The sequence below is a fragment of the Danio aesculapii genome, chromosome 22 (assembly GCF_903798145.1).
Source record: "Danio aesculapii chromosome 22, fDanAes4.1, whole genome shotgun sequence".
In the NCBI taxonomy this organism is placed as follows: domain Eukaryota; kingdom Metazoa; phylum Chordata; class Actinopteri; order Cypriniformes; family Danionidae; genus Danio; species Danio aesculapii.
In genome coordinates, this window is record NC_079456.1 from 26,494,199 (window position 1) to 26,566,287 (window position 72,089).

Consider the following 72,089-nt stretch of genomic DNA (forward strand, 5'->3'; position numbering starts at 1 on the left):
CTGAGGAGCATGGAACCAGGGAGATGATCGAGAAAAGACTCATGGTGTGAGTTTCAGGACCAACACTGACAGAGTAGAGTTGCTTTATACAGGATGTGTGTGTGTCTGTGGCACAACAAAACAGGGTGGCTCTGGCGACTGCCTGACACTTAACCCACCCTTAAACTTACCCATACCACTAAACCTTTTCTTGACCTAACCCATATCCCACCTCAAGAAGGGTTCTGCAGTACATTATGAACACATTAAGCACATCGTATGTTAATGTTGATGTAAGTACAAAGTAGTAAGCCACGCCCCTTTTAGTTAAAACACTTTATTTTGATGGTCCGTTTGTTGAATTTAAGTTACATTGCATCTACATGCCAACTACATCTCACTAGATTATATGTAGACTGTTAGGTTGGGGTTTGGGTTAGTGTACTGTAAGTTGACATGTACTTGCAAAGTTTCTTATAGTCAGTTAAATGTCTGTTGAAGGAGCAGTATCAACAGATATTAAGCAGACAGTCTACTAATATTTAAATGGACTATCAAAATAAAGTGTTACCAAACAAAGCCCCACCCCCCCTCAATGGTAATCAGCATATGCAAATAAAAGTCTCAGCAATGTCCTGGTTTACATGGACTTCAAAGCAGCTGGTAAAACTAATGACAGGTGAATTTATTTGTCCTGTCGGGTTTTGTACATTTTATTAGTTTTATCAATTCACTGCTCTTTTACTCATTGCCTTGACTTTGTTGAATGACCAACAGCCACTGTTGATTCTCAAATTGCCAATGAAAATTAATGACTTCCTATGTGCAGTTGGTAAAAGCGTATACGTAGCACTCCTACTCATGCATACTGGCGTGCCAGCTGTAATCTCTTGCCAGATGTGTGCCTGTGAGCCAGAGCTGCCCTGTCAACATCCCTGCTCTTCGTCCTCTCATCTTCTTCTCACTGCAGCTGTCTTCATCCTCTCCCTCCATCTGCACCCTCTTCATCTGCCACCTTGCCCGCCTTCATTCATGTTTCGTCTATCTCAGCTTTGATGTAATGCATCTGTTCTTGTACAAGGCATGAGTATTGATTGATCATAAGACTTTTTGGGGCTGTTTAGGCATTTCCACAGAGAAATATTAGTTCTTTTAAAACAGAAAATGTGTTTGCCAGCTTAGTTGTAGTTGTAGCTCTGTATGTATTTATTTCATCTGAGATTATCCATCATTAATTTGCCAGGAAGTACGGTTTAAATCCAATATAGATAGAACATGCAGATGTATATACTGTGGGTTTGATTTGACAGACGTGTTACGGTGCTGATGGAGTATGCAGACCTGCTCTGTAAACCTGAAGAAATACAGAAAGACAACATGCTGTTTCTGCTGCAAAGAACCCAAGAGTGTAAAAAAAAATCATCCATATAAATTCAATCAGAACTCTATGTAGCTAGACAGGTGGTGCTAGGGAGGAGGGAGGCTGTAGACTTTGGACATAGACTGAGATCCTAGTGTCACCAAACTAATAATGACCAGCCAATTCGAACGTTATCACCCGATTGAATGGGCATTGTCAGTGGTTATTATAGATATGGGCCAGTAGGGCTTTCTGTGCCTACTGGTAGGCTCAGGGGGCTGTTATTATCCATCCACATGGTTAATCAGATATAGATAACCCAACCATCATAGTAATGTAAAAACAGATCTAGATCTGGAGTCTTCTCTATTAGTTTAGCTGATTAACCATGTGGATGGATGATAATAGCCTTCTGAGCCTACCAGTAGGCGCAGAAGGCCCCTACTGACCCTCATCTATCAGCTGATAACCACTGATAATGCCCATTCAATCTAGTGATAACATATATGCAAAGAAGCAATCAATAGGCTGTTGATCATGTTTCTTAAGTGAAATCTGTATAATTATAAAAGCTATAATTTTAATTTTTATTAGCGGGACTGGGTATTGCAACATATTTTGAGAAGCTCAAATTGTGCTTTGAGCTTGTCAGACATAGTGTTAACTGCGCCACACTATATGGAACATCTTTTATGTTTGACATCAAATAAGCTCTTGCAAGTACAAATTGCAAACTACAGATTTTTTATCTCATCTTTCAGTGTTGTTTCTTTAAATGGAGAATTGGTTAAAGGCACAGTATGTAATTTTCACCACTAGAGGGCACATATTCACAACAAACAAAAGGGAACATAGGCTCATTCTGAAGACGTAGCCCTATCTACATTTCTGGAGATCGCGAATTATGTAGCCAGAATTATGCAGTTTTAAAAAACAAATGCAACGGGGCGGTATGATGCCGTTCCTTTTCGCGATTACCAGCTAACCGCTTATCTCTGTATGGACAGCATTACCGCTGTTACCAGTTTGGTACATTGGAGGACTTGAAACGCAGAGAGGAGTTGACCACGATGACGGGGTTCAAGTCTGGTGAAGAACGGTTCCAGAAAGCAGGTAAGACTAAATCAGAATCCAAAAGTAAATAACAGGGTGTGAATGTGGTAAACGAGAGGCTTTTATTTTTCTGGATTGCTTTTAAAACTGTAGGTTTGGTTTAGGGAAGTGGTTGGTCGCTGTTCAAAGGGTGCTTTTTAAAAAAATAACTATTGGTTGGGTTTAGGGAAGGAGCAGATAGGGCAGTCGATTGGTCAGTCAGTCAGTCAGTCAAACAGTCAGTCGACAGTGACCTCTGGTGGATTTACATGAGAACAGCAGGTGTGAATGGCACTCGCGAGAGAAATTTGAGATCTCAAATAGCGTACACAGCGGCCTCTTGTGGATTTGCTAAAACAAAAACTGGGACATATTTGGTGCTCTCCAGAAATGTACATAGAGGTACGTTTTCAGAATGAGCCAGGGTTGAACAAAGGCGTAGTTTGATGCTGCTGTGAGTTTGAAATGATGAGTTGTTGTCTTGAGTACATCCTACAGGATGCCTGCAGAAATTATTCATTCATTCATTTTCTTTTCAGCTTAGTCCCTTTAATAATCTGGGATCGCCACAGCGGAATGAACCGCCAACTTATCCAGCATATGTTCTACACAGCAGATGCCCTTCCAGCTGCAACCCATCACTGGGAAACATCCATACACACTCATTCACACATACACTACGGACAATTTAGTTTAACTAATTCACCTATAGTGCATGTTTTTGGACTAGTGGGGGAAACCAGAGCACCCGGAGGAAACCCACACGAACACTGGGAGAACATGCAAACTCCACACAGAAATGCAAACTGGCTTAGCCGAGGCTCGAATCAGCGACCTTCTTACTGTGAGGCGACAGTGATAACAACTGCGCCACCGTGCTGCATCATGTTCATTACAAATATATTAAATGACAGCAAAGGTAATTTGCCCTTCAGCATCAACCATCACCAAAAAATCTCTTAAAACTGTGCTATGTAGGGTACTGTAGAAAATTTAAATACATGCCAAAAAGAAGATTTCTTTGTGTGTGTGCATGCAAGCACTGTAACAGGAAGTAGTTGCACTCAATACCCTCTGCAACATCTGCTGTGATTTAATTGGTTCAGCCTTCAGAACTCTTTAAGATATGAGGAGACTAATTTTTAATTCATTGCCTTTGGGCACCGAGGAGCTTCGCCAGGACGAACAAGCATAAAATCTGCCTCAGGTGTCTAAATCCTAAAATCCTAAATCCTAAACTTTTTTTTTTGGCAGGGCATGTAGCCAAAATGTCTCAAGGCTTTGAGGATTGAGCAAGAGTGGAATGTTTTGAGATGGTGACAGTGGGATTGGACTTGGCCTTTGAGCTCGGGGACTGATTCCCCTCCCGAGGCTATAAGTAAAGTCAGAGACCTGGTGGTCCTAGATAAAGCATACCACGCTAAAACACATCTGTGTCTGCAAAGAGAGACATGCTGACCTATAGCTGGAGGCTTACAGAGTAAGGAAGTCACTGACCTCAACATCAGAGTTACTAAAAACTCTGAAAAGGTGCTGGGGTCTCAAATCTCACAGGCCCTTGATTTAACCTGGGACTGTGGAGAGGAATATGGTTAGATAAATGTGAAGATGCCTTCAGGACAAGGAGGATTAACCTGTGGTCAAAATAAGGCGGGCCCGTCATGCTGGTGTTAAAAATGGCTTTTCCCAAACTAATGTATCATTAGATAACAGCTCTAAGCTGAACTGGCCTGCTTTCAGTTGCTCAGATCAACATATGAGTCCAGAGAACGTTACCACACATTAATGCATTAATGTTTCCCACCGCATTGTGTTCATAAGAAGGTTATGATCCACTTATAACCCTAATCCCAGGATCCAGTGGATATTTACCAACTATTTTATAATTTAATTAAGTAATAATTTACATTTCTTTTAAATTCTTGTGCATTTATCAAAATATTTTAAATGTAATTATACATCGTCCATCAAAAAGGCCCAATTTGCATTTAACTACCAAATGGTAATAGCCTACCATTGGGAATTACTGCATGTATTATATGTTTCAGCTGGTAACAAGTTATTTAAACCAAACTGATGTAGAGAGTAGCATCTCTTTTCTTAAACATCCATGTCAGAGACACATCCTGTGCTTGTGCAAAAGATGTCAATCTGTTTCAGAAGAAACAAATTATTGTTCACGCATCAGGCAAACAAAATACCTGAAGAGATTGCTGAAACAACTACAATTGGCTTAAAACTGTTCAAAGTAGTGGAGAGCCATCATCTTTGAGGAAGACTGTATTATCATGCCCTGCCGAGCCTTGATTTGTTCAAGAAGCATGGAGCATAATTGTTACACATGGATTGGCCACCAAAGAGTCCAGACCTTAACTCTATTGAGAATCTTAAAAAGTTGTGCTGGAAAGGAACGCTCCAGGAATAAATGTTGTGACATTGCAGAAGCATATTGAAATGATTCCACGGCTAATGCAAGCTAAAGGTGGTCCAATAAAATATTAGAGAGTGTGACTTTTTTGGGTCAGCCAGGGTATTTAATAGTTGGTTACTTATTATTATTATTATTATTATTATTATTATTATTATTATTATTATTATTATTATTATTTCCTTTATTTAGCCAGGAGATCACATTGAAACAGGACTGTCTCTTCTTCCAGTGAGACCTGGTCAAGACGGCAGACAGCACATAAAGTTTCACATATAAATCATATATTTAAAAAAAAAACAATACCACAAAATTACAAAATCACCATTCATAAAAAGATCAGATCATAAAAAACAATTACAAGTATCCTTTAAGACATTGTACAGAAGATGTTTAAAAGTACTCAGAGTCGGAAGTGTGTCAAGATTAAGCTGATTTTGCAGGTCATTCCAAGCCCTAGGAGCTAGCATAAAAGCAAAAAGCATGTTTGCCAAGTTCTGACAATACCCTTGGGACTGTTAAACGAATACAGGAACCAGATCTAGTGTGTTGGTTATTCATGTGAAATGTTAACAAATTAGAAAGATAGGATGGTAGTTTACCTCAGAGAACCTTTGAAGTAAATAAGTACAAATGTAATTTTATCCTTTGATATTAAGATTACCAGTCTAAGGAATCATACAAAATACAGTGATGCGTCCGTGAGTCTGCGCCTGTGACAAAGCGTATTGCTGCATGATAAACAGAATCTAGTTTTCTAAGAAGAGTAGCAGCTGCATGCATATATAGATGATCACCATAATCAATTATTGACGAAAATGTTCTCTTTATTAATTTCATATGGGCCTCATAAGGAAAACAATTTTTTGACCGGTATAAGAAACCTAATTTTGGCCTAAGCTTTTTCAATAACTTGTCCATGTGTATATCAAAGGCTAATCTCTCGTCAATCGAAATACCTAGATATTTGTAGGAGCTAACTCTTTCTATTTGTACATCATTCAAAGATGTAATTGTCTGGTCTGTCACGTTAGTGCGGCCGCAGCTAAAAATCATATATTTAGTCTTTTTTGAATTTAAAACCAATTTTATATCCTGCAACGTACACTGTAATACTTGAAAAGCGTTCTGTAAATTCTGTACAGCTTGGTTTAAGAAATGTGCCGCTGTGTATATTATTGTATCATCTGCATTCAGGTGTATTTTAGCTGAATCTATTCCATGACCTAAATCGTTAATGTAAATAGAAAATACAAAGCTAAAACAGATCCTTGGGGAACCTCAATGTTGACATTTAAGAAAGGATGAATTGTAATTTTAACAGACAATGAGTGCGTTCTGAAAAATAATTTTCAAACCATTTCAGAGTAGGTTGACTAAAACCTAAAAGCCTAAGTCTCTGCAACATTAGTTTATGATCTATAGAGTCAAAAGCTTTGTATAAATCAATAAATAGAGCAGCACAGGACTGTTTACTGTCTAAAGATGATGTGATATCATTTAAGACTAGTGTAGCTGCAGTAACAGTACTCTGTTCCGATTTGAACCCTGAATGGTAATCCTGAAGAATATTATTAACTGACTAATAATGTTTTAGTTGGTCAATTATCAATGATTCAAAGCCTTTTACTAAAGCCGACACTATTTTATTCATTCATTCATTTTTTTTCATCTTAGTTCCTAATTTGGTTGCCACAGTAGAATGATCCGTCACCTACTCTGCCATAGGTTTTATGCAGCGGATGCCCTTACAACCATAAACCAGCACAGTGCTGGGAAACACCCATAATATAGATATGTAGTATAATTTTACTATGACGATTCACTAGGATCTAGATAGAAAAGTAATGTTTTCTTGAAAGAGTCTTATTTTAGTTCCCAAGACATACATATATACATACATACATACATACATACATACATACATACATATATATATATATATATATATATATATATATATATATATATATATATATATATATATATATATATATATATATATATATATATATATATATATATATATATATATATATATATATATACAGGGTGGGCCATTTATATAGATACACCTTAATAAAATGGGAATGGTTGGTGATATTAGTGTCCTGTTTGTGGCACATTAGTATATGTGAGGGGGCAAACTTTTCAAAATGGGTGTCATCTTGGATCCAACTTTTGTTTTTTTCAATAGGAAGAGGGTTATGTGACACATCAAACGTATTGGGAATTTCACAAGAAAAAACAATAGTGTACTTGGTTTTAACATAACTTTATTCTTTCATGAGCCCCCTCACATATACTAATGTGCCACAAACAGGACGTTAATATCACCAACCATTCCCATTTTATTAAGGTGTATCCATATAAATGACCCACCCTGTATGTGTATATTCATTCATTTTCTTTTCGGCTTAGTTCCTTTATTAATCTGGGGTCGCCACAGCGGAATGAACCGCCAACTTATCCAGCATTTGTTTTATGCAGCGGATGCCCTTCCGGCTGCAACCCATCACTGGGAAACACATACACACTTATTCACACACACATACATACGTACAATTTAGCCTACCCAATTCATGCAACCCAGGCTCATTCCGAGAACGTAGTCCCGGGGACGTTTCTGGAGACCGCGAAATACGTCCCGGGAGGTACGTATTTGTGCAGTTTTTGTTCTCGCGAGTCCGCGAGAGGCCGCTGTGCGCGCTTTTTCCCGCGCCGTTCTCGCGTAAACCCGCTGGAGGCCGCTGTCAAACGACCTTCCGCCCGTCTGCCTGTCTTCATGACGGAATGATTGACCGTGCGACCGGCCAATCGGCTGACCCGCCCTCCTCCGTCCCCAAACCCAACCAACGATGGTTCACAAAAGCCGTCCAGAAAAAGAAAAGCCCTCGTCCGGTTTTTACCACGTTTTCGGACTTTGACCACATTCTCACCCTGTGACAAACTTGTTCGCTTCATTTTTTGGATTTTGTTTTTGTTTTCTTACCTGATTCCTGGAACCGCTCTTCCCCGGACTCGAACCCGGTCGTTGTCGTCGTCGCGGTCAGCCCCTCTCTGCGCCTCGAGTACACGAAGAGCTAACCGGACAAACTGGTTGCAGCGGGAAAGCCCTCCACACGGAGGCGAGCGGCCGGCTGGCCGGCCGGCGAGCGCCGAAGGGAACGGCGTCACACCGCCCCGCAGCGTTCGCTTAAAAAAATGAAATGCAGCCGCACGTACCCCCGGCTATGTATTTCGCAGTCTCCAGAAACGTCCCCGGGACTACGTTCTCGGAATGAGCTTGGGTTGCATTCACCTGTACCGCATGTCTTTGGACTGTGGGGGAAAACGAAGCACCCGGAGGAAACCCACACGAACGCAGGGAAAACATATAAACTCCACACAGAAATGCCAACTGACCCAGCCGAGGCTCGAACCAGCAACCTTCTTGCTGTGAGGCGACAGCACTACCTACTGCACCACCTACTGCACCACTGCGTCGCATATATATTATTATTATTATTATTTATTTTTTATTTTAAGTATTTGAGCAACTATTTGATATTCAGAACCAGTAAAACATACACAAGTCTTTTTCACAAACAAGCCAGGGAGAAGCCATTTAGAATCTTCAAATCACATGTCTTTGAGATGTTGGAGAAACCCAGAGTAAACCCACGCAGACACATGCAAAATCCACATAGAAAGGCATCCTTTCCTTGTTGGGACTTGGGATGCATACCATTAAAGGGATTTTATTAGTTTAAACATAACTTTTGAAGTTATCTTGATCTTATACTTTTGTTCTTGCATGGTCTCTATATGTTTGGTTTTTATCCTGCTTTCAGCCAACCTGTGGAAAGCTGTTGTTTTAGCTAATCTCACTCAGTTATTTATTTATTTTTTGTGCACAGAATCAATGTATGAACTCCTAGCACAAACTCATTGAAATGGTTGCATTCTCTACCACTCTCTTTCTCTCTCTCGCTCTCAGAGACACACACATGCGCTCTCATTCACATAAAATCCCATGCTGCTTTCATAAACACACCCAGCCGCGCTCCTTGATCTCCAGCTTCTGATATGTTTCAGTCATCAGTGCATGATTGTCCCCAGGAGATCACAGCCATCTATTTTCTGTCTCCTCCAGATGAAGAATGAAGTCATGGCTTCAGGTATTCTTGGAGAACAGAAGGGCGGCTGTGGAAACGCAGCCAGCTCAGGTTTTCCGTGCGAGGTCTTTGTCAAGTGCGAGTCCCTCTGTTTTCTCTCTCTCTCTTTCTGTATGTGTGTGAATGTGGGTGGTCTGGTCTGGGTCTCCTCAGGATATCGTCTGGTTTCAGAGCCTCTTGTTCCTCTGACGTTAAGTGGCGAGGAGGGAACGTGATTAAGTCCAGTTTTGGGTTTTTTATCGTGTAACTCGCTGGAAAAACGCTTGGCGAAACCGCAAAAAGCTGTGTTTAAAAGAAACATACACATCCTATTTTCCCAGTTTAGAGGTTTTGAACAATCAGCAGCAGGAGAGAGGACTGGATCTCAGCAGGGAATTGCAAGTATTTTCATGACTCAGAAAGAGAAAGGAAGCACAAAAACAAGAGGAACTGAACAAAAGGCTGTGCAGAATGAGAGATGACGAAAAGGTCGAGGTGAAGCGTTTCGCATGACCAAGATCGCAGGCTGTCATCTGTCATATTTCAAAGAGAACTGTCTTTCACCATCCAGCTGTTCAGTTACAGTGGGAGATTAGTGTTAGTTCACCACAAAATAAAAATGTGTCATTTACTCATCCTTATGTAGTACCAAACCTAATTTTAATCTTCTGAACAGTCTCTGAAATGGAGAGATTTTGGCTCCTCAATTAAAAGTTTTTGTTTATTAGTAGTAAATAAGGCAACCATAAACAAACATGAGGCGCGATAAAGCATAAGGCATGTGTGGCGCGATTTGTTGCTATTTTCAGACCAGAGCAACTCTAGTTTTCACGTTTTGCACCACGTTGTTTAAATAGTAAATCTATTTGCACCACTTTGTAGACTCATGGGCGTGCTGGTCTAAGTGAAGTTTCATAAACTAATTTCGAGAGGAGCACGTGATATGATTGAGCACGTCTGGCCACTCATCAGTAATCAGTAATAATCCAATCAGAGTGATCCTAGTTTACTATAAATGGATCATTTTCTCCCTAATGTTTTATCTTCGTTTGGAAGAATCCCCCCTTTCACCCCTTCTCCTACTTTTCCTCCCTTTTCTAAAAGGGGGAGCTCTCGAGACCTACCTGATCTCGGATCTCCTGATATGCTTATCGACCGGGCGGGAGCCCTGGGCTCAAATATCTCCGAGCTCAGGGTTCTCTCCCGGGACAGCATGCCAAACCTGCTTTATACGCCAAGCATATCTAAGTGGGAACTCTTGAAATAGGAGGTGTGTTACGGCGCATTGTTGGTGTGTTTCTATTTTGATGAACTGAAATAGACCATGCCATTGGCCAACTAAAAGCTGGTCTTAAGGCCAGCGCAGAGCGAGTTAGTTATGTGCCTATGCAGGTCCAAATGCTTACACATTGCTTAATACACACAGGATGTACAGCAATACACAAATTTCTTTATATTAAAAAAAAATAATTAAAAGTTACAAAATTAATATTTTCTTTCTTTCTTTCTTTTTTTAGAATATGCAAGTGGTACGTAAATTAGGATCACATACAGAGACAACAAAACAACAAAAACAGATTAAAAAACAACCACAACAACATCAACAACACAGTCAGGTTCTGGCAGGTGCACGTTTGCATGTATGTTTGTGTGCATGTAAAGGTAACTAGGTGAACATGTCAGAGTACATGTTTACACAGAGAAGGGCAAAAAAAGATACATATATACATAAACAGCATGTATAACAGTCAATAAATGAAGCATAGAACATATATAGAACATAGATAGAGACAAATCAGTGGTGAGGAGTTACAACCATGAAAGTAATGTAATGATAGTAATAATGACAGTAAAAAAAAAAAAAAGCAACACTAATAGTAACACTGACAACAACAATAATAATAATTACAAGTACAACACCAACTACTACTACAGGAATTACTAATGCTACTACACTGAAAAAAGTGTTGCATGAAAAACTGTTGCAAAAAATTTATTTTGTGTTGAATTTAAACAAACAAATTAAATTGAGCAATGTTCAGCTTAATTTGTTTGTTTAAATTCAGCCCAAATAAATTGTTTACAACCCCTTAACGTAAAAAAATGTGTAAATCCAAGGAATCAACTTTGAATATTTTTTTCAGTGTATTACTACAATGTCTACTACAACTGATTCGACTACAATACCGACTACAACTACAACAATTTCTACTACAACTGATACTACTACCACAACGTCTACTACTAGTAGCTACTACTAATACTACAACAACGACTGCTACTACAACATCTATTACTACTAATACTACTACACCAATGTCAACTACTACTACTACAACGTCTGCTACTACTGATACTACTACACCAATAACAACTACTACAACGTCTTCTACTACTACTGATACTACTACAACTATAACAACTACTACTTCTACAACCACAAGTACTACTACAATCACGACTACTACAATGACTGCTACTATTACTGCAACAACAACAACAACCTGAATAATGACAATGGTAGAAATACTTATAATACTGCTAAAAATTATTACAAATAAAAATGATTATTTTCTACATAAATAGAAAAGCCACTGCTTTCATATCAGGGGGCTTTTTCAGTTTATTCATTACAATTTGCATTTGTATAATGTTTTTATCATTGACAGTGCTATTTATTATATGCATATTTATATGTGGCGACCCCTGATTAAAAAAGGGACTCCGCCGAAGAGAAGATGAATGAATAAATGCATATTTATATTTGCTTTAATTAAAGAAAGTTTAGATTTAGCCATCTGTCGGGTTTTGAGAGGTTTGGAGATGTATGTGTCACTATATGGGGCATAAGAATTGGACGTGTGTTTGGATTACCTCAGTTTTTTGACCACACTTCATTATTATTGTTCATTTATTCGTTTGCTGGAAATTAGAACTGAATTTAGAAATAGTTTTGAAACAAATTTTTGCACTTAACAAACAAAATTAATTATGTATAGGCTAATAGATGTCTTCAGTGAAGTGCGTTTAACACAGTTTCCTTATCCACGAAAGTAAAGGAGTAAAGTAGAGAGGCCGAATGGAGGAGGCTCATTCGTTATCCTCACGCTGCAGATTGTCTGTTTAACTGTTTTCTTGCTAGTAAAATGTTCAGATTTTCCACTTAAATACAAAATGCACCATGTTGTGACACAATAGACTCTAGACTAGGAGATGATACTCTGATTGGTTTAATGCATGTTATGCTCAAAACACACCCATAACTCATTAAGAGAGTTAGCACAATCCTGTTTAATCAAGCGCCGGGGCGCAGAGTGTATTTTTCATCCTTAAAATAGCAAAGGTGGATTCAGAAACGCCTTTAATACTTTTGCGCCAGCGCTTTAGACTTTGCGGCTAGATTGTTAGAATAGAACCCAAAAAGACTGAGCAGTGAACAATAATTGCATCATTCAAATTTGGTCATGGAAGCTCCAGTGTGCTTGCTTGATGCGTGACAGCCAACGAGGTTCATTCTTGCATGTCACATGACATGGCATAATCATCTGGATTTCAGTCAGGCGTGGGAGAAAAGTATGGATCTTGCTTAATGCATGGCAACCAATGAGATTCATTCTTGTGTTGTCTATGTGAAATCAATTTACGATGTTATTCTTTAGGTGAACATTTAATCTGTGCAAGTCAATCCACTGAAAAAAAAATTTGTTTTGGTGATCTTCAATCAAAGTTTGCTGTTGTAATTGGAGTGCCGGTTCTTCTCCGTTGAGCTCAATTTGATGCTTCTGCCACAATATTCTTAACCACGCCACTGTTACTGTCATTTTAATATGAGTGAATGATGTGCAAAAAGAAAGCCCTGCCCCCTACTGAATATTGCTTCAATTGGAAGTACATCAACACACTGAAATAAAAGTCTTCTGTTTCACTTGGACTTTAAACAGCAGTGGAGAGGACAGGATCTCTGAGGGGAAATACAGACTTGACTGAGAAAGCAAGCATAAAAAAAGACAAAAAAACAAGAGCAAGGAACTGAACAAAAGCTCACCCATAATGAGAGATGGCAAAGAGGTTGAGGTGATGCATTTCACATGACTAAAATCACAGGCTGTCATATTTCAAAGAGAACATCTTCTATCATTTTTACCATCCATCCCGTCCAGCTGTTCAGTTAAAGTTGGAGATTAAAGAGTTGGTTGACAACCCAAATTACAATTTTGTCATTATTTAGACTCACCCTTGCGTTGTACCAAACCCCATATAAATTTTGTTTATCTTCGCGATACAGATGAAGACATTTTTAATCCAATCCGAGAGATGAAAATGTGTTCACCGTCTGATTAAATGTACACTACTGCTTTAGATTGATTCATCAAAAATCTGCCCAATTCGGTGATGTTCCATACTACACAGATTTAAACATTAGAAATGGTTGATTCATATGGATTTATTTTCTCCTCTCTTTAGGAGCATTTCAAAGCATCAGATTTTTGGTTGAGTAGACTTTCAGTGGAGGGACAAACATATTTCAGATTTGCTGAACAAAAGTTGTATAGGTTTGGAGCAATATGAAGGTAATACATTTTCATTTTCGTTGAACTAACAGTTTTAAACTGTCCACATCCATTACTCTAAATGTACAGTACTTAAGCTGTACAGGTGCATGCAGACACATGCTCTGACGTCCAGAGGCTACAACAGGTTCAAGCGGCGCTGGGTGTGTTGTCTTTCGCAGAAGGTCTGCATTATATCATTCATCTGCTAGGACGGCCCCGGGGCAGGGCTGGTACCGGTGTCTCCTCCACCTCCCGCTCTGTGTTTAGGCTGAAGTTTATGACGGCCCACTGACCCAGCGGCTCCATGCAAAGACCCTTACATACTTACCTGGCCTCCACCCGGTAATCCAGCACACCTGTGCTATGTAGACCATAAGACTCTCTGGAGACATGCAGGTCACTAAAACACTCATATGGTCCTTAATCCAATTCTACAGTAGCTTGATTAAATCAGGGTGTGCTTTATTTAACATAGGCTCAATCTGAAAACATAACCCTATATGCATTGCTGGAGATCGTGAATTATGGAGCCAGAAGTACGCATGGCTGCATTTCATCTTTAAAACGAATGCTACGAGGCAGTATGACACCTCTGTATGAACTGCTTTTCCGCTGTTTTGAGTTTGTCCAGTAGCTTGACATGTACGTCGGCAGACTTGAGAGCACGGGCGTCGCTAGACCCAATTTACTGGGGCCCTTGCCCAGTAAAAATTGCCAGTGCCCCAGTAAATGCTTTGAGCTATGAGTTACTATATGTACAAAGTGTGTTTATTAAGACTGGGTTTATAAAGACGTTATTCTCTATGTGCAACCAAACCAACGCTGGTGAAAGCAATGTGTTTAATCAAAAAGCAAACTGACGCATCTCTGCATGTGAGCAGTGAACCATACCCGCGCGCCTCACACACTGCTCCTGCTGGACCCTGACGCGATGCTCTTCTCCCGGTGCAAGTCTTGGTTGTTAACCTGTACATGGAAAAAACAACCCGGGCTCATTCTGAAAACGTACCTCTATGGACGTTTTTGGAGACTGCGAAATACGTCCCGGCGGCAGTTTTTGTTTTCGCGAATCTGCCAGAGGTCGCTGTGTACGCTTTATGAGATCTCAAATTTCCCTTGCGAGTGCCATTCGCGCCTGATGTTCTCGCGTAAACCCACCAGAGGCTGCTGTCGATTGACTTTTTGACAGACTTTCTGACTGACTGAGCGAACGATCGGCTGACCACGTCACACCGCCCCATAGCATTCGTTATTTAAATTAAATGCAGCCATACGTGCCTCCGGGTACGTAATTCGCTGTCTCCAGAAACGTCCGCAGGGCTACGTTTTCACAATGAGCCTATGTTGGGAAAAAAAGTACTTGCTGCTCACGCGCCGCTCATGCGTTGTGAAACCAGTGTAACAGCCTTTTATGCAGAGGCGACGCCACGCAGTGAGTTTTATTGGGTGATCTTACAAAGCATGCCTTCTGATAGATTTTTGGATGAAGTAAAAAGGAGGATGACGAGTCAGGGAGGTAAAGACTTAATAAACCGAATTCTTTGCCATGTGTCCGAGTCTAAGACAACAGATAATTCTACAAAACATCTTTTTTCAATTCTATACAACTGTCTATAGAATTTCATTCAAGTGAAATTATTATTCATGCAAAAGATTTCTTAGCATCACTCCAGTTGTGTCTTTACGTTGTTTTCCAGTTACGTTTAGGACTATTTTCTGTTATTTATTTATAATAATAATTGTATAATAACAATAATACATTTATTCATTTTTAATCAATATTTATAAATAAATATATTGTCTCACCCAGAAATCGGGTGAGACAAAAACAAAAGCTTAAAATTAAATAAACAAGTAAAAATCAGAATGAGAATGTGGTAAAATCTGAAAACGTGGTAAAAATCAAGCTAAGACTTTTCTTTTTCTGTAATGCTTTTTTAAACACTGCGGTTGGGTTTAGGTAAGGGGTTGGGTGGGTCAATCTGCTTTTTAAAACACTATTGGTTGGGTTTTGCGAAGAGGGAAGTTAGGTTGGATGGAAAAAGCATACACATCGGTCTCTGGTGGATTCATGAAAACAAAAACTGCAAAAAAAATAAAATAATAAATCCACCTTCTGGGATGTATTTTGCTCTCTCCAAAAATGTATATAGTGGTATGTAATCAGAATGAGCCTGGGTTAAATTTATTTATGGCTTGTGTCACTATTTAATAAAAGTTACGCAACAAATTAATTAAAATTGGTGACCAACTCTTGATTTGTGGCTGTATATCTGGCTTTTAGTTTTTTTCCCTGTTGTTTTATGATTTTAGGGTTTTTCAAACTATTCAAACTAAAGTGTGCTCAATCTAATTATCAAAGGTGCCACTACATGAGATGTTCAAATCTTAAAGGTGTCAAGATTTGTATGGCTTATTATAACATAATGTCTCTTAAAAAATTTGAAGTACACTCTCAGAAATTAGGGTACAAGGGCTGTCACTGTGGCAGGACCTTCTCCAAAAGTAAATGCTTGTATCTAAAGGGTCATTGTTTTACTAAATGGTTCTTAAAATAACTTTAAAAAATGAAGATTAAATTTGAACATTTAATTTAATCATTTGCCTTCGGCTTAGTCCCTTTTTTATCAGGGGTCGCCACAGCGGAATGGACCACATATTCCAGCATACAGTATGTTTTACGCAGTGGATGCCCTTCCAGTTGCAACCCATTACTGGAAACACACATATCATCTCACATTCACACACATACACTACAGCCAATTTAGCTCACTCAATTCACCTATAGTGCATGTCTTTGGACTGTGGGGGAAACCGGAGCACCTGGAGAAAACTCATGCGAACACAGGGAGAACATGTTAATTCCACACAAAAATGCCAATTGGCCCAGCCAGGACTTGAGGCAGCAACCTTCTTGCTGTGAGGCAACAGTGCTAACCACTGAGCCGCTGTGCCACCCAAATTTGAACATTTAAAAAATTTAAATAATCTGTTTTTCCACTGTAAAGACAAATTTTTAGAATTAAAAAATTCTTAATTGAACCATGCATGACAAATAATCTTTATTAATTGACACTGAACACCTTTAATGAGCTTTTACAAGCTTTACATTTACTTCTCTTGAAATAGGACAGTTTGGGGATGGAACAAACTAAATTTTCTCTTTTGTCTGGAAAATATTTTATTACCACACACCCCAGTAGTCAGTCGGTGGGAATGATGGCAATCTAGTAATTTGTTGCCTTGATCAGAGCTTTGGAGTTCCTGTGGAAACGCTTAAGCAGGAGAGAGAGATATATTAGTGTAGTGCTCTGAGAGCAGTGCTACACAGGGCAGAACCACTCGATTGCCCTCCACCCACTTCATGTTACACACACACACACACACACACACACACACACACACACACACACACACACACCCCCACACACACACACACACACACACACACACGCACACACACGCACACACACGCACACACACGCACACACATAGTAGTGAGTAATCAGAGCTCACTACTGTACTTTATGTTCCTCCGCCAGACACACAAAGGAGCCCTTCTCCCCTTTGCTGCCCTTCTAGAAAAGAGTCGCCAACCATAGTCTGAACGTCCTCTTCTATACCAGATTCACTCTTAAAGGAAGCACTATCAAATACCCAACCGGAAACTGCATGGTTTGACCATTACTGGTGTAACACTTTACACAAATACTGCATAAAGCATTTGAAGGAGAGCGTGAGAACTGAGAATCTGTTTAAATAACATGTTTTGTAAGTAGGTTTGTCATCTGTTGTGTTGATGCGAACATGTGACCTACACAAGCATGTTTTTGTGTGGCTGTTGACGTTTTTCATGTGGCAATTATCAGGTTTTATCAGGATATTTCTTTCATATTTTCTGTTGGATTCAAGTCAGGGGATTGGCTGGGCCATTCTACAGCTTCATTTTTTTTCTCTGAAAGCATTTGAGAGTTTCCTTGGCTGTGCTTTTGATCATTGTCTTGCTGAAATATCCACCCTGGTTTCATCTTCATCATCCTGCTAATGTAGATGTTGGTCTGAAGCAGCTAATATTAATTTACAATAAGGAAGGTCAGAAGGTTGCTGAATAACTACTGAGAGATTTCTGCTGTCTGGGCTTTCACTGCCTTTCTACACCTCCCTTTCTTCATGTGTTCAACACTTTTACCCTGCATCATTTCATTTTATTACACATGACTTAATTTGTAAACTTCAATTCAATTCATGTATATTTATATAGCGCTTTTCACAATGTAGATTGTGTCAAAGTGGCTTAACATAGATGTAGTAAAGTCCAGATTTCAGAGTTGAAGTTCAGTTAAGTTTAGTTCAGTGTGGTTTAAGTTTCACTGCGTTCAAGTTCAAACACTGAAGAGCAAATCCACCGAAGTACAGCTCCACAAGTCCCGATCCAAGCAAGCCGGTGGTGACAGTGGAGAGGAAAAAAACTTCTGAGAAAGTGAAGGGGAAAGATAACTTGAGAGAAACTAGGCTCTGTTGGGCATGACTATTTTTCTTCTGGCCAAACTTCCTGTGTGAAGCTGCAGTCTAGGCGCCGGAGGCTGGAGAAGCTGGACATCCATCGTGGAGAAGCTGCAGGTGTGAGTAGGTCACCAGTGGGGTGTCAGGTTGGCCCAAACGATCAATGCGGGGACTCGTCTGTCACGGTGGTCTTTCAGGACCCATGACGACCACACCATCAGGATTATGAATATCTTGGGTTTATCTCGTCACATCAATGGTGCTGCATAGTCTCTAGGGATCTCGGAATGAGTATCCCCTGGTGGAAATAATATTTAGATTTATTTTCTTTTCATAAATAGATTTCTTTGGTTGTTATCAACATCTGGTGAAAAATTTAGGTCGACGGCAACTTTGGAAATATGTTTTCGGAGAAAAATTTTAACATGTTCAATACTTATTTTCCCCATTCTTTGTGTATATTATGTATATACACACTCATTATGTATATATATATATATATATATATATATATATATATATATATATATATATATATATATATATATATGTGTATGTATGTGTGTGTGTGTGTGTGTGTGTGTGTGTGTGTGTGTGTGTGTGTGTGTGTGTGTGTGTGTGTGTGTGTGTGTGTGTGTGTATGTGTATGTGTATGTGTATGTGTATGTATTATATTGTGACTAAATAGTTTGACATTCTTTTACTACTGTTTACTTTTAAAAGGGGAGATAGCAAGCCTAGTACAGTTTCAGTTATCATGTGGTGTGACCTATAAATAAACAATAACCACTAAGTTCTTGAATGATTCAAGATAATAATAGCATTTTAAGAATTAATGTTTATTGGATTGTTGCTCCACATGACTTTTGAATTGTATTAAAACCTTTGGTTAAATACTGGATAGTATTATTTAGTACTTACTATATAATTAGGGTTAGTTGCATGTAATTATTGTGTAATTTATTGTTATTACTATAGTAATTACATGAAATGTAGGAAAAATAAAACATTTTACCAAACTCTTACACACACAGAATTATAAGGATCTTGAATGCAACACATTTCATTAAGCAAAGCTCTGGCTTATAATTAGTTCTGCATTAACAATTAAATGACATGCTTAGCTCTTTCCATATGGACATGTAGTTCACCCTTTTTCGACCTGTCTATGTAATCCCGCCCGAGGCGCATATACAAGCAGCAGTATGTAAAGGTGTCTTTAGACCATTCTGACTCTCTAAACGACCTACATACTACAACCTACAGGTTTATACATTACCCATTCATTCACTACAGCAGCCTGTTGACTTAAGAGTTTTAGGGTTTTGCTCTAAGGCAGGTCAGTTTGTGTGTGCCGTACATAGTTTACTTTTGTAGTTCACGTCTCTTTGACTTTGTAAAGACACTGTGACGAGTGATAGACTTTGAGTATCCAAGGAGCAGCGCAGAACAAACACAGCCATGGACTGACATTCCTCCAAACGCAGTCTCTTTCTGGGCTTCCTCTGGGCAAAGCTACTGTGTATCTGAGTGTCAGTTGGGTATGTGGAGCCAGTGCCTGTACTTAAGAGTCTCTGTACGTTGACGTTGCTGTGATGGTGCTGCTGTTTTGGAGACCAGATTGACATGCATTTATACAACTCCAGATTCCACGTACTCCTCATCCTCAAAGTGCAGAGGACTGTCTACTAGTCAAAACAACACGGGTTGATGCTGTAATTGTTCAAGGTCACCTGTGAAGTCAGTGTGAAAACATTCTAGTTTTGTTCAGCCTAAAGATAGACACTAATTGTTTATAAGCATAAATAGATGTATATATACATTTCTATAAATGTCATAAATGTTACATTCATAAAATGTAACAATGTAAAAATTAATTTAAAAAGCCCCTATTATGCATAATAAAAGGTTATATTCTGGTTTTGGTGGTCTCCAACAAGTCTGGTATGCATGCAAGGTCAAAAAACACTTTCATTGTCTTATAATATGCATTTATTTTTGACTAAATATCCCAATGACTCCCATATGATTCGTTCAGCGATTCATTTGTTCCCAAACCCCTCCTTAGCGTGATGCTACTCTGTGCTGATTGGTTTGATGACCCAGTCTGTTGCGATTGGTCAACTACATTCAGCGCAAGATGAAGAGAAACGCCCAGTATACAGTATGTGTGAGCCCAATGCAGGAGTGCATTAAAGCAATGCAGTTAAACACCTGCACATTGCTCTATTCTTAACAATAACTAAAAACAATGACACACATTCAGTATTAATCCACAAAGTGGCAAAATTTGAACTATTTTGAAACTTGACCGCTGCACATGCGTAAGAACGATATGAGATATGCGATATGAGAATATAGAGTTAACCAGATACAGTACAAGCCAAGTGGAGCGGTTATAAGTAACAAAACACATTTAAATTCATATTTTGCAAGTTAGAGAAACAAGGAGGCATCCATTTTAATCACTTACACTTGTAAAATGGAGGAAGAAACTGATCCATGAAGCGTGTGCTGATAAAGTTCCTGCCAAGCTCTGATAAAGTCCCATATATCAATAGACTTTTCTGATCCTTCCATTAACAAACGGTTGACAAGTAAATGCATCAATATCACCAGAACGATCACTTATTAATGTTCAGTCATCATCAGTCCTACACAGTGTTTGCAGGGAAAGGCGCGTCCACGTTTTACCGGATCCAGCAATTCATATTTGGTGGTTTCGTGTCGACATCTATACGAACAGGCAAAAGATCCGGATGAATGATGAATCATTTTCTTAAAAAAAACGTTTATTAAAAAAAATTATATTTTTAAACAACGTGCACTTTCAGATTTAAATATCAGCTGGATGTGTTCATTCACTTAGAGTTGTGTTGCACACTGCATGGAAGGTCATTTTCAAAGACCCATTATAGGGGCTCTTTAAAAATATGACACTTATTTTCAAAGATGTTACATCCCGTAACAATACAATATTTTCTGTAAAACGTGTCTTGTATTGCCAAAAACCACGATTTCTTTGATATCCGAATTAGTCTGCGTATTTTTCCCATCATATTTTATTTTGGCAATATTTATTTGTTTGTATATAAAGCTCTATATGATACTTTTCCTAATTCTACAACAATAAATTGTTTTGATATAACTTGTGTTTCTCTTTTGATTTAAATGTGTTTCTATAAATCTTGTGTCAATTGTTACCATACCATGCCTTTAAATTGGTGGAATTACCTGTGTGAAAAAAATGTGTAAAACAGATAATTATATTATTTTCCATTATATTATTATTGCAGCTATTTAGCTAATTTTTACCCATTTAGGGTAAGAGTTTTGACAGTTGGTAACAGAACTGACAAACATGCATGCACTGGGTTAAGAGAGCTTGTGTTTCTCTGACTGTCTCTGTGTGTGTATGCACAAGTGAAATGTCATCCTGGTTTGAAGTGTTAAAATGTATCTAATAGAACCATTTATCTAATAGAACAAAAATGATTTTTTTTCTTACTATGATTTATTGTTATTTTGTCTGTATTAGAGAGTTGGCAAAAATACTATTAAAAAAAAACATTTTTTCTCTAAAAGTAAAAATAAAAAGTGTTTGGCAAGCACTGAATGAATAAAAATGCTTTTAATAAGATACTGGAAAGAATTGTTGTGTATAGAGTTTTTTTCTCTTCACTTTTTGAAATGCCAACTTACCCGGCTGCAACTGTAGAATCAGCAGAAGCTAAAACAGACTTAAGGTAAACAAGCATGGTAAACAACATTAACATACAACAAAGCAGTTTGTTCTACAGTGAAACATTTGTTTTAGCTGTTAGCAACCTAATTATGCAAACCCCCAAATTGTATATGGTATCAGACTGAGACCCCATGACAGAACTTGATCTCACTTGTTCAAGGATTTTAGTAGGCTTAAATATAATTTCAGATAGCTATCAGTGCTTAAGTTAACTAACTAATTTGGACATTTATTCAAGACTTTTCATTTCGGTCACCTCACAGAACTGCAATCTCTAGAAGTTCTCAAATAAAGGCCTCCATCTAGTGGACACGAAGGACGTTGACAAGAAGATTGCATGTTTGTTTCATTGATGTGCCGTGTTTTATACATTAAGTAAACCTATTCGTAATTCCTTTTAACAAAAAGAGCTTTTGTTTGGTAAAAAAGCTACAACAGAGCGACATATAACATCTGGGTCCATGTACTCACGTTTCTGTTAAAAATGTCGTCTGATATTTATTCTGTCAGAAGTGCTTCAGATGTTCACCTTTGGATCATTTACGCGTTTTTTTTTGGCGTCGAATAATTCATTTTCCAGTTGTTTTTCTTTTTTGCTGTTGTTTTAATTAATTTAAATTATATTTGTAATTTATTTTTTAGCGTAGTAAGCAAAATTTATTTTATTTTTTTTTACCAAACTTTGTTTCAAGTATTATTATTACAAATATAACAGTGACATTTAATTCTTAATAAATAATTAGGTTAGCTGTCATATTGCTTTTTACAGAATGAAAAATTCAAGTATGAGACATGATTTCAAATTAAATTTTATTTATAATTTAGTCACAGCTAAAGAGGTGCTAATGCTATCTGTTAGACAAAGCATTAGTCATAGCCTTTAATTATTATAGCAATAAATATGGACTTTATTAGCATTAAATTGTCAAATCCTCAAAACAGAATTGTAATATTAAGTAGGCTAACATAGTTTGACAAAACAGACTTCTTGTGACATTTATTCAGACATTCCCAACAATCATATACCAAACAGCACACATTTAGCATACGATAGTCGGATGTGTTCATTGGGTTAAAATTTGGTTAAGGGTTCTGGAAGCTTAAATCTATTCATTTTGAAAGTAATAATCTGGGTGAGCAAACGTAACTTGATGATTGGAAAGTTTGAGTGCACTTCCTTCTAGTACTCTTTTTATACATCTTGTCTTTGGCCACCAAAAAGATCTGAAATATTTTCATCTGTTGAATAGTTTAATTTTTTGTCCAAGCAGTTTGTGAAACTGGAATTCCAATGTCAGCTGTTCAAAACTTGCGTAAATATATGTAAAGTAGTCCAAATTTGAACACAATGATGGCTTTATATATTATACATACAGTACAAAACCAGAGATTTCAATATCATGCATCTATACTAATGGTTGCTTTTATAATCTTCAGGTGAACATCTTCTTCAGTTTAGAGAAAAATCCCTCTTCCTCTTTCTCTGGCTCTTCTTCTCTGCTCTGTCCTGATGTTGAGGTTTGTCCAGCTTGAGAACCACCTGAATGAACATATTTAGCAAAGAAGCATAAGGAAATTAAGCTTAAGGTAAGTGTAGATTGCTTTGTGTTTACTGTATGTTTTCTGTGTGTGTTTTGAGTTGTGTGTTAACCTACCAGTGGCTGGCTTGGTTACTCCATTAACCGTTCCTTCCACACCCTCCTCGTCCTCAGCAAAACTTAAAAGCAGCATGTTCTGCCTTCTTGTCAGTTTCCTGTAGATTATCATTGAGAATTATAAGACAAACACAGACTGGAATTGAATATACAGCTATGAAAAAAATTAGACCATTTGTCAATATTCAGCTTCTCTAGATTGATTGATTCATTCGTTTTCCTTTGGCTTAGTCCGTATTTATCAGGGGTCACCACGGTGGAATTAACCGCCCCTCTAGATTGATGATTTATATTTATGTATTTGAGTACAATGTAATTTTAGATTTATTTCTGGAAATTCAGATGAAATTACTTCCAAACTTTAAATAAAAATTTTGTCATATAAAAAATCTTATACATTAAATAAAAATGCCATAATTTTTCTAGATCATAGTAATTTTTTTAATTCAAAGAGAAAAAAAATTATATTTTATTATAAATTTGAAAGAAATAATCTCAGTTAAAACTAATAATAACAATATTTACCCAAACCTTATACATCCAGTACACTGTAAAAATGCTGGGTTCCACAAAATCCCTTCATGTCATCTTAATATCAACTTAATGGATTTTACAATTTGAAGTTGATTGAACATTAATTTAAGTTGTCCTCCCCCACCCCCCCAAAAAAAGCCTCAAGAATTGTGTTGTGTCAGCTAATTTTAAATTAGTGGTTTAAACAAGCAGGAAAAATATATATATTTTTCATATAAATCCACAGAAACTCTTTTTAATTTTCCCCCGTATAGCTGCATATTATATTAAAATTTTATGTTTACTTTTGGCATTAAGAACCTTTAACAACCAATAAATCTTATTCAATGCTTGAAATGTGCTTTAGTTTATTACAATTCTCATTAAAAAAAGTAAACATATGTCTGTGAATGTCTCTTACTTAGGAATTTTGATTTTGATATACACATAATGATCTCCATAACCAAAGCTATTCATGCGTGGGATGCCTTTTCCTTCCAGCTTGATTTTATGGTCTGTCTGAATGCCTGGAGGAATCTGTGGGAGAAAAAAAATGTGCTCTTTTAGTCATAAAACAGAGTTAGAAATGACAGTGAGGCACAATAAAAGTCCTCTAATTTACTAACCGCGATGTCGATGGTGCTGTACAAGCCCTGCGCTCTGGCGGTTCCTCCTAAAATGGCCTGCGCTATTGAAATCATCACATCAGAGTGAATGTCAGCCCCGTCACGACGAAAGACCGGACTTTTCTGGACCTACAACACAGCAAGTAAAGGGCTTGATGATCTAAAGATGATCTAAAATTAGAAACTATATATTTAAATAATTAATTAGAAAAGTAATTAAAAGGATATGAATTATGAAGAAAACTATTTAAAATTAAGTATAGAAATGTTTTAAAAGCTGGTAAAAACATTAAATAATAAATAACAAAAGACAGCAATAAAAGATAGCATAAAAGCATAAATCGACAATCAGCAAATATATGAGTTAAAATAAATGTGCGAGAATGCCATTAAAGAGGTACTATAAAAGGGTAAATATTAGGGCTGCACGGTTTTGGAAAAATCTGACATTGCGATATTTAGTTTTTCTGCAATATGAATACAATTTCATAAGATTAATTCATTTAGGTTGATTAGGGTGGTTTTGTAAAGGTGTGAATCATGTATATAAAATAATAATAATAAACAAATTGCAAGCAAGAATAATTACAATAGAGCAGCGAAAAAAAAAAGTAAAATAAACAATGCTTTACAGGTAGAGTGAAAAAGTATTCAGGTACAAATATAGAATAATCAAGTGCAAAATAACACTGTATAGTTTTCATTCGGTTCCTCGTTAAAGTTACAAATGTACTTTTTTTTTGCACCTGAATGCTTTAAACTCTTTTAAAATTGTACTCTGTTATTGGTATACTTTGCTATGACTTCACAAATCTCATGTATCTCATGTAAATCTCATCTCAGATGCAGAAAAGCTAGTTCATGCTTTTATGACTTCAAGGCTGGATTACTGTAATGCTCTGTTTGCTGGCTGCCCAGCATACTCTATTAACAAACTTCAGCTAGTACAAAATGCAGCTGCCAGAGTTCTTACCAGGTCTAGAAAATATGATCACATCACCCCAATTTTATCCTCCCTACAGTGGCTGCCTGTTAAGTTTCGTCTTGAATTTAAAATATGGCTTCTTACCTATAAAGATTTAAATAATCTAGCTCCTGTTTATCTAACCAACCTTCTGTCTCGCTAGAATTCAACCCGCTCTTCTGGTAGTACCTAGAATAGCAAAGTCGAGTAAAGGAGGTTGAGCCTTCTCATTTATAGCTCCTAAACTCTGGAATAGCCTTCCTTTTAACGTCCGAGGATCAGACACACTCTCGCATTCCAAAACTTGATTAAAGACCTATGTCTTTAGTAAAGCATACACTCAGAGCATCACTTAGCGGTATGATACATGAATGTGCTCCACACAGGTTTCTTCATCTCGTTTATATACACTATGAACAGCAGCTACGCTTATTATTCTCTTTATTCTCTATTTCCACCTGGGGATACTCATCCCGAGACCCTCAGACCATGCAGCGCCACTGATTCGATCCAAGACCAGCGACGAGATGATCCCAAGGTTTTCATATCCTAGACCAGGCCATATCCTGAGCAGTTACTGTGGTGGTAATGGAGGAGTGGAGAACATGAGACTGATTCCTGTGACGCTCCAGGGACAGATGAGTCTCCGCTGAGGTCCAGCTTCCAGCCTCCGGCACTTGGACTGCGGCTCTGCACAAAACGTTTGGCCAGTGGTGAAATGGTCATACCCATCTGAGCCTGGTTCTCTCGAGGTTTTTTTTCTTCACCTTCGCCAATTGGTGAAGTTTTTTTCCTCGCCGCTGTCGCCACTAGCTTACATGGTTCGGGATCAGTAGAGCTGCACATCAATAAATTTGCTCTTCAGTGTTTGAACCCTCAGTAGTGATTGTTAAACCACACGGAACCGAGCTAAACTGAACTAAACTTAAACTTTGAAAACTGAACTACACTGTTTCAATCTACTATGATCTTTTATGTGAAGCTGCTTTGACACAATCTACATTGTAAACGCGCTATACAAATAATGGTGAATTGAATTGAATGTATTCTCAACTGTTGTGCTGATCAACTATAATTATCATTCAATGTGACTATTGCAGACACACACACATTGCGAAATCGATGCTGAAACGATATATTGTGCAGCCCTAGTAAATATATGTAAAATAACAGTAATAATGAAGTAATTAATAAAGAGAAAAATGTAATATGAACTGAAATACAACAACACTGATGTATATTAACATTACGTTAAAATACTGATAGAAAGACAAAAACAGGTAGTGTAAACGTAAATAAAATAAATATTTTTTCTGAAAATTATATTTTTTAAAAGGGACAATAAATGTAATGGTGGAGAAAGTAAACCAGCATTAAAAAAAGACAAAATAATTTTTAAATAAAAGAAAATTTTAATTATTTGCAGTGTAAAAATGTTGAATTAAGAATGATCAAATGAGCAAAATCTGAAAACATCTGAACAAAAATGAATCAGGTTGAAATACTTTAAGATAACTAAAGGAAATGTAAAAGCACAGCTGTGAAACTAAACTGTGAAAAACCCCCAATAAAATACAAGGTTAAAATGTAATAAAAATCTGTATAAAAATAGAAAGTAAAAATAACCTAATTAAATAAACAGAAATCTAAAATAGTGTAAATAAATATATAAATATCCAAAATAAAAAATGAAAGAAAATTGAAATAAATGTACATTCAAATTCAAAAAGAGATCGGTTATCATGTTAAATTTAAAATGGTCAAACGTCACAAATTTATCAAGATCCTAATAATATGCCAAAAAATATTAATCTGTTGCCTTAAATAGCATATAGACAGCAATGACATCATTTAAAGCATTTAAAATGGCACTTTATTAAGTAATATAATTAAAAAAATAAATCTTTAACTTTAAAAAAATGACAGACATCCTCAGCACTCTTTGAAGAAAAAATAAGAGATAAAATTACATTTTTGTCATATTTTAAATAAAAAAATGTGCATGTACTGTTCATAATGATAAATGCTTTCACACTTTTGAGTTTTTAATTTATGTATTTATTAATTTTTATTATTTTTTAAAATATAATTTAGGCATTAGGGTTCTGTAAGGAACAAATGACTCACTCTGAATGTGATGTACATGTACTTCTTCCCGACTGGCACTTTCACTGTCTGTCCTTCTGCTATACCTGAAGCACATCAAACACAAGACAGTCGATAACTCCAACATTCACCTCAGTTTAGCGCAGCTACGACATCTATTCTCTGACAGACACACACCTGCAGGCACTGGAACCATGACGGTCTGTTTCTGTTTGGTTTGTCCAGATCCTCGACACAATATGCAAGGCGTAATGATGATAAAACCCCGTCCGGTACACCGTCTACAAGCCGAGCGCATCATAAATGGCCCCGTGTTTATAGATTCCTGCATAACAGAAGCAATCAATGCTAAAAAAACAACAACAATCTGATGAAATTATATATGAGAAGTTATTTGGATTTTTTATTTGCATTTTTCAATGTAGCTGTCCTTCAATATAAATCGCCTGCAACTTTAAACAAAGAACTGCATAATAAATAAAGGTATTGTCTCTCAAAATAAAGAGTCGTGCCAAAATAGCATTAAGGTGTCATTATATTTTTGCATCTTTTAAAATCACCTGCTGCAGTCATATGTCAGTCAAAGCAATGTATTTGCAGAGTACCCGCCTACCCATGACAATTAAACACTCAAAGGCCATGTCTACATGTATTTTTATAAACAGTTTTCCACGCTTTCGTTATAAAAAAAACTCTCTGTCCACATGAAAACGCAAAAGCGCATTGTGATACATGTTAAGGGCACGCTGAACCAACAGGTGACCATAATGACAATTTTATGCTGGATTCACACCAAAAGGGAAATTATCACAAGTAAACTTGTTTAATTTGCCTATCATATCTTTTGCGTTTCCGTATTGGCCAATCAGAAAGGAGAAAACTGCAAAACTACAGTTGTAGTGGCCACACGACCACACTATACCCGGAGTTTTAAAATATCTTAATCCTGGCTGGAGTTTTCAGAAAGCTTTCACCAGTTTTCACCTGATACTGCCTTTTCATGTGGACAAACAGCAAAACTGTATAGAAAAAAGTGTGAGTTTAAAAATATTTTGTGTTTTTGTGGACAGGGGCTAAAAGGGGTGTTTTGCTTCTGACACAGAATAAATACGGAAAGACCAATTAAAACAGACTTGGCCATCTGACCAATTTAGAGCAAAGATCTTCTGATCTTAGATGCATGCCTGTTGTAGGTGGGAGAAAAAAAGATGCATTGCGATTCTTTCAATAGTGATTCTGAATCAATTATCAAAAGTTCCAAACTGATTCTGTATTCTATTTGTATCACGACCTGTGCGGACGTGATCTACAAACAGAAAAATAATAAGCGTTGCCAAGCAAATGTACATATACTGCTCAATTAGCTTAATTCGGATATAATTTCAAAGAAATATAAGTGGCAATATATATATATATATATATATATATATATATATATATATATATATATATATATATATATATATATATATATATATATATATATATATTATAGGTGGGCACAGATTCATTTTATTAATCTAGATTAATCTTACTGTAATCTTGGAATAAGTCTAGATTAAAATTTGAATTCTGCCGAAGGCATTCAGAATGTGTGTGCTACCCAAATAATGACCAAAAGTAAGTCTTTGAGAACGGGTTTCTCAAGCCAGGTGGCATTAGACCAGGGGCTCATCTACTATTTCCAAAATGCATCACAAACTGCTTGAGAAACTGTTCTACTATGATAATTGGGGATGAAAATAAATTATGTTCAATAAGATGTACTTGTTTTTACTAACCGTTCATTCAGTTACACAGTTTGAACTGTAGGCCTACATAAACTCGAAACAGAGATTTTTTGATCACCTTAATCCGACAAAAGTCATAATGGAACTAAACAGAAATTAAGACGTTAATCAGATTTACTCTAGTGAACTGCATCCATGCTAGCACGTCACGTTTGATGTGGTACATTCATAGTAGGAATACGCACAGGTTCGAAGACTCGTTCTCGTCCCCTACAGTGCAATTTGGCCAGGTATACATCGCTAAAATATCAAGGTGAAAGTCATCATTGCTTGCGTAATATAGACCCAGCTCCCAACCCAACTTTGAGAATAGATTAACGGGGATATTTTTTTTCACGCCCGATAAGAGTCTCGCGTTAATGCTGATAATGGCCCACCACTAATATATAAAGTCCTTATTGTCCACACATGTGGAAATTCGTGTTTTTACTAAAAACATCCCCAAACATCACAAATACAAACACAGAGATTCGCAAAAAGATTCACTGTGTCACAGAATAACATACAAACTACTTCATGGACATGTGTTCAATACAGTAATAGCATACAGTATAAAAGACTTCTTAAAAATATTTGTTTTTGCTGTGGGTACTCTGTATCATCTACCAGAATGAAGCTTTTCAAATTCATAATAAAGAGGATGAGTGGAGCCCTGAATTATCTGTGAGGCTTCCTGTCTGGTCTGGTTCATATACAGTTCCCCAAGCTGCTTCTGGGCATCCAATATGATCTTACAAGCTTTGTTAACATCCTTTGCAAGTTTATACTTGCTTCTAGCTCCAAGATTTCCATATATATATTTTTATATTCTTTAAAACAATTTCTTTGTTTATAACCTTTTAACAAACTGAAATAAATGAATGCTCTTCTTGGATCTTTTTGTTTGTTTTTATAACTGCTCTTTGTAATCGGACACTTTACTGTTACATTCAGAGCTTGTTCATGCTGAATATAACTATTTTATAACTTTGTTAATAATTTTTTTTTATGCTGGCAGTGCTGTCATACATAGATGCCAATCATAAACCAAAGCATAAAAAACTCCTGTTCTTGTTCAAATGTAAAGTTGGAAAGGTGTATTTTGGCACAGAACAAGAAATGGGGAATAAATGTAAGTCAAGAATAGTTTTGAAATCGTGAATCTCAGAATTGGATCAGATTGTGTAAGTCTGTAGAGATTCACACCAGCTTTAAAATACCATGTGACCTGCTCTTCAGTACTAGTGAACTCACCATTCCAGTGCCATTGCAATAGTGACAATGAGACACTTTAGTTCCCGGTTCAAATGCTTTTCCATCACAGCGTGGACAATCGTCGTCTATGTTGACGGTTATTTCTTTATTTACACCCTTGGCAGCCTGCATGAACGACAGCTCCATCACAAACTGAGGAGAAAGAGTTAAGATAGAAGTTGAAAAAACTCCATAGATTCTCCATTTTGTGATATTTAGGTGTTTATTGGAGGTGGAATTCAAAACAAATATTGCCACACTTCCTAAACTACTCAAGAATGTGATGTTTACTTTATAAATGATGTGGAAAACTATGGTAATATGTTGTTCAACATTTCACTTAAATCAGTGTTTCTCAACCATATTCCTGGAAGACCACCAGCTCTGCACATTTTCCATGTCTCCTTAACCAAACACACCTGATTCTGATCATCAGCTCATTAGCAGAGACTGAAAGACCTGAAATGGGTGTGACAGACAAAGGAGACATCCAAAACATAAAGTGCTGGTGGTCCTCCAGGAACGTGGTTGAGAAACACTGACTTAAATCAAATGGAAATGAGTGCATTACTATACAGTATGGTCAACACTAGGGTGGAAATAAATAAAATACCAATGAATAATGTTAATAGTATAAATATGCTTTTGATTTTTTAGCTTTTTTTATAATTTAATGAATTTATTAAACATGATTTTCCCTTTTATTATTTCACTTCTAAAATAATCTGCTATATGTTTCTTTTAAACCGTATGCATCCATTTAAAAAAGTTACACAGATACTTAGAAGATTAAAAAATACCCCAAAATTCACAAACTTTTAGGATTTTAACCATTTGTATTGCAATTTGTTTACATAATGCCTTTTTTAATGAAACCTCAAGCAAAAATATTATAATAGAATTATATTGTAATGTGTATGGAACTTATTGTTTATATGAACTATATTTACAATTTCAACTTATATTTGCATATGTATTGTTGTTTGTCTTCAGTGTCAGATTTAAAACTGAATTAATTTTGCCAAAATAGTTGGATACGTTAATTAAAAAAGCAAAAATAAAAATGCTAAAAAATTAAACCTGATCAAAGTCCGGAAAGCTGGAAAAAAAACATGTCAGTTGTTGGAGTGTCATATAAATGTGTCATAAGTGATGTAAAATCTATTTATATGCAAAAAAGTTCAAATTTGAATCAAAAATATAGACATTTGGCAAAAAGAAACTAGTATATCAAGGCTTTAGGGACACCAAAGTGTATTTAATGTCTGGCAGTTATGAAGAGGAGGAACACAAATAACAGGCAGTTGTCAATGTGTGTCTTACTTCAGGTGTCTGATCAAACATTGAGTTGATGTCACCGAAGCCACGCCCCCCAGCAAATTCTCCAAAGATCTTCCTGAACAATTCCTCGGGGTCCACGTTGGCACTGCCCCTCCAGTACTGCTGCTGCCCCGTCCCACTCGCACTCGGACCCGCAGAGCCGTATGTGTCATATTGCTTCCTCTTCAGCTCGTCACTGAGGGTCTACACACACGCAGACATATACATACATTTGAAGTCAGAATTTTTAGCCCCCTTTTGATTTTTTTTTTCCTCTTTTTAAAATATTTCCCAAATGATGTTTAACAGAGCAAGGAAATGTTCACAGTATGTCTGATAATATTGTATCTTCCGGAGAAAGTCTTATTTGTTTTATTTTGGCTAGAATAAAAGCAGTTTTAAATTTTTTAAACACCATTTTAAGGACAAAATTATTAGCCCCTTTAAGCTATATTTTTGATAGTCTACAGAATAAACTATTATTATACAATGATTTGCCTAATTACCCTAACCTGCCTAGTTAACCTTGTTAAGCCTTCAAATGTCACTTAAGCTGTATAAAAGTGTCTTGAAAATATATAGTGAAATATTATTTACAGTCATCATGGCAAAGATAAAATAAATCAGTTATTATAAATGAGTTATTAAAACTATTATGTTTAGAAATGTGTTGGAAAAAAAAAAATCTTCTCTCTGTTAAACTGAAATTGGGGAAAAAAAAATAAACAGGGGGGCTAATATTTCTGACTTCAACTGTATATAGTTCTAAAAGTCTGTAGTCAGAATGTTTTTTTAAAGAAATTACAACGTTTGTTCATTAAGGACGCATTAAATTGATAAAAGTATACTATTTTCAACTATGTTTATGAAAAAGAAATGATTTTTAGCTTTGACATTCCATAAACACATTGATGTTTTAACTATATTTTATGATATAGAAGATTTTTTAATATTAAATATTTAGAAACATTGTGCATATTTCAAAATAATATGATCCAAAACTTGTGAAGAGTAGCATAAACATTGACAACTATTTTATTTGATGTACTACTATTTTATTTTATTACATTATGCCTGATGTCTGTACTACTTTTGTTGGTCACAGAACATTATCATTACTGCAAGACAACAATGAAATCAATTAATAAATAATAATACAATTTCTATTTATTATTGAATATTTACACATTTTATTAATGTGACATGGGATCTGAGAAAATGTGCTTAATAATTGCCATTATTATAAAAATTATTATCTATAATTATTATTTATTTTACATTTGATTTATATACATTTTTCGCTTAGTTAAATCAAAATGTTATTTAGAGTCTTTAGACATTTATATAAAACAATACCAATGTTTTAATTTTAGAAGAGTTAAGACATTAATATTTGGCCGAATAACACTGATTTTCAATCATAATTCTGAGCAATTGTCATGTTCTGAAAAATAAAATTCTCCAAATCACAATATTTTAATTTGAAATTATTAAAATAAATGTTATCAGACCAATTTGGAATAAACCAAATCAATCCAGATTTTTTCATATCTGTAATAATTTCCTAAAAATGTTGAGGTCAAATATAACATTTACATTTAGTCATTTAGCAGACGCTTTTATCCAAAGCGACTTACAAATGAGGACGAGGAAGTTATTTACACAACTATAAGAGCAGCAGTGAACAAGTGCTATAGACAAGTTTCAGGTGTGTAAAGTCTAAGAAGCAAAGCATTAGTAATGTGTTTTTTTTTTTTCTTTTGAGAGCGAGAGAGAGTACAGTTAGTGGTATAGCCAGAGAGGCATTTAAGATTAGGAAGGAAAGTGGAGACTAAATAGTTGAGTTTTTAGTCGTTTCTTGAAGACAGCAAGTGACTCTGCTGTTCTAATGTAGTTAGGGAGTTCATTCCACCAACTAAGCAGATTGAATGCGAGAGTTCGGGAAAGTGATTTCTTTCCTCTTAGGGATGGAACCACGAGGAGACGTTCATTCAGAGAACGCAAGTTTCTGGAGGGCACATAAATCTGCAGAAGTGAGAGCAGATAAGAAGGAGCAAAGCCAGAGGTCGCATTGTAAGCAAACATTAGAGCTTTGAATTTGATGCGAGCAGCAACTGGCAGCCAGTGCAAACGGGTGAGTAGCGGAGTGACATGTGCTCTTTTGGGTTCATCAAAGAGCACTCGTGCTGCTGCGTTCTATAGCAGCTGAAGAGGTTTGATAGAATTAGCTGGAAGCCCGGCTAGTATATAACCCATAGAGGATTAGAAAATCGATTAATATAACAAAAAATAAATAAAATAAATAAATATATATTGGAGAAAAATAAGCATTAAATGTTCCTCACCTCATATGCTTCTGCCAGTTTGGCAAACTTCTCTTTCGCATCAGGGTCATCTGGGTTGGTGTCTGGATGGTATTTCTTGGCCAACTGAGAGAAAATTCATGTTAAACATGTTAAATGTTAGATGAAACTGGTGTCACAGTGTTTGTCAAACCTGGTAGTATGTATTATTCTAACAGAATGATAACCTTGGATAAAAATATCACGATTTCACAGTATGACGGTATTGTGATTACTGCTCTAAAATATATTCTTTTTAAATGTATAGGTAAAAAAACAAAAACCCTTTTCCCCTTTGAACACAATATATTTTATTTTGAGAAACATTTAAAATATTTTGGAACATGTCAGGCTAAATAATTCATTGACTTCTGCTGTCTTCATTAGTTTCACAGATTTCTTTACAATTTAAAAAGACATCTTTGGATATCTTTTCTGCTAGAGATACTGCAGTCATAAAAAAACAAAACAAAAAACATGTAAACGAAAATCTTACATATACCGTAGGAATGGTTGAATTTATTGACTTTCCCTAACCGCGGGAAACCTTGTCACTTGTTATCGTCCTATGCCTACCTGGTAGTATGCTTTCTTAATCTCTTTTTGAGAGGCAGTCCGAGGAACCCCCAAAACTTCATAGAAGTCCTGCTGACGGCAGCCGGAAGAAGTGTGGAAGAAATGAGCGCTGAAAACATTGTGGGGTCTCAATGCTGAAAAACATAATTAAGCACTTAAAATTACTGTAAGAACAGATGAATATATATTAAACTAAAGATAAGAAATAAAACCCCTATTTTTTTATTGAAAGTTTCACTATCATTTTCCATTTCGTTACTTGTTGCAAAATAAAAGTCGATTTTTTTATAGACCCTTTTCACAAGATGGTGATGACTCTTTTCAGACATCAGCATCATAAATCCTTAAGAGTATTTAATATTTGGGATCCAATAAATTATGTACATTTATAAAGCAATACTTTTTATTGTATCATCTGTGCATCAAATTACGAAAAACTAGTTAATGCTTAAAGGGCACCCATGGTAAAAAATCTACTTTTCAAGCTGTTTGGACAGCCATATGTGCATGTATGGTGTATAGACCGTCATATTGGGGTGAAATAAACACACCCAGTGCTTTTTTTTTTCAAATTAAGAACATAAAAAAACGGTGGACCAATTGGAGCGGTTTTCAAACCGACCGCAACTTTACGTAGGAGTGCAGTCCCCCCGCCCACCAATATTGATTGACATGCGCGTCATCATATCCCTAGTTTGTTGATTCACGTCCGCCATTTTCAGCGTGAGTCGAAGCGATATCACTAAAGGAACACGCCAGCTCTATTTTTAGATGCAAGGCTCATTGGGATCAACACAAGATCAATATTATCCACATTATCACTCTAATCGGAATTATTGGTTGTATCTTTAGGTAGGTTTGCAAACATGTGTACTTCTCATTGAGTATACCTTATACTTCAGCCGTTTGCATTTCTCGCGATCCCAGAAGCTCCCTGTGATCTTAACTAGCATGCGTTTTAGAATTCTAAACATAGGTTTCTATCAGGGTACACTCAAGTCAACGGCTGGGCGCCACGGACCGCTGCAGAAACCTATGTTTAGAATTCAAAAATGCGTGGCGCGACGATTCGGAACATTTTATGTTTATGTTTCTGGTGCGCCACAGAGAGTGTCTGGTGTGCCGTGTCGCGGCTTCGAGCGGCGCATCCGGTGCCTCAGTCCAAGTTAATTCAGTGTGTGTGGTTTTTTGTTTCTGTGTACAAGCTCGGCACTTGAAACTAGCACACAGTTGGCTGTAAAACTGTACAAAGACACAAATGATTTTGTACTCTCTGCTTGGTCTGTGTCAGAGTCGTACATGTACAACTGAATGCGGATCATCTCACTCCAGCTTTTTCTATGTCTGCCTGTCAGACTCTGCTGCAAACGCAGAGCGGATGAGCTCATGGCTCCGCCCCCTTGTTACGTTGGCGGGAAGCTGAAACTAATCTACATGTGAAGCAACACACCCATAAATCAGCGAACTGTGTACACGCCCCCAACATGACACTTTATAACACATTATAATAAAAAAAATCTGAATTGTGTTTTAAACTGAACCTAAACTGGCACACTCAGAACCATAATATTAATATTAAATCCTAAAAAAAGAGGTAAACTATGTGCCCTTTAAACAAGGTATTTCCAATGCAGCATCTATGACATTATTCTCTCTTCATGATGTTATCAATCATTCATTCTTTCATTTCCTTTGGCTTAGTCCTTTTATTCATCAGGAGTCGCCACAGCGGAATGAAACTCTACCTTATCCAGCATATGTTTTACACAGTGAATGCTCTTCCAGCTGCAACCCAGTACTGGGAAACATTCATTCACACTCATTCACACACGTACTCTACGACCAATTTAGTTTATTCAATTCACCTATAGCACATGTCTTTGGACATTGGTGAAAACCGGAGCACCGGGAGGAAACCCACACCAACACAGTGAGAACATGCAAACTCCACAAAGAAATGCCAACTGACCCAGCCGGGACTCGAACCAGCGACCTTCTTGCTGTTATCAGTCTTACACAATTTTTTTCTACTTTTTAAAAAGTTCTTTTGTTATTTGAGGAAATCGAAATAAAAAAAACTATACTAATTTGTGGTATTCTTCTATTCCCTGTTTTCTAGGTTTACCCAATTATGATGATTTACACTACTGAGAAACCTGGAAATGTGAAAAGGGAGTCTGCTCTTTACATCATTATCCCAGAGGATGGCCACAAATGTATAGAGCGCAACAGTCGAGTGCTGGAAGAAAACACTCTGTTAATTTTCTCCATAGAGAAACTGATACTAACAATTTGAATTTTTTTTATTTAACAGAGACAATGCTCATTAATAAACAGCAGAACTGTAAATAAGCCAGAGTTAGCCAAAAGGGCTAATTTTCATCTGTTGCCCCCCTGCCAGATTTTAAAAGGCAACCTAAAATCAAAAAACACTAAAGTTACATATGACAAGGATACAACATGTAATAAGATTTTCTTAAAATGTTAGACAAAAGAATTACACATGATTACAAACTTGATTTGCTTTTAGCCATTTCTTTAACTTGTATTTAAACGTTGAATAATTTGTAACACCCCTTAAATCCATAGGAGGTGTGTTCCAGAAATGGCTTTAACTGAGAAGACTGATCGTGCACAAGTTGTACGCCTGTACTGCACAGCACAGTCTCCCCTGGTAACAGATCGTGTTGCTTGACCATTATTATTCTTGTGTGTCACAAACTGACATAATGGAGTTGGAGCATATCCATTTAAAATTTTCAAAATCATACAAGCATCAGCCAAATATTTCATATTATCAAAGCTCAATAAATAATGCTTTTGTATTATATACAATAGATATGTTTCCATCCAAAAATGAGAAATTAACTTTATGCGCAAAACTGGATTATCGCATAAAAGATGTGCGGATAAAGCAACGTTTCCATCTAATGAGTCAAAGTGAACAAAATCGTCACATGCGATTCGTCAGCTGCGTTAATCTTTTCGTCATTTATTAAATGACTTGTGCCTCAGAAGGTAATCCTGACACGCAGTGAACGCCCCTTTGAAGGCATGTGACATGGAGCACAGACGCTCTTGATTCTGGAGGTCATTAATAATATAATAACACTAATACTGAGATGGTTAAGGCGTTTTAAAATGACCAAAACAACATTTCAGATGTTTTACAGTGTGCTCAGCCTGCTGGTCTGTCCATTCGCACACATCACATGATCTCTTATAACAAAATCACATGACCTTTTTTAAAGCACATACTGGAATTTGTTCGGTAAAAGTGGCTCCATCGTACATCGCATCTTTTCTTATCGAATAAAAAGTTCATCCTACTCAGTTCTGTGCATATGACTTTTATGCGCATTTTTAAAATTTATGCGCATCTCCGCGTTTACATCAACCGTTTTTTTATGAGCATATCTAAAATGTGCATAAAAATAGGTGGATGGAAATGTAGCTTTAGATAGCTGATTTTTGAACATTTTTTGAACATTTAAGACAAAGTTTTGAACAAAGTTGTTAACTGCTTGTATGCAGTTTTGTTGTACCAAAATGGATATATTAATTCAAACTGTTTTAAAAACATTGTGTTTAATAGCCACGTTTGATGAAAACTACATTACCCGTTATGCTTTACAAAAACATTCCACCAATCATAGAGTCGGAGCAAATGAAGTGTGTCAAAAGTGATGTTTAGCTCCAGCCAATCCTTGTATAGCAAATCAACGTAATCAATGTAATCAAGTCGTTCAAATGCAGAGCTTAAAACGCTGTAATTGGTTTTATTTACGACTTTTATGCAGTTTCAAATTTCGCATCTGAATAATTTTGGGAGGAAACAACTGAATCGAATCATTAACACCAAAACACTGATTCATTTAGTAATGCCATTCGTCTGTGCTAGTCGAAGATATGCAAATGTTCATTAACAAATTAACTGGACATAATGTAATTTAAATCCAAGTTAATAAAAGGATAGTTAAAAAATGCACCATTTTCTCACACTCAAGGTGTTTTAAAGTTTTCTTTCTTTCATCTGTTGAAAATAAGATATTCTTAAGAAGTCAGTGGCGCTTTTTGTCCCTAACATTGTTCTGTAAATCTTCCTTTATGTTTAACAGAAGAAACAAACAGATTTGGAACAAGAGTAAATGACTGCAGAATTGTAATTTTTTAGTGAACTACCCCTTTAACAAACTTATTATTGTACGGTATTAAATAATATCACTCTTGTTGTGAAAAAATGCGTGCCTAAACGTCAAATCACCACACTTTTATGCTGGTGGTGACAATAAATAAATTGCTAGCATGATACATTTTTTTAAAATATCGCCAAATAATACATTTGAAATTATGCAAGTTGGTTGCATCATATCTTTCGACATTTCTAATACCATTGTCATAAATAGACATATGCTTTAAAACAGTGACATATGTTACACCTCATATAATAATACAAGATAATATATACTTGTTCTACAAACAGAGTACATACAGTAGCTACTTTTCTCACATAATTTAACCAGCTCACCTGGTATCCTCCTCAATGTCACTCCTTCTCTGTGCCTCCAGCAGGTTAAACTCCTCTCTGTCACATAACTGCGATTCCAGCATATCCTCAAAGCAGTAACATCTCCATTTCTGGAAGACTTTAAAAGTGCACAGTTGCTGCGAAGTCCGGGAAAAGCGCCTGACAGCCAGCGTGCACTGGAGGCTGCCATGTTTACATCACTCGTTAAACACTGCGCATGCGCATGAAGCTGACCTTACCAACTGCATCGCGGATTTTCGCCACTAGATGGAGGGACACGAACAGTTTGTGGAGAAAGAAGACAACAACTGGTATGATGTTTTGTGTGCAGTGTGTGGAGTTTTACAAAATGACTTTACGTTTCTAAATATGCTTTAGGGTCGTCAGCGGTAGATATGATTCTTGTTTTTGATGTTTCAGTAAGTACAAGGTAACGTACATACATACGTACGTTTACGTCAATATAACGTAAACATTGAAAAGCCTGTTGTAAACAAACTACTTTTGTATTAATTGAGGTAATATTGGTTTTATATTTGAACATTCGTTTAGTGACAACTTGTGACATGCACCCTATGTTTACTAGTGTAGTGATTATTCAGTCTGAATTATACGTATGAATGACTTCAAAACAACATTGTGTTTGATTTTTTTTTTAAATCAGAATTTTATCCTTTTCGTTTTACTGTTATAATTTACACGTTGAGGTGTATATTTTGCCGTATTATTCATGTATTTATTTTTCTAAGGCAAATGTAACAGCTTTTATATTGATTTACTGGTAACATAACTTAGGTTTATGTCATTATTTACCAGTGGTGGAAAGAGTACTGAAAAATATACTTTCATACTTAAGTAAAATTACCATTACTTGCCTAAAAATGTAGTGTGAGTAAAAGTACCTGTTGTAAATATTACTCAAAGTATGAGTAAATAGTAGATCTTTCAAAAGTACTCAAGAGTAGTGAGTATCATGCTGTTAAAAGCTGATGCATTTACATGTAATTTGTGGATGTGTGTGTGTAAACCTAACATTCTGTAGTGCATTTAGTTATTGCCCAGCAGTCACACATCATAAAATGTTAATATTAGGTTAGATTTAGGTTAGGTTAGACGTTGATATTTGGTTGGTTTTAGGTTGGACATTGACGTCAGCCCGACGTTGAGTTTTGACATCAACCCGATTTTCATTTCCAAACAAAATGCTGCATTCCCACGACGTTGGTCTACAATGTCAATCTGACGTCATGTTGACGTCTTGTGCCTGCTGAGTGTTTTCGGTCATCATACAGTAAATATCCGTCATCTTCTCATTAGTGAAATGCATCTAAACAGTCTATGGGTCAGTGCGTGTAAAGATTTTGACCATCTTTATGGACACTTTTAATGCTTCCAGTGTGCTGCAATGTAAAGCCCACATGTCTTGAGGTAGTTCATTATGATATGATTTACCTTCTATGTGCGATTTAGTCAGGAATCATACGACTGATTTTTCTAATCCCCATAGACAAGAAAAAAAAGTGGTGACTGCAGGTTGAAGGAAAGTAGTGGAGTAAAAGTACCAATACTGCACTAAAAATGTACTCAAGGAAAAGTAAAAGTACAAATTTAAAAAACTATATTTTTAATAAAATGCGAGTATCACCATGTTGGTGTTTTGTAAAACAACACTCAACCCCTACCTGGAGGACCAGCACATACTGTACGCACACATACAGACAATTTAGCTTACCCACTTCACCTATAACTCCACACAGAAAGGCAATTCTATATCATTACATTTACATTTAGTCATTTAGCAGACGCTTTTATCCAAAGCGACTTACAAATGAGGACAACATGCTTTTTTGACAAAGTAATATGTAAATACATATTATGGTAAGTCAGGATGTGCCCAGTGGCACCCCTCATCACACTGGCTCCATCATACGCTTGAGAGATGAGTTTATTCTTTTGATCCTCAGGAAGGATGACAGAAAGACGTTCTTTAAGTTCCGTGGTGATTGAATCAGCTGTACTTGAACGCAGAGGAATAAACTCAAAAAATCTCTCCTGTACGTTGTTTTTTGAGTCAATGTACCGCAGCACAAGCACAAGTTGGCACTGTGTGGACATATCGGTGGTCTCGTCGGCCTGGATTGAGAGAAATTCACTGCTCTGTGCTTCTTGAATTATGTGTTCCCTCACAACAGACAACATACAGACCAACAGCTCGTTCTGCACGGTCTTTGAAGTTCCCTTAAGGGAAGAGTGGCATTGTCGAGGTGCTCTTTTAAAACTCCGTCAAGGGAAGGAACAAAATCACCCAGGCCACGGAAGATCCCTGGGTTATCCGAGCTCTCGCTCTCATCATGAATCTATTTAGTGTAACTTAATGTGCTAAAAAGTTGTGATTGCTTGTTTAAATATTGTAAGGTGAACAATCTTATTCATAATGAGTTAACGGCACTTAATTTTATTAGTGAGAACAGCTATTGCTTTCTATGTATTGCTGAACTAAAGTTCAAAAATCTATTTTCCTTCCCATATTCTACTATAATAAGCCACAAAAGTCTGATGTATTAAATATGATATTTAAGAAAAACAGACATGCGATTTGTAAATCTTTTACTATAAAATATATTATATACTGTAAATGAGCAATTCCAGCGTTATGGATGTGACATTTGCAGTAAAAACTCAAAACATAAACTCACAGAGAAAGTACTGTATATGTTAACATTATATTGAAACATCTGTTAATATTTTCCAAAACTACTCACCACAAAGTTATCGGATCAAAAAATAAGTCTACAAACATTTTCTATAATTTAAATGAGGAAAATAAACATGCGTTATGAATGTGAACAAAAAACTCTGCAAGTTTACAGTACACAACATACTTTGTAGAAGTTCTGTGAATTAAACTTAAACCCAAAAGAAGCATTGCTAATCAAAAGGATAAGAGTTGCTCAAAACAAAAGAACAAAACAAAAGTCATTGATTTTATTTTATTTTACATGTTTGCAATTATGAGGAAAAAAGCTTTGTTATGGTTGTGACATCTCTCCGTTATGGATGTGAAATTGCCGCTTGCGTGACTGGTAACTCAAATATAATTGTTTGAAAACATTTACAGAGACATTTTTGAGTATTTTTACTGAACTGTAAAATATAAGCATACACAAAAAAACGTAGAAAGGGTTTAGCAGTTTTGGTGAAAACGTTTCTTTTTTCATGGCAAGGTTGACGTTTGCATGGAATTGCTCAAATACAGCACGAGCCAGAGACAAGATGTCCCATTTAGGTGTTGGCATTAAATGAAATTTACAAAAGTAAATCATTACGAATTCTTACAAGCTTTGATAACTTTTGTGAAATTAAAATGACAAAACATGGGTGAAATAGCAGTCTAGTGTCATTCAGAGTAGGGCTGCACGATATTGGAAAAAACTGATGTTGCAAGAAAGAAAGTTGCTGGTTTGAGTCGCGGCTGTGCTAGTTGGCATTTCTGTCCGGAGTTTGCATATTCTCCCTGTGTTGGCGTGGGTTTCCTCTGGGTGCTCCGGTTTCCCCCACAGTCCTAAGACATGCTATAGGTGAATTGGGTAAGCTAAATTGGCCGTAGTTTATGTGTGTGAAAGAGTGTTCTAGGGTGTTTCCCAGTGTTGGATTGTGCCTGGAAGGGCATCTGCTGCGTAAAACATATGCTGGATAAGTTGGCGGTTAATTCCGCTGTGGCGATCCCAGATTAATAAAGGGACTAAGCTGAAAAGAAAATGAGTGAATGAATAATACTAATAATGTTTTTATTAAAAACTCTAAGGGTAAAATTTAAAATGACTCTGCTATGTTAACTGTAATGTCTGGTCAACTATAATCCCAATTACATTGCAGATCCCTGCGATGTGACTATTGCAGACTTGCACATTGCGATATCGATGGTGAAACAATATATTGTGCAGCCCTAATTCAGAGTAACAGATAAATTTGTGTAAAAATGAAACAGTAAGCTTATTCCAACTGTATTACAGTATAAAAATAATAAGTTGTACTAAATTTAAATGTTACTTAAAATGAGTAAAAACAAAAATTATTGTCTTCAATTTGAATGACAAAATTTTAATTACACTAAACTTTAAATGGTATTTTATTCTGCGTCATTCTGTGTAAATTTTGGTTAAAATGCATTGTATTACTGACAAAAAAATACAATTTAAAGCAACAAATTCATATATACTAACAAATCTGATGCTTGAAAATCCCTTTTTGTTTCTGACGCAAATGCAAAAAGCCTTTACATGAGTTATACATGTCATAATGTTTCATTTAAACTCATCATGTAATCTAAGTTTGGAATCTAAACTACTAATTTTCTCTAGTCCGGACCAGAATCAAGACTAAACCCCCTTAAGGCTCAGATTTAGAACAAGATCTTTCAAAAATGGTATCATATTAACAATAATGACTTTATTTGTCTTAAGTATTTCCACATTTCTTTCCCACTACACAGATAACTAAAAAACTGCCATGAGGGCCACACTCAGAAATCAAAACTAGCATTTTAACAGACCTTGAGGTTTCTTGAGGAGGGAAAATAATATTTTGAACAACATATACTGTAGTCATGAAACTCCACAAGTCGTATATGTGTGGTCTGACCATGGCTCTTTTTATTATGGAGCAGTTTTGCTGGCCTGTGGCGACTGGGGTTTGGACGCCGCTGAGACCCCCTGGTGATGATGTCATAATGACTGCGGCTGATGTCATAATGAGCCTGGTTGCCGGTTGGACGCAGAGGCTTGTGTGTGTGGTGAGTTTAACCGCTGTCTCTTATGCCACCTCCACAGGCAAAAAATACACCCATTTCTATGTGAAAACATGTATGGAAAGTCTTTCTTTTCTCATGCGCTATGTACTCATGTATGTTTTTTCATATTTCAAATAAACAAAAATGCTAAAAATATATTCAGTTTTTAAAATATTAAAATTATACAATATTTTATTTTACGAAATATTAATAGAAATTATTCATCATTTTATATCTAAATATTATGTATTAATATCTACATAATAATAATAATAATATCTAAATAATAATAATTATAATTTCAAAAAATACATAAAATGTACACTCACCGGCCACTTTATTAGGTATACCTTACTGGTACCGGGTTGGACCCCTTTTGCCTTCAGAACTGCTTTAATCCTTTGTGGCATAGATTCGACAAGGTACAGGAAATATTCCTCAGAGATTTTGGTCCATATTGACATGATCCATATTGACACAGTTGTTGCAGATTTGTTGGCTGCACATCCATGATGCGAATCTCCCGTTCCACCACCTCCTAAAGGTGCTCTATTGGATTGAGATCTAGTGACTATGGACCATTTGAGTACAGTGAACTCATTGTCATGTTTAAGAAACCAGTCTGAGATGATTCGCACTTTATGACATAGCACGCTATCTTGCTGAAAGTGGCTAAAGGGATGGACATAGTCAGCAACAATACTCAGGTAGTGCATTTATACGATGCTCGATTGGTACTAATGGGCCTAAAGTGTGCCAAGAAAATATCCCCCACACCATTACACCATCACCACCAGCCTGAACAATTGATACAAGGCAGAATAGATCCATGTTTTCATGTTGTTGACGTCAAATTCTGACCCTACCATCCGAATGTCGCAGGAGAAATCAAGACTCATCAGACCCAGTTTTTCCAATCTTCTATTGTCCAGTTTTGGTGAGCCTGTGCGAATTGTAGCCTCAGTTTCCTGTTCTTAGTTGACATAAGTGGCAACCGGTGTGGTTTTCTGCTGCTGTAGCCTGTCTGCCTCAAGGTTGGACGTATTGTGCATTCAGAGATGCATACCTCGGTTGTAACGAGTGGTTATTTTAGTTGCTGTTGCCTTCCTATCAGCTCGAACCAGTCTGGCCATTCTCCTCTTATCTCTGGCATCAACAAGGCATCTGTTCCCACAGAACTGCCGCTCACTGTATATTTTCTCTTTTTCGGACCATTCTCGGTAAACCCTAGAGATGGTTGTGCGTGAAAATCCCAGTAGATCATCAGTTTCTGAAATACTCAGACCAGCCCGTCTGGCACCAACACCATTCCACATTCAAAATCATTTAAATGACCTTTCTTCCCCATTCTGATGCTCGGTTTGAACTGCAGCAGATCATCTTGACCATGTCTACATGCCTAAATGCATTGAGTTGCTGCCATGTGATTGGCTGATTAGAAACTTGCGTTAACAAGCAGTCAAAATATATACAAACATTTAGAACTTTATATTGAAATGCTTTAAAGAATATATTTGCCTAATTATTTAGTAAGAAAGTACACTAAGGGAAATCTTTAATTAATGGCTAAAGAAATACTTTAAAAGAAATATAAATTATAAAAAGCTACCACAGCTATACTTGTGCGCTGTACATCTAAGATAAGATACTCTATATTTCGGAAATCAATTCTTCGAAATAATTTTTATTTTAAACAACAGATACTTTCTTGACCCAGAAATATATTTTGAAATATATTTTAGTATAAAAAGGTTGAAATTAAACATATTTTTAATTTCAAAAACATGTTTTATTACACATCACTGCTACCAAATATATTTAAAATGTATTTTAGCCAGATAAAATACAGTTGAAGTCCCCAAAGTTATTAGCCCCCTTTGAATTTTTTTTTTTAAGTATTTCTCAAATGATGTTTAACAAAGCAAGGAAATTTTCACAGTATGTCTGATAATATTTTTTCTTCTGGAGAAAGTCTTATTTGTTTTATTTCGGCTAGAATAAAAAAGGTTTAAAAATTTTTAAAAGCTATTTAAAGGTCAAAATTATTAACCCCTTAAATCTATATATTTTTTGATAGTCTACAGAACAAACCATTGTTATACATTAACTTGCTTAATTACCATAACCTGCCTAGTTAACCTAATTAACTTAGTTAAGCCTTTAAATTTCACTTTAAGCTGTATAGAAGTGTCTCGAAAAATATCTAGTCAAATATTATTTACTGTCATCATGGCAAAGATAAAATAAATCCGTTATTAGAAATGAGGTATTAAAACTATTATGTTTGGAAATGTGTTTAGAAAAAAAATCTTCTCTCTGTTAATCAGAAATTGGGGAAAAATAAACAGGAAGGCTAATAATTCAGGGGGGCTAATAATTCTGACTTCAACTTTATATGGTTTTACCATATGGCTTTGCTTATTTCATCTCTAGGAATCTTAATAGGAGTTTTTTTTGTTTTGTTTTTTTTTTTTGTGGAAACTCCACTGAGATAATTGTCTACATTAAATGCACGTACGCATCTTCTTTGAGTGGGCAGGCCGGCTCATTCTTCTCTTTCAGCATACAGTAAAAGTTAACAATCCTCAATCACCGTCAGTTAAACAGTCATGGCCAACATGTGCGTTGAATTAAGAGAGTCCCACGGCTGTACGGCTCTCAACTGTTTCCAATTGTTCCCCTGTGCTCCTTCACACACTTAGACACTCGTTCTTTACTGTTGCACACACACTGTAACTGAGATAGACATGGCAATGAACGCTAACTTTGCTAAAGGCTAAAGTAATAGGATAGTTTGTGAAGTCCCATTTAAAATGATTTGTTTTTGAAAAAGAGACTGTACTTGCATGTGACATGAAAAGTATATTTCACATTTACTGTTCTTTAATATGGCGGTTCATTCCGCTGTGGAGACCCCGGATTAATAAAGGGACTAAGCCGAAAAGAAAATAAATGAATGAATGTATAATATTTTGGTAAGCTTTAAAGAAGTTCACTTTTTAGATGAGGACCAACATATTAAATGTAAAGTCCTTGATAATAATTGTTTACTGTAATATTATGCAAAATTAGATTTAAAGTTATGTAAATGTGCTAAATGCTAACTTTATCATCAGAAATGTGAAAAATGTTAAAAAGTACATGCAAACTTGTATCAATCATGTTTACACGCTGCCTCCAAAACGTCCATCTGTCATAAAGTATTTATGTATAAGGTATTTATTTATGTTTCACATTTTTCACATAGTATCAAGCATTTTGAGAGGTGTTTTGACTCTTCAGAGCCACAATATATGCAAAAGCCAATAAATCCACTTTGTCTTGCAGCACAGAACACTTCATGGCAATCATTCTGCTGTTTGGTGTGTGTGTTTGTCTATACCTTTGACATACTGCCTCTGTTCAAGATCACTTTAATTCCTTGGACCTATATTTCCTATTACTTTGTCTTTTTTAAATAGAGGAGAACACAAGCATCTTTGCATGAAGACTTTTTTTTTGTAATTAATTTATTAAGAACATGTTCTGAGTGTGCAAAGACTTTAATATAAGACTGCAGTATGTATGCCAGGCCAGGAGATGGTGATATTACTTTGTGAAGACGTACTTTGTGCCTGTGCATATCTGCTTGTTAAGTGTGACGTCATGCAAAGCGCCTTCCGGGTCCAAGCGCTCTATCAAACTGTATATGGGGAGACTCATCAAATGATAATAATAAACATTTACAAAGTAAAGTGTAATACTTTAGAAAATCACATCCACTATATATATCCATGCCTAATATTTGATGGCCAGAAAGTGATACATTTTTTATAAATTGTTCAAATTTTGGTATTTTCGATGCAGCAAGTCCAGAGACTGTTGTGTACACTATGTTGTTATATAAAAGTCACTTTAATGTGTGATAGGACTAAAAAGTGGCCATAAACGAATATTTTCTCTATTCAAATGAGTTGCGGCTTGGACCTGGAAACAGTATTCCATACGTCACGACTTAACAAGCGAATACAGTCTGGTAGTCCAAAATGATTGGTTTTGTTATTAAGTTCTCACGCATACAACATATTATTTATCAAAAACTAAATCATGTTTTATAGTTTATATCTAGCTGACTATACAAAAAAGCACTTCAAAACTCAAATGTTTCAAAAATGGTCAAAAGTTTCCATTTTCAGGTCCCTAAAACACCATTGTTGGATGGCCAAAATGTGTAAAAATTGTTTCTTTCTCAGTTGGTAACCCTCAAGTTCTTCAAAAGAAAATGTCCCACGTAAAAAATACCATAGTAAATTATAATAAACACTAAAGTGTTTTTGAATTATGCAACAGTAAACTGTATTTTATTAGATTTTTAGAATTATTAGCCCTCCTGAATTATTAGCCACCCTGTTTATTTTTTTCCCCAATGTCTGTTTAATGGAGAGATTTTTTTCAACACATTTTTAAACATAATAGTTTTAATAACTCTTTTCTAATAACTGATTTATTTTATCTTTGCCATGATGACAGTAAATAATATTTGACTAGATATTTTTCAAAACACTTCTATAGAGCTAAAAGTGACATTTAAATGCTTAACTAGGTTAATTAGGTTAACTAGGCAGGTTAAGGTAATTAGGCAAGTTATTGTATAACGTTGGTCTGTTCTGTAGACTAGCGAAAAAAAAGTTAGCTTAAAGGGGCTAATAATTTTTACCTTAAAATGGTTCTTAAAAAATGTAAAACTGCTTTTATTCTAGCCGCAATAAAAAAATAAGACTTTTTCCAGAAGAAAAAATATTATCAGACATACTGTGAAAATTTCCTTGCTCTGTTAAACATCATTTGGGAAATACCTAAAAACGAAAAGAAAAAAAATTCGAAAGGGGGCTAATAATTCTGACTTCAACTGTATATTGTACAGCTGTACTTTAGTATTAATTTTCATGAACTGATAAACTGTAATAAATACTGTAGTTTACTTTAGTTTTTACTACAGTAAACTGCAGTGTTTGTAGTATAATATACCCTATAATTGTAGAAAAATACAGTTCATTTGCTTACATTACTATAACTGTTGTATTACCACAGCAACTATAGAATTAACACTACAGATTAGTGCAAGTACTTTACTATAGTATTGTTCAAAATCACTATAGTATTTATTATAAATTACTGTAGTATATTTTTATTCACATGGGAGTGTTGGCCTTAAGTGTTTTTTCAAAAATGGGTTTTGAACAGAATTATTTAATCTAAAGCCTGATATATAAAATTAAATAGCTGTTATATATATATATATATATATATATATATATATATATATATATATATATATATATATATATATATATATATATATATATATATATATATATAGTGAGAAGCAATATGCAATGTGTCCAATGTATGTCCTTCAACTAAAATATGTGTGTATTTGTGAAGCGGAATAGATTGACAGTCACTCTGATCAGAAGCTAGTGTGGTAAAGGAACTTTATTGTGGTAACTCCAGCTTGTTTGCTGTCCAAAAGCGGGTTTGTGGGAACCGAGAGCAGCCTGTGACCTTTCATTAAAAATGAGCCCCGAAACTCATTAAAGACCAAGGCATGGCATTCTTTCACATGATTATATGCTGGTTCCTTAAACATTTTGCGTTATTATATATGTGCTTAAGTCTGAATCATTGTTTGCTCTCTCTGTGCGCAAATGAATGCACTTCGGATATTCAGTAGTGTTCACAGTATATAAATGGTGTGGGGGAGGTTGTTATGTTTGACCCATGGTTGTTAGGAAGCATCTGGTGTTGCCATAGTGCCATTACTCTGGCTAAATAACGCCCCCTTCGACAGGAAGAGACCTTTGAACTGACATTTAAGCAACCAACAACTGTTGGTTTGGTTTTTATGTGCCATGTTTATCTTAATTAGTTGCTGACACAAAATTAGAATGGAAAAACTCACTCAAAATGCACTCAAAGCAAGCAGTCATATCTTAATGGCCGATTTTTCAGCAAGCTTATGATGTTTTCGTGTGCAATATGCATTAAGCAGTGAGTAATACACCATGAATGGCTTGAAAGGGAAAGAATCAGAAAGAGGAAAAACAGGGAGGTGGTGTGGCCACAGAGATGCAGTCCCAGAGAAGTCACAAATGATAGACAACACAGCAGGCTAACCTTAATCATAGAGTGCGACACCAACCTCTCAGCGACCATAAAATGGGATTTTCGCAGACCGAATAACTACAATCCTGTGGCATGTGTGCGAGTCTGCTTCCCATTACTCCTATTTCCCCCCATTCCCTGTTCCAGCACTCTTATTGGCTCTGATCACTGCCACATGAGGGTCGAGGGGCAGAACGACTAGGGATCAAAGTTCGGAGGTCAGAGGGATGTTCCTCGTTTTCATGAATTAACCGTAATTCAGCATTAGATTACAGAGCTATTACTTAGATTATGTCCTTTCCGTCCAAGGCCACACATCAGCTCTATTTTAAACAGAAGGATAGAGTTACCGAGCATGTGTTTATGTGCTGCAGGACATAAACACATAAACCTGTGCGCCAACCTGGTCTAGAACCACTTATTTTATTTATTTATTTGTGATCAAGATTATCCTGTTAGCATTTTCAGAATGGAGTTACATGTTTCCCAATCTTGAAGTACCTACAACATTGCATGTTTTGGATCTCGGGTGTGTTAGGTAAGGTGGGCATCCAAATTTGACGAGTTAAAAGTTTCTCACAAAACCAACATTTTCCAGTTACTCTATAGTTTAGTCTTCAGTAGTTCAGCTTATTGGCTTGCTTGGGGTATAAACCCTACCATCTTGATGACCTCGACTTTACCAGGATCAACGTCCTTGAAACAACATTCCCAAAACCAAGGGTGTTCGTTCTTGCTCTTGGCGATTTACCTTCCTTTTGTTTTTAAATCAACCCCAAAGCCTTAATCATCTGGAAAGAGTAGAACTGAGCACCCCAACTTCGAAACAGTCAGATTTTAGGGATAATAAAAGAGCTAGGGTTGTGGTGCGGTCAAATCAGCTGACAAAAAGCCCCATTGTCTGTTGTTAGTAAAGTAACAATGTATGAATATTTAAAGTAATTTGTATCAAGTCAAGCAGCTGTTGATTAAAGCAGTGAATATGTGTGGCTTGAAACCATTGTAAAATCTGGGTGTGGAAATCTTTCACCGTCTTCAAAAAATCTTTTTATTTATGTGTATTCCTATTAAAAAGGCTGGATTTTACACACAAAGAAACATAGAGCACACATTTAGTGCATGTGATTTTAAAGATAGCCAATGTTTATGATATTGCACTGAAAGTTTCTAGAAATATTGGCAAAAGTACTTGTTTTGGCATTTTCACATTTCAAGATGTGGGAGCGATCTTGAGTCATTTTGCAAACCAAGAAACTGACCTGAAGGGAAGATTTAGTACTCAGGAGACTGTCCTGGTGTCTAGTTCCTAAATTCCTGTATGAACTGTTTCTTTGGGTATTTAAAATAACTAAGTTACTGTATAGAAATTAGCCACCAGGCCAGTCCACCTATAACTAAATTTCTCCTATGGCCATTTTACTGATTGCACCATCACTAGGAACTCTGAGGTTACATAAGCTGAACGACAGTGATTATTTATATCAAACAAGGCATTTAAAAAAATCAACAACTGGAGAGAGGAGAATGCCTTGATTTGTGCCTTTCGTGATCATGTAGACAGAATGTAGACAAATCAGTTTGACCTAAAATACAACTAAATTGCCTATATCACACACATCACTTGTAGTTCCTACGTGTATGCCTTTTTGAATTTCGAGCTAATTTAGTACCAAACCACAAAAAGTGGTTACTTCTGCCAGTAGTTCTAAGAACTATGAAAAAGTTCCTCATGTGTAAAAGCCCATAGTTACTACCTGATATGAAAATTCCTAATAGGTTAGGCATACATGGAACAGGAATGTTGTGCCTGGAGCACCAAAAAAGCTCAACCTAGACACTAGGAAATAATGTCATGGATTTGGATTTTTTTAAAACTCTGACACACCAAGCCGGTTGTCGACCATCATCATCAGTGTCAGACAGCTGAGGCACTGTTTACACTAGTGTGTTTTCTTTTTAAACATTTCATTATGGTTATGTCTGGCATCCACACTATTCCGGCACAATCGACCCATGAAAATGAAGTGTTTTGAAAATGCCAGAGACCTTGTTTTAGTGTGAAAATGCTGGTACTTTGTTTGAGTGCAGATTGACTGAAATGCAACCTGTTGAAAACGTAGGCACAACTGTCCACAATCTCTCTCTCTCTCTGGTCTTTTAAACTATTGTGTATCTTCCTTAATTTATCAAGCACCTCTCATTTGATCATTACACAAGCAGTAGACTGAAGTTATGGATGCCTAGTGAAATTATGGAACGCATATTGAGCGTGAATTGTGATGTACAGTACTTTTTAGGTTGTATAGTGTGGACGGAGATTGTTTTTCTAAAAAAACCCAAATGCCAATATGGACGAGGAGTGGTTTTATTCTAAAGTGCAGTTATTTTTTTTTTGCAAATGCATACTTATTAGCACTAGTCAGAAGACTTTGCTAGGGGCTTTTTGGCTGAATGAGTGTGTTAAATCAATGAGGGAGAAAACTCTTATTGGGAGTTGAGTTTAGCTTGTGAGCCAGCAAACACTTCAAGATTGCACAGAGAGAAGGCTGTTCTAATTTGATGTCATCTTACAATACCTGAGCATTTAAGTCTGCACATGTATTTATTGTGACATGCACCATCTGGAATGAAGACCCAGGCCCACATAAGGTGACGACACAATGAGCTTTAATTACTAATAGTTCTTTGTTGTCTGTCTGTTGTGTCAGGGTTCTTTGGCTAATAAACTCAATATTGCTTTTTACTCTGCACTGTTCCTAATGTCAAAGTTATTTTCACTAGTCTTCACTAGACTAGACAAGCTTGCATAAACAAGTAATAATAATAATACGTCCTTACATTTACATAGCGATTTTTCTGGACACTCAAATCGCTTTAAACACTCAAATCGCTTTTGGGGGGAATCCCCTCATCCACCACCAGTGTGCAGCATCCACCTGGATTACGTGACCGTAGCCGTACACATCAGCTAATTCGTGGAAAGGAGACAGAGTGATGAAGACAATTATGATATGGTGATGGTTAAGAGGCCATGATGGACAGAGGCCAGTAGGCAAATTTGGCCAGGATGCCGGGGTTAAACCCCTACAGTTGTTCAAAGGACATCCTGGGATTTTTAACAACGACAGAGAGTTAAAACCTTGGTTTAATGTCTCATCTGAAAGACGGTGCTCACTGAGCAATAGAGTCCCGATCAATATACTGGGGCGTTAGTACCCACACAGATCACAGGTTGAGCGCCCCCTGCTGGTCTCACTGAGACCACTTCTGGCAGCAACCTAGCTTTCCCATGTGTTCTCCCATCCAGGGACTGACCAGACACAGCCCTGCTTGGCTTCAGTGGGCGACCATGTGAGAGTTGCTGAGAGCTAGTTGCCTTTAAGTAAATGTAACTGTTTAACTAGTGAACTAGTGTTTGGCATAACTATCTTACATAATGTTCAAAAAGTGGTGAATTCGTACAAAGTCATGATTTTGCTATAAAAGCATAAAATTTTTAAAAGTAGACGTACCACCAAAGCTTAACCCTATACACAGTAATTGAGGGGATGAGCAAATCTTACTACATCATACGAAAGAGACAATAAAAATGAATTTGGATTAGCCACTATAGAATTGCCATGTGATTGAGTTGGAATACATACAAATTAAATAACCTGATGGTGACAAATGTAAAGCCACGGTCACACTACATTTTTCTCCCCATAGACATCTATTCATATACAGACTGGAAATGCAAGCTCATGTGACAGGTTTATGTTGCTGTATTTCAAAAATTTAAGCTTGGTGAACTCTGACTTAAGAAATCACATTAAGTGATTGCTTGAGACCAACAGCATATTGAAACATGACCCCTCTGTACAGAAATTTAAAATATGATGCAATCGATAGCTTTATTGATGTTTAATCATCTTGTTTTATCCCACCCCTTTTCAAAGCCCTGTATGACAGAATTATCCATGCTCAAACTCTAGTTGACTGCAGTTAAAACCAGCATCCAAAATGCAATGGTGATGGCAAGCCCTACTAATGTAAGAAGAGAACAGCCAACCATTTGAGAATGATGATAAATACTTATGTATTATTTAGCCGATGAATGCTAATGCAACATAAATATCCATTATTCAACAGAACACAGTTGGATATTGGATGATGGATTTTGATAACTCATCTGTAACTGACTGAAGAGAAAGAACAAGAAGGAATGATAGATCCTGCGGGGTGCGGTGTTTTAGACCTGGTTCACTATCAATAAGCAGGCCAGATTTTTTCCTCATGAGCTGGAAGGAAACCTACAGCAGATGGATAGACTGTCTGAATTAACAGGCCGTATCATTAGACTTGCCTTAAGTGAGGGTTTGGTCCAGTCCCAGTGGTTTCTTAATTATAGCCATTTTAATCAGAGGTACATTGTTTAAACCATGTGCGCAGTGATTAGAGAGGTTGACTGAAAGCCAGGGAAGAAAGCTATTGCTGGTTGTAAAGACTACTTGTTTTGCTAAGGAAAAAGGCCGTTGGTAGACACATCAGCAGGAGGCAAACATGGAAAAATTATTCTGAAGTTTTCAGAACGCTTTTCATTACCAATTCCTCTGTTTCATCTTGTCTAATCTGTATCTGTCATCTGCAGTTCCGGAACAGCAAGATTATAAACTTATAATCAAGGAATATAAATAAAACACAATAAAACTGGTCACAGTATTTCAATTCTGTCCTTTGTAACTCCATTTAGAGTAAGTTACCCACAGCGTGTTCTTGTTATAGGTCATGCAAGGGCCTTTTCTTTTTTTACTACAACGGGCATTTGAGAAACACCTCCTTTCGTTCGCTTTAAACATATAATTATACGAAAACGCCACAAGACAGAATCAAAGCCACGACCATAATTAGTCTAAGTGTAAAAGCAGTTTCGCCTAGTCTTGATGGTTAGTTTCTGGTGCGAGGTGACAGATCCTTAAATCACAGAAAGCTCGTGTGAACCCTGTCTCTTTCTCATCTCTCATGGCTGCCCTCTGGTCTAGAGCCTCTGAAACATAAACAATATATTTGGTGACGGTGTGTGTGGGATTTGTCAGATTTATGGGCATCAAACTTTGTGGAGAGTAGGGGAAACTCGGCACACCCTGCAAAAGAAATTTAGGAGGAACTTAAAGTTGGCACTTCAATTAAGTATAACTGAGAGGTCTAACTAGTTGTTTTTGAGCTATAAAGTTGCTTTGGTGGGACCTTCAGAGCAGGATTTCAGCAGAAGTTGTTCTTCTCAGCCGGGCTGGCCTTGACCTCCAACCCCATAATGCTGGGGAACCCGTCCAGTGTTGAGTTCCCAATGCAGCTCCATAGTGGCTGGGTAATCTCAGAGGTCGCGCTCCCTGTGGGAACAAGGCTCCTGGTTCCTCTTCAGGCCATAGATGACTTGTAAAACATGGTCACAGGAGGGAGATAGGCTACTCTGACCTGACATTAAACTGTAGATTCTCAGACCAAAACTACTAACTTAGAACTTAGTCCTTTCTAACTATTCTCCATCTTTCTAGTTCAATGGCTACATTTAGGAGCACTGGGTAGTTAATTCAGCTACTAGCAGATTAAAGACTTTAGCTCTTTCTGGGCATCATCTGAACTGAATCTGAGAAGCAAAGATATTGTGTTGATAAGTGTTGTGATAAGTGTTGTGTTATGTTGTGTGTGTTTGTGTCAGCATATTGCTAAGCTGCGTTGATCAGAAATTCTATTTATGATTAACTATGTGTTTAAAATAATGACAAAATATTCTGTATATTATTTTTTATATTAAAACAGCTCTGTTTGAGAATAAAACCAAAAACTGGGTCTCAACTGTCTTCTGAAAACTGGGACATTCGGTTCCCTCAGCTAACATCTTAAATCATGCTTTTTAACTATTAGACTTTTCCTCATACGGTAAAAAAAATAAAAATAAAATAATAATAATAATAATAATAATAATATATATATATATATATATATATATATATATATATATATATATATATATATATATATATATATATATATATATATATATATATATATATATATATTTTGCTATATACAGTTGAAGTCAGAATTATTAGCCCCCTTGTTTTTATTTTTTCCCTAATTTCTGTTTTACAAGAGAACATTTTTTTAATCACATTTCTAAACATAATAGTTTTAATAACTCATTTCTAAAAACTGTTTTATTTTATCTTTGCCATGATGACAGTGAATAATATTTGACTAGATATTTTTCAAGACACTTTTATACAGCTTATAGTGACATTTAAAGGCTTAACTAGGTTAATTAGGTTAACTAGGCAGGATAAGGTAATTAGGCAAGTTATTGTATAATGATGGTTTGTTCTGTAGACTATCGAAAAAAATTGCTTATAGGGGGCTAATAATTTTGACCTTAAAATAGTTTTTAAAAAATTTAAAACTGCTTTTATTCTAGCCAAAATAAAACAAAAAAGAAGAAAAAATATTATCAGACATACTGTGAAAATTTCCTTGCTCTGTTAAACATGATTTGGCAATATTTAAAAAAGAAGGGCTGCACAATATAGAAAAAATCTGACATTGCAATATTTTGTTTGTTGACAATATTTTGCGATATGATTATAATTTTACAAGATGACCCTATTTGGAAAGAATTTCTAATTCTATATTGATTTGAATCCTTTGAAGGGGGGTACATCTGCATAAAATATACAAAATTATACACATGAACTAAATTAAAGCATGAAAGCAACAGAACAAAGATACAAAGAAGTAAACTTTTTTAAACACGATGGTTTTCAGTATTGAAGTATAGAAATGCAATAGTCAAATGTAAAAAACAAAACAAAAAACAAACAGTTTTTATTGTATTAAATAATGAAACAGTTTATCATTGTTAATGCAGCTACCTTTATAATTTCTTGTGGCCAAATTGTTTGAATTAAATTGAAATCTAACATTCACATGCCTTATAACCCATCCAAATAAAATACTTTCATTTTATTAGTTTACAGTTAAACTTTGCAATTGACTCCACAAATCACATTCTGTGTTTGCTGGTTAATTATAATCCCATCTCGACATAGCAGATCCTGCGATGTCACTTGCAGATTCAATGCTGTTTATTGTGTTTTATTATTATTTATTATACTTATTTATTATTTGTTATTTTAATGCTGATCAGTTCAATGCTGACCAGTTTTATTAATATTTTATTATATATATTGCGATATCAATGCTGAAACGATATATTGTGCAGCCTTAATATATAATTTGTTTTGTATTTAAGTACATTAAATACATTTTAAATAACGCATACTTTGATCTATATAAACATTCGACTGTATGGAAATGTATTTTCTTTGTCCTAAAATATATTTAGAAATTTATTTTGGATGAAATTAAATATATTTTATATATATTTGAACAACACTTTTACAACATATATTTAACTTTGGCCTTAAAAAATGATATTATTTTACCGTACAGTATTCTATGTAGTCAAGCAGCTTGCTAGGTTATAAGAATGTTGCTTTTTAAGTCATATAATTTATCTTTGTTGGTGTGTGTTCGGCATCTGATCCCTCTAAACAACCCACTGAGAGGACTAACAGACCTTTAATGCAGCTGTCAAAATTCACAACTCCCACAACACAAACACCACGGCCTAAACCTCTCACACTTGCTGACCATTATTCCCTTGAGCTGTGCTTTTGAAATCCATCTCAGGAAAAAGAATGGTAGGGTAATTGCTACGATTGATGATGATTCGCTTCTTTACCACAACGTGATTTAAACTGCTCTCCTTTTTAGTGTTACTGTTAATTGCTGGTTCTCTACAGCCTAGTCGTTTAAAACTGCACTGCTCTGTTCGGTCAAATAACCCTCATAAATATTTTTTGTAATGTAGATTTTGGGCCTATGTCCTAGTAAAACATACTGAATCTGCACTTTCACTTATGGCCCATTGCTTGGCTCTGATCAGCTATACCGCTGTAAATGGCCTCATCTACACAGATGGAAATAGTGAGCTCAGTGCACTGCAATTTAGCAAAGAGAAAAATGAGGCTAGAGTTTGTGTGCGTCTGTGCTGGTTTTTTGCTTGTTTATGTATGTCCGCATGAAAAATAAGCGATCAGGTTGATCTCTACTATGTGTGTGCGAGAACAGTTGTGCAGATGTTGATGACCATTTCAGAATTTTAGTCCCACATTGACTGAGTGGGACCCAAATAGATATTTTAGTGGAAAAACAAATGGCGGCACAGGGAACTTTCTTCATATTAAAGGCTCACACACTGTTAACAATTTCTTCCTGAAGAATCTACAGTAACTGACTGGCAGCAGTTCTCCAGTAAATTACTGTAAATCAGTTACAGCATAAATACTGTATTTACATTTACAGCCCTATTTGTCTTGCTATATATATATATACACATTTGAAGAGATCAGATGCAAAAACCGCTAAATGCTACTTCCGCCAAAAATGAGCTAATGACATTGAGCGAATGCTTTAGACACGTAGTACGTTTAACAAATATTTTTGCTTCAAATCATTTAAATCCCAGCGTCAGCCCATTAGGAAACAATAGTTTTTTTGGCAAAAGCCTCTAAACGACATTTGCCTTTGACAGCAAAAGCCGCTACCAATCAGAAGGCGTGAATCGAATCATCTGTTTCTTTTTAATGTAGCAGCGCGCTGATACGCCGGCTTTTATGAGGAGACAGTTTTATTCCGCTTCTGATTTAGATTTTAAAAGATGGAGTTCGATGAACTGAATAAACCTGTCTGACTGAATGGCAAATGAAAACCTAAAAACACACTGTACAGTCGGAAGTGTAATATGCATTCATAATGTTTTTTTGCTAAACTACGCTACTTTGAATGTGTCTGATATACTTTGCATTAAACAGCAACTCCGTTTTTACAAAAGACGAAGTTAAGATGCCGTTCTTTTATCCCACATGGATGCAGAGGATAAACAAGAGACGAAAAAGAGACCAATACTGTTAGTATGGTGAGGATGAATGAATGAATGACAGCTTCTAAAAGTGTCTGAGAGACATCCCTTTTTGCCCAGTAGGCCTACCTTGTGTTTTATTTGCTAATGTAAGCTATTTTTGAAAGATAAATATAATGTGTAAAACAATTCAATGATTGATTCAGGAGGCAGGATTGTTTTCTGTGCTGTACTACCTGAACATACTTGTACATTAGCATAATATTTACATTAACATAAATGTATATAAAAAATATTCTATTTTTTAAAATATATTTATTATCTGTTTTTTGTCCTGTCTCTGTAATCCTGTTGCACTGTAGAAGCTCTGTCACGAAAACAAATTCCTAGTATGTGTGAACATACCTGGCAATAAAGCTCTTTCTGATTCTGATTCTGATTCTGATTCTAATAGCCTGTTTCGCAGCTACATAAGCAAGAGTATTACCTTTAGCTTCCATAATATTAGCTGTGAGATGTGCTTTCACTTTAATCACCGCCAATTTCTTAGGAAGTATTATGGCAAACATTATATCCTTCACTAATTTAGCATGCTTAATGAGGGATCCAGCAGAAGTTAAAAATTGTCTAGTTTGCCAAATGACACCAAATTCACGAATTACCACAAAAGCATATCTGGAATCAGTGAATCTAATCCTGAAGCTAGCGTGCATGCTCTGATCTGATCTGGAAGATCAGGAAGACGATCTGAAGCTATAGGGGAATTTCCAACCTACGTTACACGGGTTCAACAGCGTATACTAGTTACTAAAAAAGACCGGTTGCAATAGTGTTGTGCAGTAGGATGCCAAATTCAAAAATAGAAAACGTACATTTTACCGTATACCACACTGCTTTTAATGCTAACCGCAGATGTCTTTGGCTAACAGCCATCATAAGAGCTGAATGGAGTGAGGACCTAATTAAAAATGTTATTTTGTATCAGGTACAGAGCAGTATCCCCTGAGCAAAATTTACTCAGTTCAGAGAGTATTTGGTTCCTCTTTAAATAAGGGTAATCAGGTTGGTAATAAGTCTGTGGAGTTGCTTAATGATCCTTTGCTGAGATTTTGAGAGATGTTTGAGAGATCAATGTATTATATTTCAGCTAATTTCATCTAAGGCTGTGACTGAAGTCAGTTGTAGTTTAGTTTTTCTCTTCTGTGTTTCTGTTTATTAACAGCAGGTGTTCATCATCAGTACTCAATCATCACCGAATTAACCTTTCATTGTCTCATTACCTTGAGTAACTTTAAAGGGCACATAGGTTACCCCTTTTTTCATATTTAATATAAGTCTTTTGTGTCCCCAGAACGTGTCTGTAAAACACCCATCAGATTATTTATTATAGCTGTTTGAAGTGTCTATATTAGAGCTGGGAAAAAGTTGTTGCTGTTTTTTTGCACTGGGCCTTTAAGGCTAGTCCTCCCCGCCCACCGTTCCCACGTGCCTGTCAGCAATCGCCGCCCTCGGCTGCCTCAGGAAGCAGATCTCACATAACGTTTGTGAGAAATACTACAGTAAGAACTTTAACAATCAGTATTTGATGCATTTTTTTGTGGAGCTGCAACAATGAGTCACACACAGTGTCATTACAAAGTTCACGCACACACACAGCGAGGACACACACACATAGCGCAGACACACACACACACACACACACACACACACACATAGCGTAGACACACACACCCACAGATAGCGCAGACACACACACATAGCGCAGACACACACACACACACACACACACACACACATAGCACAGACATACACACACACATAGCGCAGACACACACATAGCGCAGACACACACACACACACATAGCGTAGACACACACACACACACACACAGAGAGACAGCGCGTTAAGCTTTGCACTCGTTTTGCACGCATATGTGACATGATACTTGTAATATATCTGTTATGTACAAAAAAAACCTGATTTAACGTCCACAAACCGGGATTGAAGCGTCTTCTTTTATAATTGTTCTGACACGCGGCTGTGCTGATGAAGTGAATCTGTAGGTAAGTAAGTAAATCGCTGTAATTCATTACACACATGCACTGTTTTAAAACATTTTAAATGTGTAAAACTCGCTCTTGATCATGTTTGATGATGATTAATGATCCTAGCAATCTGACCTTTTATACCCGGTTGCTTTGCGCTCGTCCTGTCTTGTTGATATGATTATACACGTGACTACCGGGACATGTTAATGCGTGCAGCTGTCAATCAATATTGGTGGGCAGGGAGACCGCACTCCTACGTAAAGTTGTGGTCGATCTGAAAACCGCTCCAATTGGTCCGTTTTTATGTTCTTAATTTTGAAAAAAAAAAAAGGACTGGGTGTGTTTATTTCACCCCAATATGACAGTTTATACACTATACTTACACACATTTCTGTCCAAACAGCTTGTAAAGTAGAATTTTCACCATAGGTTCCCTTTAACTTAATTTAGAGAGGGACCAAATACCCTCTAAACTGGGTAAATTTTACTCAGAGGATTTTGCTGTGTAAGTTCACGCTGTGCTGAATCATACACATTACTCGTTTTTGATTGCAGCAATGATTTCAGCAAAACAGTTAAATATGGTTAATTGAACTACGGACACTGAATGCTTAGAATGAAATGTAAAGATGTACGTTCACATACCCTGCTGTACAGGTGCAGTTCGCTGTCAGAATGCAGTTGTTTTGCTTGTTGATGATTACCCAAGCCTTGTAGAGTTCCGTCTTCTTTCCTTGTCTTTGGCTCTGTTTTTAGCACTACATAGTTTTGAATCTTATAATCATGGAACATTATTTCTTGCACATGACCACACAGAACAAAATTGTTGGCATCCAAAGACTTGTAGGCCTTTAACTTCTCTCTTGTAAAATCACTTGGAGTTTCAATGAGATAGTTGTATATTTCATGCTGGATGCTTGGCCGTTTCGTCTTATCCAATATCCATTGTAAAGGTGCTATCGCAAATGGACCTGTCAGACGAACGCCGATTACTTTAACATTAATTTTGCTGAATAACCGTGCTTATCACTGGCTGACAAGCTGTTATAATGCGCTGAAAGCATTATGTAAATAATATATATAATATGTAATCAATATAACTTATTTCTAATACAACAACAAATGCTGTACCACATCGGATGTCATTCCCTCGCTGTAAATGCTAGCGCTCCTGTTTTTTTTTCTGCAGCCTCGCTGCGCGCATCCTAAATGTTTACAAACCGGTAATTCATCTATTACTTCTGTGGTAGAAGTTACTGCATAACCTTAAATAATTTGTGTTAAACCATCAACAAACAACTTCCATTCTGCATTCTCTATGGACGTTTCTGCTTCTTCACTTTTAGGTGTGTATATTTACAGTAAGCGAAACACAATCATGAGTCATTTCTCCTTCAACCTCTGACACAACTTCATTCGATGGAGACATCACACATGAGACTCCATGTGCAGTTTCACAATTATCCGACCATCAATTTATTGTCAGTCAAATAGCACTGAATTTATAAAGATGCGCTTCAATACAACTGGCTCTTTCTGTTATTTTGCTCAGCGTTTCAGATATTTACCTCAGATTGTTAACGATCTGGAACTCTGCATTGGATTTACAGCTGCCAATTTTCACAATGGCTAAAGGTATGAGATCATAGAAGGAGAAAGTGTTGAAGAAAAGGAGGACAAAGGGATTGAGCGAATGCCTGAAGTCACAGTGGTCTGTTGTTTAGTTCTGTTGAAACAGCTGTTCTTTTAGATTTAAAGAGTCCAGTCGAAGGTGACCTAAGGTTTTTAGTCATTTCATTGAAATAACAACCAAGGAATGTTTTATGCTTAAAAAATTGCATACACACGTGCATGTATACGCAATCCAGCAATACGCAGCTGGATTGGAACGCTGAGGTGAATGTGTTCTGTTGTTTTGGGAGAAATTCCAGGTACTTCTTCTGGCTTGTTTTGGACATTGAAATGGAGTGTGCAGGGATGTACCGCCAACATGTCGATTAGTTAAGAAAAAAAAAAACACTCAAGACAAGCACATAAAAAGACATGTGGCTGTTTCAGAGAAAAATGTGAAGGAGTGCAATCTCTTTGAGCTGATGAACGTTTTAATCTAAGACTTAAATGGCGCCATAGAGTTTTCACCATTTGGATCCAGCTCAGATTAATCTACAATAAATGACTAGCTGTAGTTCAGAAGTGTAGCATAAATGACACTTTGCATGAAGTAAACATGTTTTCCTGTTACTAGAAATTCAGATAATTTCACCCATTTTTTTTGGATGTAACAAGTAGCAGTGCGATGTGGCTGTATATCGGCACTGATACGAGGCGTGCGTTGGCGAGTGCCTTAGTGTCCCACCAGTGACGATAAACAGCCACCTTGTACTGCTACGAGGGTGATATTGCGTTTATACAACAGTTTGACAGCATAATTGTGTATATAAAAAAGAAACTCAAAACCTTTTGTACTTTCTCCCGCCATTCCTTCACATCTGCAGCTGACGTCAGAACAGCAGACACCATTGCTACTTCACACACATCATTTTACAGCTAGCATTTGAATGAATCTTTTGCGTACTGTCTAAAGTGATGACTAAACAGGTTGTTTTACTCACATTTTAAGATTATAAGGCTGAACGGCATGAAATGCCATCAGTCTACAGAGATGTCCCTGTATTTCTCTGTTGGAATCAGGACATCATAATAGTTAACGCCGAAAAAATCAAAGCTATGCTATCACTACCAGATTTCTGTTGTGTTTGCGATAAGGAAAAATGCTAAACACATGCAGGTATTTCTTCTTTCTTTCTGTTTACTGGACTAGTCTGCAGTAACGAAAACAGAAGACGGATTAGAAACAATCAGATGGCCAACCAAAAGTAACTTTACAAAGAGTGGCCAACACAAAATACATACGTTCCTGATATGAGTCCCATCTCACACTCAATACACTACAGTTATACGGTATAAATACAGCACTACATCATACAAAAGATCGGCTTAGAATGTCATTTACCTGTTTAATAATGAATTGATCAGCTGTAGTTAGAAATTATGCCAATTTATCCTCTAAGATGCGATCTCTGTCGCCATCTTGTGGATGAACAAGGTGTCTTTGCTCTGCCCAAAGACAGGCTAATGGCCGCCAAAGCGATGTCTCTCAGAAATTATAATTATTTTAAAATAGGCACTATCCTTATAAATAATCTGCATAGTTGTAATTTAAACAACTTCACTGTAAAAAAATCCTGTTTCCCTTAAATGTTTAAGCTGAATCAAATTAACCTTATAAGTCCATTGAACTTATATTATGTTCAACTGACTTAAAACAGCCTGCATAACTTATAAAATTAAGTTGGAACATGATTAACTTACAAAGTTATAAACTTATTCAAGTTTAATAAATAACAATAAACTAAAAACTTATGCTGTCAGGACTAATTGATCATATAATTTTTTACAGTGTACATTCTCGGCTAAAAAAGCCTCAAAAGTACATTATGTTGTCCAACAGCAGCAAAATTGGTTAAACTGTAGTGTCCTCGTCTTGTCGCTGTATGTGGGCGAAGTAATACACATGGGTGAAGGATCAAGAGGCTGAACGAGTGCTGTTTTTTGCAGAACATCGCACTGCGATTTCACCTATTGGCATTGACACATTTTGTGCATGATTAGATATTGATTGTCTACAACGAAATGACCTTGTCCAATAGAATGATTGTTTGCATGATTTGCTTTTTGAACGTTTCTTTCATGATCCTGTTTTACACGTTACAGAATATCGATTGACGTCATTACGTCATGATGCTATCCAATGTCTCCTCTGGAGTTTCAAGTAATTTCGGGTGTTTCGTTTTTAATTTGTCGACTTCAACTGCAGTTCAACAGTGTCACTTTCATTCAGGAATATTTCATTCATGCCCCCTTGATAAACTGAGTTAATGGATGCGAGTATGAAGTAAGAACTGGTGGAAGAGTGTTGTTTTAATGGAGTGTGATACTGCATGCCAAATGGAAAGAAAAAACTTCCATATTGCAGGTGTCTGTGGTCCTTCACTGACTCAGTAGGTGCAGAGAATAGTGTCAAACAGCTGTGTGTGGCGAAAAGTCCTACATGACGGTGATAGATTGATTAAGGTGTTTACATGTCTGTGCTGCACTTCAATAATGTGACTAAAATAGGAATACTCCACATGTGTTAATTCGATTTCTGTTTCGATTATGACTTTAGTCGGATTAAGATAATCAAAAATCGCTGTTTACATGGTAGACTCTTAATCAGACTATTGTCCTAATCATATTAAACTGGTATTATTGGTGTCCATGTAAACACACTCAATTAATTAGTTTTGTCAAAACATCTGTACTTGCTTGTAGGGCTGCATGATTAATCAAAAAAAGATCGCGATCTCGATTCGACCCTATACACGAGCTACGATTCAGCCAATTATATTTTCAAGATCAGGAGAGAAGCATAAAGGCAGACGCTAAAGTCTTCACAGCAACATGGACACCTCCAAATGATGTTAAAAGTGTCACATACTGTATTTATAAAGTGTAATTTACCCAAAAATATAATTTCTATCTTCATGTAATGATGTATTCATGGCTGCAAAATCACACATAATAACCGCAAGCTGTTTGTTTACTACCGAGAGGACGCGAGCGTGCCTGCCTACAATGGCCAATTTAGTGAACAGAACCTACACAGGCTGTCAATAACAGGTTTAAGTTGTAACTAACGTTCAGTTTGTTGCACAGAACGATCGTTTGAGAGCCGCGTGGGAAGTTTGATTTGCATGTGTGTTTTTTTTCTCCCAGTGACGGAAGCCATAAGCCGCACTCGGAAGTGAAAGTGAAACTGGCTGCACATCATTTAAAAGACCATATCGTATTTTAGAGTTATGATTATGACAAGCATTTGATACTCTTTTCTTTCATAGCAAACACAAAGTGCTGTGCATGAAAATAAATATTTAACAGTGTATAACTACTCTAGCCTATATAATGCTGAATATAATGCAAGAGGGAATCTGATAATGACATTTTGCCAGTGGAAAATAATGATCTAATAATGTTGGCAATGAGAAATGACAAGCACATGTTTCAAACATAATGAGTTAACTTTAGAATCACGAATGGTTGGATTCTGATGTAATCATGTTACTCTGCATTAACCACCAGGACACATTTAAGGTCTGTTAAAGTTCACCGTTCCAAGTCTTTAGAAGATTTAGCATTTTAACCAACAGTAGACCTGCACATAGGCCTAATGTTATTACTGTTGTTTTATCATGTATTTGAAAAATAACAATAATACTCATATTAACCTTTATTTTACATCTACAGAATCGTGAGAAAATCGTGATCTTGATTTTAAGCAAAAAAAAAAATAAATAAAATCGCAATTCTCATTTTAGCCAGAATTGTGCAGCCCTACTTGCTTCTCACAAAATTTGTTTATAAAACATCATGGTTTTTTATTCTTATTTTGAAAAAAAGCCATCTTTTAACTTATATGTCACCTTGCATAATTAATATTTGTAATTTAACTTTATATATTTTGGTTAAAGCTGTAATAGTTGTTTCCTTATACCTTATTTTACACATACTTGTATATTTTTGTTGAGTTTTGCTTTTTTGTATTATGTGATTCATTTTTTTCCCCATTTATTTATGCTTTTGAATTGCATTTTGTGATTTAGTCTTTTTAGTGACTTTTCATGACATTCTCTATAGTTTGAAGTGTTATGTTGTCTTGGTTGGTGTTGTAAAACATGGTACAAAAACCTAGTAATAAACTTCCAGAACCATTTCTGTTATTTAACGGAGCTATTTCTCTATATATTACAAAACATTATTTCAAAACTACTAAAATGCTAATAAAAGTCACTTTGTTAAACTTTGTTAACTGTTTATTTTCAACATCAAAGTCGACAGAGCATAGATAAAGGTCCCATAATGCAATGCATAACTGTAAATAAGCAAAGCAAAACCTGTAAATCACGAAATACAGAACCTGTTAGTTAACAGTTGTTTTTTTGTTAACATTGTAGGTGTGCAATTTTGCCAATAAGTATTTATATAAATGTAGTTACACCCTTGAAAGAGGATTTATCACTCTGGATGTGACATTAAATATGGGGCATGACATTTTTCTGAAATCTATTCTTATTTATGCTTTCCAAACATTGTGCATAATTCAGTACCATCTCACTGTCATCATACTGAACGTCTAAAAGTGGACAAACCCTGGTTAGCTTTTCCCAGGGCGAAATGAAGACTCTTCTGTCAAGTTCTGTCAGCTAATTTACTTTGTTTGTGAACACACAGTTGTTCTTCCTCTTCCCAAAGCTGTAAAAAGGCACTACGTCCCTGGCCTCAGATGTTCACATGTGTCATCATTGCTTTTATGGCGCTTTTGTTCAAACATTTGCTGTCACTTTCTACCTTTGTGCAATCTGAGCTTTATTGGCTTGCGGAAAAAACGATAAGGTAATTGAGAATGTGTTTGCTGACTGTAATGTGTGGAGAGTTAAACATCGTTATCTCGTTGGTGTGTCTTTGCATGTATATATATATTTTTTACAGATTTACTGTATGTTTGTTTTAAAGAAAACAACAGAACAGCACTTCCTTAAAAATTGTACTGTGAAACAAGAGACCAAAATTGTGGTATTTGATAACAATGTAGCTCTTAGCGGTGTATTTTACTATTTGATGGTGTTTGTACCTTCTTTTGGTTAGTTTATGGTAAATAAATGATAAAGTTCAAACAATTCTCGTTAAAACTTGTAATCTTCCTTGTAGATTGTGCTGTAATGTATCAGAAAAGCAATCGAATAATGTCTTTGTATAATAGTGCTATAACCTTATCTTAATATAGAATTGTAATACAACTATTAAGAAACTGTGTAAACTTATCCCTTGTTATAAATCACAGTTTATCAGTGTTTTCAAATAAATAACTCTTATTTTTAGTTTTCAGACATTTAAATATACATAAGTGCTAGCTAAATATAACATTTATGCTTTGAAAAATACATGCTGATGTGTATGAAGAAGGCAGTATTGATTATTTTTAAGCAAAATCAGATGATGTGCTTTATTCACATCAGATACAAACTAGAGTTTTTACTCTACTTTTTCCCAGTAAAACAGATTTCATGTAATTTGGAAGTAGTTGATGAATTAACATGTTGTAAATCCAGCAGTTCTAAACTCTTCACAGTTGCACAGACTAACAAGGCTGCGTCAATCATCCATCATACAGTCGGTCAAATAATATGATCATTATTAAGCTGTTTGAAGATGAAAAACATGTTCTTATACGTATTTGCGAATCCGAGTATCATGTATTTCACAATATAATTAGGACATTTGTCAGTATTTGCAGAAAAGGAAAAAAAAAAAAATATATATATATATATATATATATATATATAGATATAGAACCTTGCCATCAAAAAAAAATTACTTTTTTACCAAATTATGGAAACTGTTTCTAAGCTTTTGGTGTAAGCAAGTATTTTACAGTACTTTAGAAATATTCAAAAATGTATCTGTCAATGTTTACAAACTATTGTATTTGATTTATTAAAGTCACACAAGTGGCAATTTCACATCTGTCACATCCATAATTGAGAGATGTCACATCCATACCGACACCTTTTCCTCATAAATGCAAAAATTTTAAATAAAATAAAATCAGTCATGTTTGTTTTATAGTGAGCAACTCTTATCCTTTTGATTAGCATTATTTCTTTTGGGTTTTGCAGTTTAATTCACAGAATTTCTACAAAGCTATATTATAAACTCGCTGACTTTTTTGGCACATCCATAACGCATGTTTATTTTCCTCTTTTAAAGTACAAAACATGTTTACAGATGGATGTATTTTAGATCCCTTAACACTGTGGTCAGTTGTTCTGAAAAATATTAACATATGTTTCAATATAATATTAAATTAAATTTATGTTTTGACTTTTTACTGCAAATGTCACATCCATACTGGATTTGCTCATATATATATATATATATATATATATATATATATATATATATATATATATATATCTACAGTACATAACTTCTCAATAATTACCTACAAGTTAACTCTTGATCTCTAATAACAAGATCTCTATAAGTAATCTAATGTTTTGTTTCTAAAAGAACAGTAAATCATATGAGATGGCGTGAAAAAAATCACATGCTGATGTGTATGGAGAGGGCAGTATTGATTATTTTTAAGCATAAGATGATGTGCTTTATTCACATCAGATACAATTTAGAATGTTTACCAATTATCCATCATAGATTAAATAATATGATCACTAAGTTATTTAAAAAACATGTTCTTACACATATTTGAGAATCAGAGTATCAGATATTTCACAATATAATTTTGACATTTGTTAATATTTTCAGAAAAGGAAAAGTTAAAAAATATTTGCAGAAAAAAGTTAAAAATGTGCAGAAAAATTTAAAAAATAAGTTAGCTACAAAGGTCTCTAATGATTCAATCATTAAAAGGAATCTAAAGATGTGTTTCCAAAAGAACTGTAAATCATTTGTTACAGATTGATCAATTGGACTTATTGGAATTTCATGTTTACTTGAGGCAATAATGATGATTTAATGATAAACTGAAGTATAAGGTGACGTAAAAAAACGTTAATCTATAGAGGCTGAAGTGACAGTGCAAGCTTTGGATGTTTATATCAGGTTTATATCTTCTAAACATGAATTTTGCCACTGTTTTTGGAACTCACTTAATTAGAGATATCCTTAAAACTAACATACTGATACTAACGTCTAAAAGACTTAATTTTAATTTCAGAATTATTCTAATATAACATTCAATTTAATTAATCTTTATTTATTTATTTACATCTTTTATTTATTTCTATAACACTTTTACAATGTAGATTGAGTCGAAGCATCTTAACATAGAAGTTCTAGTAAATTAAAACTGCGTCAGTCCAGTTTTCAGAGTTGATGTTCAGTATAGTTCAGTGTTGTTTAAGTTTCACTGCTGAAAGTCCAAACACTGAATAGCAAATCCATCGATGTGCAGCTCTACAAGTCCTAAACCAATCAAGCCAGTGGTGACAGTGGCAAGGAACAAACTTCCAATTTCATAAAACTTGATGTCACTTCATAGACGTTACATGTGGAAGAGAGCAAGCAGTATAGTATATATTCTGTTTTGCATTTCTTATGGTGTAATTTGTATTGTGTTCAGAATGACATGCTGGAAAAAAACTTGTAGTTTTCATTGTTGGGTGAACTATGCCTTTAAGTTCATGAAAATTATACTGACTTCAATCTGCTTCTTGGAGAACCTAAGTGAATAATTTCACAACCCACTTTTACTCAGAGCACACCCAAATGATGGACGATGCTGTCCAGAGTATTTAACAGGGAGTGAGGTTGCTTCATTGCAGTATCCCAGTCTGACGTGTCTGCAATCACACGCACATGAAGCATTAACAGTCTCACGGACGGATCTGTTTCTGTGTTTACAGGGACAGTTTGCTGGCTCGCACATTGTCAACACTGCAATCTAGCGGTGCAACAAGACCAGACAAGACAGCTGCCATTGTAATCAATCGACTCTGCATGATCTAGTATTGCTGCACCACATGCTCACCGTGTTAGGTAGAAGAAAACAGCATGAGGCTATTTCAGGAGAGAGCATGAGCCAATCAGTGAGTGTAGCGTAGCATGAGTGACCCTGGAAAACCCCCATAAAACCAGTCCAGAAATTAAATAGAGACAGCAAATTGAAAATCAGCGATCTGACAGTTAAAAAAAAATCTAAATGTTGAGAAAATCACCTTTAAATTTGTGCAAATTAAGTTCTTAGCAATGCATATTGCAAGTTTTGGGAACACTTTAGTTTTATCAAAATTTACAGTAGTACCAAACCATTAACTAACACTACTAGCCTAATAAACTACTAATTAGCTGCTTATTAATAGTTAGTAAGGTAGAAGTTGGGTTTAGGGATGCAGAATAAGACTGTACTTTATAATTATTAAGGAACAGTTAACAGCCTAATAATAGGCAATTCAAGAGTTCACACTTAGCTGACGGTTGACAATAAAGCATGTTTGGCATGCTGTCCCGGGTGAGAGCCCTGAGCTCAGAAGATCCCCGAGCCCAGGGCTCCCTCCAATTTCATAGAGTCTGGGCTCAGGTAGGTCTTGAAAGCTCCCCTGAATTTGTTTGTTTGGCCTATTCCTTGATTATCAGGGGTTGCGATAGCTGAATAAACCGCTAACTATACCAGCATAGGTTGCTGCAGTGAATGCTCAGAATTATAAAACTCATATATTGTGCTAATTTGGTTTATTCAATTCACTTATAGCACATGTCATTGGACTATGATACCAGAGTACCTGCGGGAAACCCACACAAGCACAGGGAGAACATGTAAACTCTACACAAAAAAATACCAACTGGCCCAGCCGGGACTTGAACCAGCAACCTTCTTGCTGTGAGGCAACAGTGCTAACAAGTGAGCTGTGTCACCCTATCCTGGATTAATCTAGGAAAGAGGGGGAGGAGTGGGGTGGATGGGGGATTATTTACTATAGATGACTAAAGTAAGACAATCTGGTTATTTATATACGTTTGGATTCGTCTGTTTGGTAAATCATATGCTAGCTAATGTGAGACCAGCCATGGTCAATCATAAGCAT

At 36.0% G+C, this 72,089-nt stretch overlaps 1 protein-coding gene across 1 annotated transcript; it reads right to left on the minus strand.

Annotated features, from left to right (window-relative positions):
• Positions 1 to 22,592: 22,592 nt before the first annotated feature.
• dnaja3b (DnaJ heat shock protein family (Hsp40) member A3b) lies at positions 22,593 to 39,646 on the minus strand. The gene is made up of 11 exons (XM_056448403.1): positions 39,450 to 39,646; positions 34,922 to 35,055; positions 34,349 to 34,432; positions 32,007 to 32,207; positions 30,684 to 30,836; positions 27,838 to 27,985; positions 27,682 to 27,746; positions 24,591 to 24,719; positions 24,386 to 24,501; positions 23,452 to 23,549; positions 22,593 to 23,336 (listed from the first exon to the last, which is right to left on the minus strand). The coding sequence occupies exons 1-11, from the start codon at positions 39,637 to 39,639 to the stop codon at positions 23,230 to 23,232; spliced, it is 1,425 nt and encodes a 474-aa protein (XP_056304378.1). The 5' UTR covers positions 39,640 to 39,646; the 3' UTR covers positions 22,593 to 23,229.
• Between the last annotated feature and the right edge of the window lie 32,443 nt (positions 39,647 to 72,089).

Bases quoted from the DNA above. Each gene is read 5' to 3' on its own strand.
- dnaja3b (XM_056448403.1), bottom strand. From the start codon at position 39,639: ATGGCAGCCTCCAGTGCACGCTGGCTGTCAGGCGCTTTTCCCGGACTT. The intron at 24,720-27,681 runs GTGAGTCATTTG...GCTGTGTTGTAG, and splicing joins ACATGTACATCACATTCAGA to GTCCAGAAAAGTCCGGTCTT. The intron at 23,337-23,451 runs GTAGGTTAACAC...ATGTTCATTCAG, and splicing joins AGTAACCAAGCCAGCCACTG to GTGGTTCTCAAGCTGGACAA.